This window comes from Caretta caretta, chromosome 28, assembly GCF_965140235.1.
Source record: "Caretta caretta isolate rCarCar2 chromosome 28, rCarCar1.hap1, whole genome shotgun sequence".
NCBI classification, from domain to species: Eukaryota; Metazoa; Chordata; order Testudines; family Cheloniidae; genus Caretta; species Caretta caretta.
In genome coordinates this window covers 9,974,229-10,045,659 of record NC_134233.1, presented here as the reverse complement: position 1 = coordinate 10,045,659, position 71,431 = coordinate 9,974,229, and the positions used below count along the sequence as shown (strand labels likewise).

The window sequence follows — 71,431 nt, the reverse complement described above, 5'->3', positions numbered from 1 at the left end:
AGCTTTCTTGGTTTGGAGCTTTCCTGTTGTCATAAATATAAAGGGAAGGGTAAACCCCTTTAAAATCCCTCCTGGCCAGAGGAAAAATCCTCTCACCTGGAAAGGGGTAAGAAGCTAAAGGTAACCTCGCTGCCACCTGACCAAAATGACCAATGAGGAGACAAGATACTTTCAAAAGCTGAGAGGAGGGAGAAAAACAAAGTGTCTGTGTCTCTCTGTGTGATGCTTTTGCCTGGGACAGGACAGGAATGGAGTCTTAGAACTTAGTAAGTAATCTAGCTAGGTAGGTGTTAGATTATGATTCCTCTAAATGGCTGACAAAATAGCTGTGCTGAATAGAATGAATATTCCTGTCTGTGTGTCTTTTTTGTAACTTAAGGTTTTGCTTAGAGGGATTCTCTATGTTTTGAATCTAATTACCCTGTAAGGTATCTACCATCCTGATTTTACAGAGGTGATTCCTTTACTTCTATTAAAAGTCTTCTTGTAAGAAAACTGAATGCTTTTTCATTGTTCTAAGATCCAAGGGTTTGGGTCTGTGGCCAGGAAGTGGGGTGCAAGGGTTGGGAGGATTTGTGGGGGAAGGACATGTCCAAACTACATTTCCCAGTAAACCCAGATAAAGTTTGGTGGTGGTAGTGGAAAATCAAGGGTAAAATAATTTTGTACCTTGGGGAAGTTTTAACCTAAGTTGGTAAAAGTAAGCTTAGGAGGTTTTCATGCAGGTCCCCACATCTGTACCCTAGAGCTCAGAGTGGGGAAGGAACTTGACATGGTGGCAGAGTGGTGGGATTATCCTGAAATCCTTTTGAGATCAATTTGAGATTTTTTGAACCAGAAAAACAGATTTTAAAATGGAAATATTTTTTTTTCCTTTGGGGCTGCTGGAAAGGAAGTCCAACTGAAAGCAGCTAATTTTTTCTCTGTTTTGGGGCCAGAGCAGAGACAAAAGGGAATAACCTTTGTGAATTGCAGGTTTTCTTTGCCTGGAGAAAGTAAACATGTGTCAAGCAAACATGATAACCACTACACTACAATCTACGACAGAAACCAATTGTGCCCAGATTTGGATTTCCCCCTCTAAGGCTTTCTCAGCTGCCAGTGTATATCCACTCCCTCAGTTTCCTTTGAAGAACAGGACAACAAAGAACTTACTTTCCAAACTCAGACAGGCATCAGAAAAGCTGCAATGTCTCATCCAATTTGCCCTTCTCACAATGAGGCCAAAACGCAGGTAAATCTCATAAGCAAGAAACCTCACATCCACTCCACTTCTCCATGGACATTTCCCTGCCAGCTCCTCGGGAGCAACCAACAAGACAAGCAACCAAAATGCAGTAAAATCAAGGGCACGTTTCCCACCACGGGTTTCACTGACTGCGAAGGGTCATATAGAAATGTTTTGCCTTTTCATACCTGAAGACTTGGTTATTCTCTCCTTCCCTGAACTGGAATGGAAAGCAAGGAGATAGGTGTGAGAACAAGCACTCCTAAGCAAAGGAAACAAGGCACCCAGCATATAACCCATCAGCAGGAGATTAAAACCTGGGCTACACTACACAGTTAGGCCCGCCGACAGCATTTTAGGTTGTCCTAATTACCTCACGGTGCACACTACAGCCTTGTCCCATCCATGTAAGTGCCCTGCTACACCCACATAGTAACTCCAGCTCCTCAAGATTGCGTTGGGGTCGTTAGGACAACACAGTGTCTGTGTAGACACTGCCTTACTCACAGGGGCTGCTGGCTGTCTTGCCAATGTCATGGCTTCCGGCTGGCTCCCTTCATGGCTGCCCTCTGCTTCCTGATCCCAGCGGGGCTGCACCTGCCTGGCTCCTCGCGGGGCTGCTGCACAAAAGCTCCTGGCTCCCAGCGCAGGGAGCCGAGAAGCCTGGGCCCTTGGCCCCCGCCCCCACTCCTGGCTGGGAGCAGGCAGGCAAGAAGTCCAGGTGGCCGGCTCCCACTGCAGGGAGGAGGTGGGGAGTCAAGAGCCCAGGGGGCAGCTGGGCTCCCAGTGGGCAGCTGCGCAGAGTGAAGAGCCCCGTTTCTCAGCCCCCCCAACACTGCCCCTCTTCATTTGGTCGAAGCACTCCTGGTGAAGACACACACTGCCGAAAGAAGGAGGGGAGTGGGGAGAAACTCAAATTAAGCTTCCGCTTCCTCCATCAGGATCACGAGAGCAACGGAAAGAAAACTCAAGAGGAACAAGCCTCCTCTCCTTTCATGCGCCCCCATCACAACCCTCCCTGCTTCGTTTTCTGCCTGCATTTCCTTTTGAAACTGCAACGGCTGCTACAGAAAACAATCATGTCTCTGAATTCACAGCAACATCCTGAGGATGATAAAAGTATGAAGGAATTCATGGTCCTTTATGACATAATAATAATAATTAATAATAATAATTAATACATTATTATTTGTATTGCAAGATTAATCTTTCCCTTTTGCAGATTCAGCTCCACATTGATTCTTGTTCCTCTTTGCAATGTATCTATCTATCTAGGCAACAGTATTTGCTGTTGTTTCAGGTGGAGCACTCAGCGTGTTAACGTTTTTCTGACAATCTGTGTCTCGAAAATTCTAGCCAATATGCCTGGAACTTCCAAGAACCGTCAAATTATGAAGGAATTCCAGGTCCTTTTTTATATTACCATTTATCAGTAGTTATTATTTGTAGAGCAAAGATTAATCTTTCGTTTTTTTTGATCCAGCTCTATGCTGATTCTTGTTGCTATTTGCCATGTATCTATAGCTATCTAGCTATAAAGGCAACCGGTTTTTGCTCTTGTTTCTTTGTATTTGTACACTGCAACTTTTCAGCCCAAGCCCCATGACCCTGATTAATGTGACACCAGCCAGCCATGGGTGATTCATTGCACTGTAGACATATCCCAACGTTATGTCTCCACAGCGATTAAAACACCCAGGGCACCTGTCTCAGATCCCGGGGCAGCTGACTCAGGCTTCTGGGGCTGCAGCTGCAGGGCTATAAAATGACAGTGGAGACAGATGGGCTTGAGCTCAATCTCTGAGGTCCCATGAGGGGTGAGGGTTTCCAAACCCAGGCTTCAGCAGGAACACCAGTATCTGCACCCCACTTTTCAGCCCCACAGCTTGAGCTCCAGAAGCCCACATCAGGTGACCCAGGCCAGCCCTGCTGCCATCTTTATCCCGGGACAGAGGGACTCTACGGGGACCTCTCCATTGCAGTGTCAGCCCAGGGGTGGCAGGCTGTGCTCAAAGCAGCACCCTGGAAGCCCCATAGTCACCACTCTCATAGAATTAAGGTACGATTTGTACAGAGTCGGCCTGGTGAGCTATCATTGTAAAAGTCGTGATCTGTTGAAGGCTAATACCTGGGTAGATGGTGTGTGCTAGCCTTGTCTGGGAAGTGGTGGAGTTTTGCTCTGGGTGCGTCACTGAAATATGTGATGAGGCTGGGAAATGGCCACCGCCAGCCTTTCCGGTGTGACGCTGGAGGAGCCAGACTCGCTGCTGGCCCAGTGAAGGTATCCACGCTCCCAAGGACTCTCCCAGGAACCGTGTACAATGCGGACTCCTCCGAGACAGCCCGGAGACAATGGACGCTGCTTGACTCACATCATAGCAGAGGAACTTCCTAACAAGTTGGAAGAAACTATGAAAGAGGGGAAGAGACGTCATGACTTGGCCTCTCTCCCCCGCAATTCAACACCTTGCAACACATCTGGAGGACAAAGACTGAACTGAAATAATTCAGAGATCAGAAGAGAATAATAATAATCCATTCAAATCAAAGTCCCCAAACAGACTAGTATTGGTTTCTCAGCAGAAAACTTTCCATGTGGGGGATTTTGTTTTCCCACTCAGACCTTGCCAAAGGAAGCAAAGAGAAAATCTTTGACTTGCCTCCTTCAGAACGCTTGGCCTAGACACTCTAGCTGTGGGTCACTGTCGTGGCCTTGCTGAGAACAGGGGCATTTTAATAATTTGCAGAGGTCCCAGGGTGTTTGGGGGAGATTATGAGGCTATTACCTTTTGAGATAAAAGCTAAGAAATACAGAACGAGACAATTCTTTCATACATCTGGCCTTTAGACATATTTCATTTAAAGCAGGGGGTCTAACATGCTGTGAGAAAGTAGAAATGTTGGAAGCTCAAATAATTCAGTTTTTTCTAGGTCTTGTCCGTGTGTAAATGGCACAACATGTTAATTTATAAGCACATCGTTCTTAACTTCATTAAATATTATGTGGTGTATTAACTATATCAAGTGCGTTGTACAATACAATGAATTTTCCATGCGTTGCCCAAAACATATTTTTAATATTATTTAAATGCACCGAACTCCTTGAACATAAAGTTGTTTATTTCATTCCTGTGCAGTGTGTTGGTAGCTCAGTTAATTGAGTTTATTGTCACTCTGTGTGTGTGTGAGGTACAACACAATAATTTAGTGATGCTGAAAACGTTCCCTTCTCCCTCCGCAACTGCCTTGGAATCACCTTCCCTTTGTAGATTAATCTACTCCTGTGTCTGTATGAGGAAAATATGGTTTCTATGAAAAAAACTCATTGTTTATTTAAAAGGACTGACACCAAACGGCCACACTATGGGGATACAACACCATGAGTAAGAACAGGAGGACTTGTGGCACCTTAGAGACGAACAAATTTATTGGAGCATAAGCTTTCGTGAGCTACAGTTCACTTCATCAGATGCATGCAGTGGAAAATACAGTGGGGAGACTCCTATACACAGAGAACATGAAACAATGGGGGTTACCCTACACACTGTAAGGAGAGTGATCAGGTAAGGTGAGCTATTACCAGGAGGAGAGCTGGGTGGGGTGGGGGAAACCTTTTGTAGTGATCATTGGTATTAATTTGCAAACTGGATACAAACTTAGGCTTGAATAAAGACTGGGAGAGGATGGGTCATTACACAAAGTAAAACTATTTCCCCATGTTTATTTCCCGCCCCCACTGTTCTCACATGTTCTTGTCAACTGCTGGCAATGGCTGACCTTGATTACCACTGGAAATCCGAGAAAAAAGACTAGAAACCACTCTGCTCTCGACACCCTCCCATCCATCTAACACAGACACACACACTTTTCTAAGGCATTAACTTTTCCTTCTCCTTTATGATTCTTTAATGCCTCTGGAAATACCAATTCCTAGAGGCCCCTTTCACAGAGCAAACAACCACAGAGCAATGAGAAAGCTGGGGGCTGCCAGGTTGTTGAGGGCAAGTCTTGAAAGGGATGCACAAACAATCCAGCTGGATCCCCGGCAACCAGATGTGGGGATTAGCTGCACAGCTGTGGCTGCTGCTCTGAGGGGAGCTGCATAAACTATCTGCCTGTGGATGCAGCCCACCAGCTGGTTCTCCTGGGGCAGATGGTGAGTGGTATGGCAGGGAGCAAGAAGAGTTGCCTTCTCTGAGGCTTGAACTCAGGACCTTCAGATTATGAGACTGATGCGCTGCCCGTTGCGCTAAGAAGGTTTGGAAGAGCTTTAGGCTCGGTACTTATAGAACCAGCTGAGCAGCGGGGAACAGCAGAGCAGCAAACAGCAGGAGTTTGCCTGGGAGTTCACCTGGAGTGAGCCCACTGAGGCTTACACCCTAACGACTTCTCTGAGGAATTACTGCATCTCCGGAGGAAGCTCATAGTAGGAAGGTAATATGGATGGGGAGTGTTCAACTGTTGTGACCTGCACTGGATGTGCCATGTTTGTCTTTCTTCCAGAGGACAGAAGCGACTTTGTCTGTACAAAGTGCAAGCTGGTCTCCATATTGGAAGAGAAGGTTCAAGGTCTGGAGCAACAGGTATCGACCCTGCGTTGCATAAGAGAAACTGAAGATTTCCTGGACAGACGTCAGGATATGCTTCTATGGGCACAAGGTTCTGAAGATTCAGAGCAGGCTGCGCAGCAGGGACAGGAGGACTGTGAAGAAATCTGGCAACATGTGACCTCCAGAAGAAGAAGGGGGAAAGTCCATGTACCAGCAAAGCGGACACAGGTAAGTAACCATTTTCATGTTCTCTCCACAGGTACCATTGCGGGGAGTGGCCCAGATGTTACGTCTGGGGAAAGGGAGCAGAAGGAGACTCCGCCAGTTGAAAGGCATGAGATGCACTGTCCTAAGGTTGGGGGTTCCACGACCATCACTCCCAAGAGAAGGAGGTGGGTGGTGGTGGTCGGGGACTCTCTCCTCAGGAGGACTGAGTCATCTATCTGCCGCCCTGACCGGGAAAACAGAGAAGTCTGCTGCTTGCCGGGGGCTAAGATTCGCGATGTGACGGAGAGACTGCCGAGACTCATCAAGCCCTCAGACCGCTACCCCTTCCTGCTTTTCCACGTGGGCACCAATGATACTGCCAAGAATTACCTTGAGCGGATCACTGCAGACTACGTGGCTCTGGGAAGAAGGATAAAGGAGTTTGAGGTGCAAGTGGTGTTCTCGTCCATCCTCCCAGTGGAAGGAAAAGGCCTGGGTAGAGACCGTCAAATCGTGGAAGTCAAGGAATGGCTACACAGGTGGTGTCGGAGAGAAGGCTTTGGATTCTTCAATCATGGGATGGTGTTCCAAGAAGGAGGAATGCTAGGCAGAGACGGGCTCCACTTAACGAAGAGAGGGAAGAGCATCTTCGTGAGCAGGCTGGCTAACCTAGTGAGGAGGGCTTTAAACTAGGTTCACCAGGGAAAGGAGACCAAAGCCCTGAGGTAAGTGGGGAAGCGGGATACCGGGAGGAAGCACGAGCTGGAGCGTGTGAGAGGGGAGGGCTCCTGCCTCATACTGAGAACAAGGAGCGATCAGCGGGTTATCTCAAGTGCCTATATACAAATGCACAAAGCCTGGGACACAAGCAGGGAGAACTGGAGATCCTGGCAAAGTCAGGGAATTATGATGTGATTGAAATAACGGAGACTTGGTGGGATAACTCGCATGACTGGAGTGCTGTCATGGATGGATATAAACTGTTCAGGAAGGACAGGGAGGCCAGAAAAGGTGGGGGAGTTGCACTGTATGTAAGGGAGCAGTATGACTGCTCAGAGCTCAAGTATGAAACTGTAGAAAAACCTGAGAGTCTCTGGATTAAGTTTAGAAGCCTGAGCAACAAGAGTGATGTCGTGGTGGGAGTCTCCTGTAGACCACCAGACCAGGGGGATGAGGTGGATGAGGCTTTCTTCCGGCAACTCGCAGAAGCTACAAGATGGCACGCCCTGGTTCTCATGGGCGACTTCAATCATCCTGATATCAGCTGGGAGAGCAATACAGCGGTGCACAGACAATCCAGGAAGTTTTTGGAAACTGTAGGGGACAATTTCCTGGTGTAAGTGCTGGAGGAACCGACTAGGGGCAGAGCTCTTCTTGACCTGCTGCTCACAAACCGGGAAGAATTAGTAGGGGAAGCAAAAGTGGATGGGAACCTGGGAGGCAGTGACCATGAGATGGTCGAGTTCAGGATCCTGACACAAGGAGGAAAGGAAAGCAGCAAAATACGGACTCTGAACTTCAGAAAAGCAGACTTTGACTCCCTCAGGGAACTGATGGGAAAGATCCCCTGGGAGAATAACATGAGGGGGAAAGGAGTCCAGGAGAGCTGGCTGTATTTTAAAGAATCCTTATTGAGGTTACAGAGACAAACCATCCCGATGTGTAGAAAGAATAATAAATATGGTAGGCGACCAGCTTGGCTTAACAGAGAAATCCTTGCTGATTTTAAACACAAAAAAGAGGCTTACAAGAAGTGGAAGATTGGACAAATGACCACGGATGAGTATATAAATATTGCTCAGGCATGCAGAAGTGAAATCAGGAAGGCCAAATCACACCTGGAGTTGCAGCTAGCGAGCGAAGTTAAGAGTAACAAGAAGGGTTTCTTCAGGTATTTTGGCAATAAGAAGAAAGCCAAGGAAACTGTGGGCCCATTACTAAATGAGAGAGGCAACCTAGTGACAGAGGATGTGGAAAAAGCTAACATACTCAATGCTTTTTTTGCCTCTGTCTTCACAAACAAGGTCATAGAATCATAGAATCATAGAATATAAGGGTTGGAAGGGACCCCAGAAGGTCATCTAGTCCAACCCCCTGCACGAAGCAGGACCAATTCCCAGTTAAATCATCCCAGCCAGGGCTTTGTCAAGCCTGACCTTAAAAACCTCTAAGGAAGGAGATTCTGTCAGCTCCCAGATGGAGGTCAGCTCCCAGATGACTGCATTGGGCAGCACAGCATTCGGAGGAGTTGGCAAGCCCTCTGTGAAGAAAGAAGTGGTTCGGGACTATTTAGAAAAAGTGGACATGCACAAGTCCATGGGGCCAGATGAGCTGCATCCGAGAGTGCTAAAGGAATTGACGGATGTGATTGCACAGCCATTGGCTATTATCTTTGAAAACTCATGGCGATCGGGGGAAGTCCCGGAAGATTGGAAAAAGGCTAATGTAGTGCCCATCTTTAAAAAAAGGGAAGAAGGAGGATCCTGGGAACTACAGGCCAGTCAGCCTCACCTCAGTCCCTGGAAAAATCATGGAGCATGTCCTCAAGGAATCAATTCTGAAGCACTTAGAGGAGAGGAAAGTGATCAGGAACAGTCAGCATGGATTCACCAAGGGCAAGTCATGCCTGACTAATCTAATTGCCTTCTATGACGAGATTACTGGCTCTGTGGATGAGGGGAAAGCAGTGGACATGTTGTTCCTTGACTTTAGCAAAGCTTTTGACACGGTCTCCCACAGTATTCTTGCCAGCAAGTTAAAGAAGTATGGTCTGGATGAATGCACTATAAGGTGGATAGAAAGCTGGCTAGATTGTCGGGCTCAACGGGTAGTGATCAATGGCTCCATGTCTAGTTGGCAGCCGGTATCTAGCGGAGTGCCCCAAGGGTCGGTCCTGGGGCTGGTTTTGTTCAATATCTTCATTAATGATCTGGAGGATGGTGTGGATTGCACTCTCAGCAAATTTGTGGATGACACTAAATTGGGAGGAGTGGTAGATACGCTGGAGGGTAGGGATAGAATACAGAGGGCCCTAGACAAATTGGAGGATTGGGCCAAAAGAAATCTGAGGAGGTTCAACAAGGACAAGTGCAGAGTCCTGCACGTAGGACGGAAGAATCCAATGCACCGCTACAGGCTGGGGACCGAATGGCTCGGCAGCAGTTCTGCAGAGAAGGACCTAGGGTGACAGTGGACGAGAAGCTGGAAATGAGTCAACAGTGTGCCCTTGTTGCCAAGAAGGCCAATGGCATTTTGGGGTGTTTAAGTAGGGGCATTGCAAGCAGATCGAGGGACGTGATCGTTCCCCTCTATTCGACATTGGTGAGGCCTCATCTGGAGTACTGTGTCCAGCTTTGGGCCCCACACTTCAAGAAGGATGTGGAGAAATTGGAGAGAGTCCAGCGAAGGGCAACAAAAATGATTAGGGGACTCAGAGTAACAGCCGTGTTAGTCTGTATTCGCAAAAAGAATTGTTAGTCTCTAAGGTGCCACAAGTACTCCTTTTCTTTTTGCGATTAGGGGACTGGAACACATGAGTTATGAGGAGAGGCTGAGGGAATTGGGATTGTTTAGTCTACGGAAGAGAAGAATGAAGGGGGATTTGATAGCTGCCGTTAACTACCTGAAAGGTGGATCCAAAGAGGATGGATCTAGACTATTCTCAGTGATAGCAGATGACAGGACAAGGAGTAATGGTCAAGTTGCAGTGGGGGAGATTTATGTTGGATATTAGGAAAAACTTTTTCACTAGGAGGGTGGTGAAACACTGGAATGCATTACCTAGGGAAGTGGTGGAATCCCCTTTCTTAGAAGTTTCTAAGGTCAGGCTTGACAAAGCCCTGGCTGGGATGATTTAGTTGGGGTTGGTCCAGCTCTGGGCAGGGGGTTGGTCTAGATACCTCCTGAGGTCCCTTCCAACCCTGATCTTCTATGATTCTATGACCCTCCTCCAGGAGTGACAGAGCCTGGCATGTGCTAGAAGAAGCGGGGAGCTCTGGTGCCCACAGACCTGTCCTGGCAGCTTTCTCAGCAGCAAAGAAATCAATTCTCCCTGCCCCTGAGCAACCCACCCGGAGCTAGGGCCAGCATTGGTGGGGGGTCCCAAGCTTTGCACCAACGTCCACATTTCAGACCTTCCTCTCATGGCACTTTCCATGTGAATTAGGACAAGCAAGCTGGGGAAGCTCCATGGGGTAATAGAAACCAGGCCTGCAGGGAAGGCTTGAATTCACAACCCCAGCAACATTGCCCTTTGCGCTAACCACTTGCACCCCTGCAGGGGCTCCTTGGACAGCGTTGGGAAGTCGGCCGTGATCCGTCTCTGTGGTTCGCACCTTTGCCTGGCAATTGAAAGGCTGCCGGTTCAAACCTCACTCAAGGTGTGGCTTTCCAGCAATGAGACTCCAGTCCATTTTAATAGGAAGAAAATCTCCTCTATTCTCTATTCTCGTCTAGCCCCGTTTGACTCCTTCGGCCTGTCTCCCTCCTCTCCCCCGTCAGACTCTTTCCTTCCCCATTGGAGCCATGCAGAGGGGAGCCCCAGTCAGTCTCTGTCACCGAGAGGCTGTATCCCATAAGGGGAGGGAGGGGTTGCTGTAAAGCATTGATAATGGGTGGGGAGAGGTGTGCGTGGTTAGGGGGAGAAAGGCTGGAGAACTAACAGTGGGGCCCAGAGAGATTTCCCCGCAGACTGGGGAGATCCTCTGCTGCCCACCATCACTCAGCTCTGGGAAGAACAACTTGGGATTGCTTGGGGAAGCCACCTTTAAAAACACAAGTGTTCCATGCTAGTTACATTGTAATAAGACCAAAGCCGCCTCAAACCCAGTGTCACAATCACTGGGACGACTTTGTCCTGACATTTTTCTGTCCGCAGCCACAAAGCGAGTCAAATTACGGCTCCCGTTCGGCGTCAAGGCCCACAGACGAACCCGGAGGCTTTTCGTTCCTCAGGTTCTGCCGTCATTTCAGTGCTGGCCTGTTCCGAGATTCATCGTTGTGCAAAGCAGCGTCAGGCCCTGAAACTGGGCGAGCCCAGAGCAGAGGCTGCCTTCATTTAACCTTCCAAAAACCAACCCACCGAAAGGTGGATTAGCACCCATGCTCCTCCAGCCGCAGGGGAGGCGCCTCATCTGGGCCCCTGGTGCCCATGCTCCAGCAACATAAGTGTGGCGAGCAAACACGCAGGTGGGTGAGACAATATCTTTCACTGGGCCAGCTTCTGTTGGGGACAAAGACAAGCTTTTCTGGGACCTGCATGGCTACAACTACGTAGCAAATGCTCATAAGCCATGAATTAGTTCTTCTTTCACACTGGAATGCATCACTTTTGGTGTGACACCAAGAAATTATTTATTAGCCCGTATAACCATTTCTTCTCCACATGTTGAGATTATCTTTCGGCTGTAATGCCATCCTGTATTAAAATTCCAAATGGCCAATTAGCAAGCACCAAAATAAAGAACAGCCAATTATTAATCTGCCTCACCCCTAGCCCTGCCCAGGATCTCTGCATTGGTTTAGGAAATATTTTCACATAGATATTTGCAAATTGGGAAGTTTTAAATTGTGTCAGCTTCTGTCTAGAAAGAGAGAGTGGTAAGCTAAATTGCTCCAACACAGATTTCCTCATCTATGTGAGAGAAAGAATTAGAAAGAAGTAAGGAAAGTGAATCCAAGATAAATGATTCTGACCTTTCCTTTGAAATGCTCGGTGCAATAAATCAGTGACTATTCCCATAAGTAAACTCCTGTAAGTGACAGAAAAGAGGGCATGGGAAAAGGCTGTCAAATGTTGTGTTAAACTTTAATTCATGAGCAAAATTGTTTGGCCATTAAATTACAACTCTAAAATATTGTAAAAGGAAAGATAAATGAACAAAAAGTGTGGGAAATATGGGTGTATTTCAGCAAAGGGCTTGGAATGGAGGAAGACCAAAAGTGATCAGTCGGGGGAAAAGGCACTGTTTCTGCCTAGTTTTAAACCAGGGATATTTTGTGTGTCAAGCAAACATGATAACCACCACACTACACTACAATCTACGACAGAAACCAAATGTGCCCAGATTTGGATTTCCCCTTCTAAGGCTTTCTCAGCTGCCAGTGTATATCCGCTCCCTCAGTTTCCTTTGAAGAACAGGACAACAAAGAACTTACTTTCCAAACTCAGACAGGCATCAGAAAAGCTGCAATGTCTCATCCAATTTGCCCTTCTCCCAATGAGGCCAAAACGCAGGCAAATCTCATAAGCAAGAAACCTCACATCCACTCCGCTTCTCCATGGACATTTCCCTGCCAGCTCCTCGGGAGCAACCAACAAGACAAGAAACCAAAATGCAGTAAAATCAAGGGCACGTTTCCCACCAAAGGTTTCACTGACTGCGAAGGGTCATGTAGAAATGTTTTGCCTTTTCATACCTGAAGACTTGGTTATTCTCTCCTTCCCTGAACTGGAATGGAAAGCAAGGAGATAGGTGTGAGAACAAGCACTCCTAAGCAAAGGAAACAAGGCACCCAGCATATATCCCATCAGCAGGAGATTAAAACCTGGGCTACACTACACAGTTAGGCCCGCCGACAGCATTTTACGTTGTCCTAATTACCTCACGGTGCACACTACAGCCTTGTCCCATCTATGTAAGTGCCCTGCTACACCCACATAGTAACTCCAGCTCCTCAAGAGGCACGGGGATTACGTTGGGGTCGTTAGGACAACACAGTGTCTGTGTAGACACTGCCTTACTCACAGGGGCTGCTGGCTGTCTTGCCAATGTCATGGCTTCCGGCTGGCTCCCTTCATGGCTGCCCTCCGCTCCCTGATCCCAGCGGGGCTGCACCTGCCTGGCTCCTCGCGGGGCTGCTGCACGAAAGCTCCTGGCTCCCAGCGCAGGGAGCCGAGAAGCCTGAGCACTTGGCCCCCGCCCCCACTCCTGGCTGGGAGCAGGCAGGCAAGAAGCCCAGGTGGCCGGCTCCCACTGCAGGGAGGAGGTGGGGAGTCAAGAGCCCAGGGGGCAGCTGGGCTCCCAGTGGGCAGCTGCGCGGAGTGAAGAACCCCGTTTCTCAGCCCCCCCACACTGCCCCTCTTCATTCGGTGGAAGCACTCCTGGTGAAGACACACTCCGCCGACAGAAGGAGACGAGTGGGGACAAACTCAAATTAAGCTTCCGCTTCCTCCATCAGGATCATGAGAGCAATGGAAAGAAAACTCAAGAGGAACAAGCCTCTTCTCCTTTCATGCGCCCCATCACAACCCTCTCTGCTTCGTTTTCTGCCTGCATTTCCTTTTGAAACTGCAACGGCTGCTACAGAAAACAATCATGTCTCTGAATTCACAGCAACATCCTGAGGATGATAAAGGTATGAAGGAATTCATGGTCCTTTATGACATAATAATAAATAAATAATAATACTAATTAATACATTATTATTTGTATTGCAAGATTAATCTTTCCCTTTTGCAGATTCAGCTCCACATTGATTCTTGTTGCTCTTTGCAATGTATCTATCTATCTAGGCAACAGTATTTGCTGCTGTTTCAGGGGGAGCACTCAGCGTGTTAACGTTTTTCTGGCAATCTGTGTCTCGAAAATTCTAGCCAATATGCCTGGAACTTCCAAGAACCGTCAAATTATGAAGGAATTCCAGGTCCTTTTTTATATTACCATTTATCAGTAGTTATTATTTGTAGAGCAAAGATTAATCTTTCATTTTTTTTTGATCCAGCTCTATGCTGATTCTTGTTGCTATTTGCCATGTATCTATAGCTATCTAGCTATAAAGGCAACCGGTTTTTGCTCTTGTTTCTTTGTATTTGTACACTGCAACTTTTCAGCCCAAGCCCCATGACCCTGATTAATGTGACACCAGCCAGCCATGGGTGATTCATTGCACTGTAGACATATCCCAACGTTATGTCTCCACAGCGATTAAAACACCCAGGGCACCTGTCTCAGAGCCCGGGGCAGCTGACTCAGGCTTCTGGGGCTCGGGCTGCAGGGCTATAAAATGACAGTGGAGACAGATGGGCTTGAGCTCAATCTCTGAGGTCCCATGAGGGGTGAGGGTTTCCAAACCCAGGCTTCAGCAGGAACACCAGTATCTGCACCCCACTTTTCAGCCCCACAGCTTGAGCTCCAGAAGCCCACATCAGGTGACCCAGGCCAGCCCTGCTGCCATCTTTATCCCGGGAGAGAGGGACTCTACGGGGACGTCTCCATTGCAGTGTCAGCCCAGGGGTGGCAGGCTGTGCTCAAAGCAGCACCCTGGAAGCCCCATAGTCACCACTCTCATAGAATTAAGGTACGATTTGTACAGAGTCGGCCTGGTGAGCTATCATTGTAAAAGTCGTGATCTGTTGAAGGCTAATACCTGGGTGGATGGTGTGTGCTAGCCTTGTCTGGGAAGTGGTGGAGTTTTGCTCTGGGTGCGTCACTGAAATATGTGATGAGGCTGGGAAATGGCCACGGCCAGCCTTTCCGGTGTGACGCTGGAGGAGCCAGACTCGCTGCGGCCCAGTGAAGGTATCCACGCTCCCAAGGACTCTCCCAGGAACCGTGTACAATGCGGACTCCTCCGAGACAGCCCGGAGACAATGGACACTGCTTGACTCACATCATAGCAGAGGAACTTCCTAACAAGTTGGAAGAAACTATGAAAGAGGGGAAGAGACGTCATGACTTGGCCTCTCTCTCCCGCAATTCAACACCTTGCAACACATCTGGAGGACAAAGACTGAACTGAAATAATTCAGAGATCAGAAGAGAATAATAATAATCCATTCAAATCAAAGTCCCCAAACAGACTAGTATTGGTTTCTCAGCAGAAAACTTTCCATGTGGGGGATTTTGTTTTCCCACTCAGACCTTGCCAAGGGAAGCAGAGAGAAAATCTTTGACTTGCCTCCTTCAGAACGCTTGGCCTAGACACTCTAGCTGTGGGTCACTGTCGTGGCCTTGCTGAGAACAGGGGCATTTTAATAATTTGCAGAGGTCCCAGGGTGTTTGGGGGAGATTATGAGGCTATTATCTTTTGAGATAAAAGCTAAGAAATACAGAACGAGACAATTCTTTCATACATCTGGCCTTTAGACATATTTCATTTAAAGCAGGGGGTCTAACATGCTGTGAGAAAGTGGAAATGTTGGAAGCTCAAATAATTCAGTTTTTTCTAGGTCTTGTGCGTGTGTAAATGGCACAACATGTTAATTTATAAGCACATGGTTCTTAACTTCATTAAATATTATGTGGTGTATTCACTATATCAAGTGGGTCGTACAATACAATGAATTTTCCATGCGTTGCCCAAAACATATTTTTAATATTATTTAAATGCACCGAACTCCTTGAACATAAAGTTGTTTATTTCTTTCCTGTACAGTGTGTTGGTAGCTCAGTTAATTGAGTTTATTGTCACTCTGTGTGTGTGTGAGGTACAACACAATAATTTAGTGATGCTGAAAACGTTCCCTTCTCCCTCCGCAACTGCCTTGGAATCACCTTCCCTTTGTAGATTAATCTACTCCTGTGTCTGTATGAGGAAAATATGGTTTCTATGAAAAAAACTCATTGTTTATTTAAAAGGACTGACACCAAACGGCCACACTATGGGGATACAACACCATGAGTAAGAACAGGAGGACTTGTGGCACCTTAGAGACGAACAAATTTATTGGAGCATAAGCTTTCGTGAGCTACAGTTCACTTCATCAGATGCATGCAGTGGAAAATACAGTGGGGAGACTCCTATACACAGAGAACATGAAACAATGGGGGTTACCCTACACACTGTAAGGAGAGTGATCAGGTAAGGTGAGCTATTACCAGGAGGAGAGCCGGGTGGGGTGGGGGGAACCTTTTGTAGTGATCATTGGTATTAATTTGCAAACTGGATACAGTTAACTTGGGCTTGAATAAAGACTGGGAGTGGATGGGTCATTACACAAAGTAAAACTATTTCCCCATGTTTATTTCCCGGCCCCACTGTTCTCACATGTTCTTGTCAACTGCTGGCAATGGCCGACCTTGATTACCACTGGAAATCAGAGAAAAAAGACTAGAAACCACTCTGCTCTCGACACCCTCCCATCCATCTAACACAGACACACAGACTTTTCTAAGGCATTAACTTTTCCTTCTCCTTTATGATTCTTTAATGCCTCTGGAAATACCAATTCCTAGAGGCCCCTTTCACAGAGCAAACAACCACAGAGCAATGAGAAAGCTGGGGGCTGCCAGGTTGTTGAGGGCAAGTCTTGAAAGGGATGCACAAATAATCCAGCTGGATCCCCGGCAACCAGATGTGGGGATTAGCTGCACAGCTGTGGCTGCTGCTCTGAGGGGAGCTGCATAAACTATCTGCCTGTGGATGCAGCCCACCAGCTGGTTCTCCTGGGGCAGATGGTGAGTGGTATGGCAGGGATGCTGCACCGGCTGGGGTCTGAAATATGAACAGGGGTCTAAGGAACCTCAGCATCACAGTCATCAGGAGTCCAAGCTGCTTGGGGTGAGCTTGTGGGCAATGGCCCAACTGGATTGTTTATGCATCCCTTTCGCCACATCCCTTGTGATCCACCAGGGCTTGCAGCACCATGGAAGAGTACCCCTTGCGGTTTATGTAGTGGCCGCCCCGCTGTTCCGGGGCCAAGAGAGGGATATGCGTTATGTCTATCGCCCCGCCGCAGTCAGGGAACCCCAGCGCATTAAAGCCATCCACAATGGTCTGCACATTTCCCAAAGTCACGACCCTTGATAGCAGCTGGTCAATGATTGTGTTGGCTACTTAGATCACAGCAGCCCCCACAGTAGATTTCCCCACTCCAAACTGATTCCCAACTGACTGGTAGCTGTCGGGCGTTGCAAGCTTCCGCAGGGCTATGGCCACTCCCTTCCCAACTGTGAGGGTGGCTCTCATTTTGGTGTCTTTGCGCTTCAGGGCAGGGGACAGCAAGTCGCAAAGCTCCATGAAAGTGGCCCTTACGCATACAAAAGTTTCTCAGCCACTGGGAATCATCCCACACCTGCAACGCAATGAGGCCCCAGCAGTCTCTGCTTGTTTTCTGGGCCCAGAATTGGCCTGCCACGGCATGAACCTGGCCCAGCACCACCATGATCTCCCAATTGCCACACGCCGTGCCATCTTTGTCCATGTCCTCATCAGTATAGTAATCGCACCGTCGTCGTTTCCTCGCCCCGTTTTGCAGGGACTGCACATACTGCTGGATAATGTGCGAGGTATTTACAATGGTCAAAACTGTGGCAGGGGAAGAGGTGCTGTTTGGTTCGTGGTAGCCGAAGAAAGGCGGGAAATGGTGGTCTTCTGTGGCTTTCACGGAGGCGGGAGCCCAGGACAGACAACCCGGAGAAGCTCGGAAGGCGTGAAACGATTGTCTGCCAGAGCTTCCTGATGACACGCACCAGAAACACCCGCAAGAATGTTTTTGCCCCATCGTGCACTGGGAGCGTAACCCAGAATTCCAGTGGGCGGCGGGAACTGCGGGAACTGTGGGATAGCGACCCACGGTGCACCCGCTCCGACGTTCGATGCTAGCCTCGGGACTGTGGACGCACTCTGCCGAATTCACGTGCTTTAGTGGGGACACCGAAGACTGAATGTCTAAAATAGCTCCCGAAATTTCGAATCGAATAATTTTGAACTAATTTCGTACTGTACACGTACCGTTAGAAAAGTCTTTGTGTGTGTGTTAGATGGATGGGAGGGTGTCTAGAAACCACTCAGCTCTAGTCTTTTTTTCTCTGATTTCCGTTAGAAAATCTAAAGCAGGGAGCAAGAAGAGTTGCCTTCTCTGAGGCTTGAACTCAGGACCTTCAGATTTTGAGACTGATGCGCTGCCCGCTGCGCTAAGAAGGCTTGGAAGAGCTTTAGGCTCGGTGCTTATAGAACCAGCTGAGCAGCGGGGAACAGCAGAGCAGCAAACAGCAGGAGTTTGCCTGGGAGTTCACCTAGAGTGAGCCCACTGAGGCTTACACCCTAACGACTTCTCTGAGGAATTACTCGGAGGAAGCTCATAGTAGGAAGGTAATATGGATGGGGAGTGTTCAACTGTTGTGACCTGCACTGGATGTGCCATGTTTGTCTTTCTTCCAGAGGACAGAAGCGACTTTGTCTGTACAAAGTGCAAGCTGGTCTCCATATTGGAAGAGAAGGTTCAAGGTCTGGAGCAACAGGTATCGACCCTGCGTTGCATAAGAGACACTGAAGATTTCCTGGACAGACGTCAGGATATGCTTCTATGGGCACAAGGTTCTGAAGATTCAGAGCAGGCTGCGCAGCAGGGAGAGGAGGACTGTGAAGAAATCTGGCAACATGTGACCTCCAGAAGAAGAAGGGGGAAAGTCCATGTACCAGCAAAGCGGACACAGGTAAGTAACCATTTTCATGTTCTCTCCACAGGTACCATTGCGGGGAGTGACCCAGATGATACGTCTGGGGGAAGGGAGCAGAAGGAGACTCCACCAGTTGAAAGGCATGAGATGCACTGTCCTAGGGTTGGGGGTTCCACGACCATCACTCCCAAGAGAAGGAGGTGGGTGGTGGTGGTCGGGGACTCTCTCCTCAGGAAGACTGAGTCATCTATCTGCCGCCCTGACCGGGAAAACAGAGAAGTCTGCTGCTTGCCAGGAGCTAAGATTCGTGATGTGACGGAGAGACTGCCGAGACTCATCAAGCCCTCGGACCGCTACCCCTTCCTGCTTTTCCATGTGGGCACCAATGATACTGCCAAGAATTACCTTGAGCGGATCACTGCAGACTACGTGGCTCTGGGAAGAAGGATAAAGGAGTTTGAGGTGCAAGTGGTGTTCTCGTCCATCCTCCCCGTGGAAGGAAAAGGCCTGGGTAGAGACCGTCAAATCGTGGAAGTCAAGGAATGGCTACACAGGTGGTGTCGGAGAGAAGGCTTTGGATTCTTCAACCATGGGATGGTGTTCCAAGTAGGAGGAGTGCTAGGCAGAGACAGGCTCCACTTAACGAAGAGAGGGAAGAGCATCTTCATGAGCAGGCTGGCTAACCTAGTGAGGAGGGCTTTAAACTAGGTTCACCAGGGAAAGGAGACCAAAGCCCTGAGGTAAGTGGGGAAGTGGGATACCGGGAGGAAGCACGAGCTGGAGCGTGTGAGAGGGGAGGGCTCCTGCCTCATACTGAGAACAAGGGGCGATCAGCGGGTTATCTCAAGTGCCTATATACAAATGCACAAAGCCTGGGACACAAGCAGGGAGAACTGGAGATCCTGGCAAAGTCAGGGAATTATGATGTGATTGGAATAACGGAGACTTGGTGGGATAACTCGCATGACTGGAGTGCTGTCATGGATGGATATAAACTGTTCAGGAAGGACAGGGAGGCCAGAAAAGGTGGGGGAGTTGCACTGTATGTAAGGGAGCAGTATGACTGCTCAGAGCTCAAGTATGAAACTGTAGAAAAACCTGAGAGTCTCTGGATTAAGTTTAGAAGCTTGAGCAACAAGAGTGATGTCGTGGTGGGAGTCTCCTGTAGACCACCAGACCAGGGGGATGAGGTGGATGAGGCTTTCTTCCGGCAACTCGCAGAAGCTACAAGATGGCACGTCCTGGTTCTCATGGGCGACTTCAATCATCCTGATATCAGCTGGGAGAGCAATACAGCGGTGCACAGACAATCCAGGAAGTTTTTGGAAACTGTAGGGGACAATTTCCTGGTGCAAGTGCTGGAGGAACCGACGAGGGGCAGAGCTCTTCTTGACCTGCTGCTCACAAACCGGGAAGAATTAGTAGGGGAAGCAAAAGTGGATGGGAACCTGGGAGGCAGTGACCATGAGATGGTCGAGTTCAGGATCCTGACACAAGGAGGAAAGGAAAGCAGCAAAATACGGACTCTGAACTTCAGAAAAGCAGACTTTGACTCCCTCAGGGAACTGATGGGAAAGATCCCCTGGGAGAATAATATGAGGGGGAAAGGAGTCCAGGAGAGCTGGCTGTATTTTAAAGAATCCTTATTGCGGTTACAGAGACAAACCATCCCGATGTGTAGAAAGAATAGTAAATATGGTAGGCGACCAGCTTGGCTTAACAGAGAAATCCTTGCTGACTTTAAACACAAAAAAGAGGCTTACAAGAAGTGGAAGATTGGACAAATGACCACGGATGAGTATATAAATATTGCTCAGGCATGCAGAAGTGAAATCAGGAAGGCCAAATCACACCTGGAGTTGCAGCTAGCGAGCGAAGTTAAGAGTAACAAGAAGGGTTTCTTCAGGTATTTTGGCAATAAGAAGAAAGCCAAGGAAACTGTGGGCCCATTACTAAATGAGAGAGGCAACCTAGTGACAGAGGATGTGGAAAAAGCTAACATACTCAATGCTTTTTTTGCCTCTGTCTTCACAAACAAGGTCAGCTCCCAGATGACTGCACTGGGCAGCACAGCATTCGGAGGAGTTGGCAAGCCCTCTGTGAAGAAAGAAGTGGTTCAGGACTATTTAGAAAAAGTGGACATGCACAAGTCCATGGGGCCAGATGAGCTGCATCCGAGAGTGCTAAAGGAATTGACGGATGTGATTGCACAGCCATTGGCTATTATCTTTGAAAACTCATGGCGATCGGGGGAAGTCCCGGAAGATTGGAAAAAGGCTAATGTAGTGCCCATCTTTAAAAAAGGGAAGAAGGAGGATCCTGGGAACTACAGGCCAGTCAGCCTCATCTCAGTCCCTGGAAAAATCATGGAGCATGTCCTCAAGGAATCAATTCTGAAGTACTTAGAGGAGAGGAAAGTGATCAGGAACAGTCAGCATGGATTCACCAAGGGCAAGTCATGCCTGACTAATCTAATTGCCTTCTATGACGAGATAACTGGCTCTGTGGATGAGGGGAAAGCAGTGGACGTGTTGTTCCTTGACTTTAGCAAAGCTTTTGACACGGTCTCCCACAGTATTCTTGCCAGCAAGTTAAAGAAGTATGGTCTGGATGAATGCACTATAAGGTGGATAGAAAGCTGGCTAGATTGTCGGGCTCAACGGGTAGTGATCAATGGCTCCATGTCTAGTTGGCAGCCGGTATCTAGCGGAGTGCCCCAAGGGTCGGTCCTGGGGCTGGTTTTGTTCAATATCTTCATTAATGATCTGGAGGATGGTGTGGATTGCACTCTCAGCAAATTTGTGGATGACACTAAATTGGGAGGAGTGGTAGATACGCTGGAGGGTAGGGATAGGATACAGAGGGCCCTAGACAAATTGGAGGATTGGGCCAAAAGAAATCTGAGGAGGTTCACAAGGACAAGTGCAGAGTCCTGCACGTAGGACGGAAGAATCCCATGCACCGCTACAGACTAGGGACCGAATGGCTCGGCAGCAGTTCTGCAGAGAAGGACCTAGGGTGACAGTGGACGAGAGGCTGGAGATGAGTCAACAGTGTGCCCTTGTTGCCAAGAAGGCCAATGGCATTTTGGGCTGTATAAGTAGGGGCATTGCAAGCAGATCGAGGGACGTGATCGTTCCCCTCTATTCGACATTGGTGAGGCCTCATCTGGAGTACTGTGTCCAGTTTTGGGCCCCACACTTCAAGAAGGATGTGGAGAAATTGGAGAGAGTCCAGTGAAGGGCAACAAAAATGATTAGGGGGCTGGAACACATGAGTTATGAGGAGATGCTGAGGGAACTGGGATTGTTTAGTCTACGGAAGAGAAGAATGAGGGGGGATTTGATAGCTGCTTTTAACTACCTGAAAGGTGGATCCAAAGAGGATGGATCTAGACTATTCTCAGTGATAGCAGATGACAGGACAAGGAGGAATGGTCTCAAGTTGCAGTGGGGGAGATTTAGGTTGGATATTTGGAAAAACTTTTTCACAAGGAGGGTGGTGAAACACTGGAATGCATTACCTAGGGAAGTGGTGGAATCCCCTTTCTTAGAAGTTTCTAAGGTCAGGCTTGACAAAGCCCTGGCTGGAATGATTTAGTTGGGGTTGGTCCTGCTCTGGGCAGGGGGTGGGCTAGATACCTCCTGAGGGCCCTTCCAACCCTGATCTTCTATGATTCTATGACCCTCCTCCAGGAGTGACAGAGCCTGGCGTGTGCTGGAAGAAGCGGGGAGCTCTGGTGCCCACAGACCTGTCCTGGCAGCTTTCTCAGCAGCAAAGAAATCAATTCTCCCTGCCCCTGAGCAACCCACCCACAGCTAATGGCAGCATTGGTGGGGGGTCCCAAGCTTTGCACCAACGTCCACATTTCAGACCTTCCTCTCATGGCACTTTCCATGTGAATTAGGACAAGCAAGCTGGGGAAGCTCCATGGGGTAATAGAAACCAGGGCTGCAGGGAAGGCTTGAATTCACAACCCCAGCAACATTGCCCTTTGCACTAACCACTTGCACCCCTGCAGGGGCTCCTTGGACAGCGTTGGGAAGTCGGCCGTGATCGGTCTCTGTGGTTCGCACCTTTGCCTGGCAATTGAAAGGCTGCCGGTTCAAACGTCACTCAAGATGTGGCTTTCCAGCAATGAGACTCCAGTCCATTTTAAAAGGAAGAAAATCTCCTCTATTCTCTATTCTCGTCTAGCCCCATTTGACTCCTTCAGCCTGTCTCCCTCCTCTCCCCCGTCAGACTCTTTCCTTCCCCATTGGAGCCATGCAGAGGGGAGCCCCAGTCAGTCTCTGTCACCGAGAGTCTGTATCCCATAAGGGGAGGGAGGGGTTGCTGTAAAGCATTGATAATGGGTGGGGGAGAGGTGTGCGTGTTTAGGGGGAGAAAGGCTGGAGAACTAACAGTGGGGCCCAGAGAGATTCCCCCACAGACTGGGGAGATCCCCTGCTGCCCACCATCACTCAGCTCTGGGAAGAACAACTTGGGATTGCTTGGGGAAGCCACCTTTAAAAACACAAGTGTTCCATGCTAGTTACATTGTAATAAGACCAAAGCCGCCTCAAACCCAGTGTCACAATCACTGGGACGACTTTGTCCTGACATTTTACCGGCCGCAGCCACAAAGCGAGTCAAATTACGGCTCCCGTTCGGCGTCAAGGCCCACAGACGAACCCGGAGGCTTTTCGTTCCTCAGGTTCTGCCGTCATTTCAGTGCTGGCCTGTTCCGAGATTCATCGTTGTGCAAAGCAGCGTCAGGCCCTGAAACTGGGCGAGCCCAGAGCAGAGGCTGCCTTCATTTAACCTTCCAAAAACCAACCCGCCGAAAGGTGGATTAGCACCCATGCTCCTCCAGCCGCAGGGGAGGCGCCTCATCTGGGCCCCTGGTGCCCATGCTCCAGCAACATAAGACCACGGGGGCTTGGCTCCACCAAAGTCCGGGGCCCGGTGTCTCCCCCAGCCCCGCCTGCTGCCCCCGGGCAATTTAAAAGGGCCCGGGAACCCCCACCGCCATCACCGGCAGCACAAGGGGGCTAAGGCGGCTTCCTGCCCACCCTCGCTCCGTGTAACCCTTCTGCCCATCAGAGTTGGCAGCAACAAGGGCCGGGTTCAATATCTAGGGGATCCATTCCAATAACACAATGCAAACCGGCTCGAGCCCCCACCCAGTGACCTGGGACAAATATGTACCACCCCCGCTGGGCGCCTCCCAGAGGCAATACTTCCCCTCTTGCAAGCACCTAGTCTGAGTGTAGCAAAAAGCCTTTTAATAACAGAGAGAAACAATGTGGCATTATGTTGGGGAAACAGCACCAACAGGATTCATAACACAACCCACGAGCAAAAAAAACAAACCCACCCCAAGCAAATTGGGGCGTGCCCTTTCCCTTTGGTTCTTGAGTCCAGCAACCCCAAATCACCCAAAGTCCCAAAAGTCCAATGACCCAAAAGTCTCTGTCCCTGGTCAGGGCAGCCCCAAAGTTCAAAAGTTTATCTGCAGAGCTTTACCTCCCAACCTGGGTGGAGATGGGGGTGGGGGTAAAAGGCACCTTACATGATCTGAAGCTGACCGCCCCACAGCTCCATAGGCCTCCACTCCACCAGCCGCCCCACAAACTGCTTCGCTCAGCTCCGCTCTGCAGCCCAGCAGCAGCTCCCGCCGTCCCACGAACTGCTCCACCAGCCGGTCCACGAACTGCTCCACGTCCCACCAGCAGCTCCCACCGTCCCACGAATGCTCCACATCCCACCAGCAGCTCCCGCCGTCCCATGAACTGCTCCACCAGCCTGTCCACGAGGCACTCCAGCCGCCCCGCAAACTTCTCCACAATATATTTTCAGGCTCCCCCACTACTTAACACAACACTCAGTGATTTCAGCTTTTAGTCAGTTCAGCTTTTTAGTGAAGTCAGCTTGTAGTAGGGGAGCCTCAGTGCTGGTCCACCATTAGCCCAAAGTGAGCTCAGCAGCCTCTAACGAGACTCCTAATGGAACCCAGATTAGCTCTGAGATTCCACAGTGGAGAGACAAAAGGAAGGACAATTAGCATGCAAGGCCCTCATCAAGGAACCCATACCACAAAGTATTAATACTTGTCCCCACCCTCTCTCAATTCACAGAGTTTTGGAACCCATGACCCTTGCCTAGCGAGTGCTACTTGGTTGATGGTGAGTCCCTCCATCATAACAAAAGGCCAAGTACAGTTCCCAGCACAGTTCCCATAATCAGGGTAATAACAATTTATTCTTCCTGCCCCAATAACAGAGACACTGGGGATCCCACAGCAGCCAAAGTGACCATTTGGGCAGCTATGGCCGCGTCTAGGCGGGGTGGGTGTGCCTATGCAGATGAGATCGGCCCCTGAAGTTCTTTTCCACAACTTGCCAGACCTCACCACCAGATACACTGCTTACACTTCGTGTGGCCTGCCAGTCTCGAAAGCGGCTGGCGCGTCCCTGCAGCCCCGGGGGTGGGGGGATCTCCACACGCTACCCCGGCCCCGAGGGCCGACTCTGCCATCTGTGGCAATGGGAGCTGCTGGGGTGGTGTCCGTGGGCAGCGATGGGCAGAGACCCCCCACCTAGGAGCTGCTGCCAGAGGGGGGTGTGGGTCGCTTTTGGGAGATGCCTGAAGTAAGAGCTGCACCCTCAATCTCTCCCGCACCCCAAGCCCCAGCCCAGACCCCAACCCCCTGCACCCAAACTCCCTCCCAGAGTCCGCCCCCTGCACTCCCTCCTGCACCCTACCCCCATGCCCCAGCCCAGAGCCCACACCCCACACCCAAACTTCCTCCCAGAGCCTGCGCCCGCACCCCCTCCTGCACCCCAACCCCCAACCCCAACCCAGATCCCGCACCCAAACTTCCTCCCACAGGCCTCCCCCCACACCTGCTCTCGCACCCCAACCCTCTTCCCCAGCCCAGAGCCCACCCCCTGCACCCAACTCCCTCCCAGAGCCCGACCTGCACCCTCTCCTGAACCCCAACCCCCTCCCCCAGCCCAGAGTCCACACCCCACACCCAGACTCCCTGCCAGAGCCCGACCTGCACCCTCTCCTGCACCCCAACCCCCTCCCCCAGCCCAGAGCCCACACCTGAACTCCCTCCCAGAACCTGGCCACCCCACCCGTTTCTGCACCCAACGCCCTCCCCCAGCCCAGAGCCCACACCACACACCCAATTCCCTCCCAGAGCCTGCCCCCACACCTGCTCCTGCACCCCAACCCCCTGCCCCAGCACAGACCCCGCACCCTGCATTCCCTCCTGCACCCCAACCCCCTGCCGCAACCCACAGACCAAACTCCCTCCCAGAGCCCAACCCCTTTCCCTCTCCCTCCCATACCCAAACTCCCTCCCAGAGCCTTAGGCAGATGTGGGGGGAGGTGGATGGGGAGGCAGGACTTGGTCCCATTCTGGAAACCACCAAAAATTGTAGAAACCTGCTGCCCCTGTCCAGCCCAACCTTCTGCGGGTGCCCCTCAGGCCCCACCCGTGCAGGGTTTGAAGCTTGCATTGCTTAAATTCCAGGACACTGGGGGACTTCAGCTCCCCTTTGTCCAGCGGGAACCTTCACCCCACTCCCAACCAGATTCTTGTCCATGGGATGACTGTCGGGGGGCTGGGCCCCTCTTTGTCTTTTCTCTCTCTAGGACAGGCCAGGGTACCTAGAACTGGGGTATCTGAGCACCCAGGACCTTCTATGGAGATGCCCTTCTCCTTCCCCTTCTGTGGTCCCATCTGTCATTGACTCCAGCCTGTTTTCTATCCATCGTCAGCACCATCCCAAGCCAGCTGCACCCGCCTCAAAAAGACAGTGTCCCCTGATGGGTGTAAATCACTGAGCTCTCTCCTCTCTGAGCACTGACTGCCCCTCCGTCTCCTTGCCCCTCAGTCTGGGCAGACGGGACCTATCCCTCCTGGGCTGGAGGATTCCCCCTTCTCATCCGCTACTGTCCCAAGCCACCCCTTAAATCTTAATCTTAAATGTACCAAGGTGACTTAGGAGCAGAAACCCGCACAGACCTTCCGTGCAATGGGCACCTGCCACGCACTGAGCAGGACTGAAACTCCTGCAGGGAGACTGCTGGGCCACATCCCCTCTGGGCCTGAGCAAAGCAGCAGGGTGAAAAGAGAACTTGGAGATGCTGGGGATCGAACCCAGGGCCTCATACATGCAAAGCATGCGCTTTACCACTGAGCTACATCCCCAGATGGGGGCTGTTTGGCATGGGTTACGCTCAGAGCCCTCCTGTTTCCAGAGCCTCCAGGGGCCTAACGGCAGCATGGGGGACACATTCCCTGCTCTGAGGGCCAAACCCTCTGTCCTGGGTTTGCTGGTTCTCAGGGGTCACTTTGCAGCAGGGCCAGTTTCTCTATGTGGGGGAGAGAGAGGGCCTGCCCTGGACTCAGGGTGCAGAGATACACTCGGCCCTCTCCCCTGCATTGACTGGCTGGAGCTGCCAGCCCCTGCTGAAAGGTAACGGCGCTGGGGGGCGCTGTGAGTCGCTCAACACCTCACCCCGGTGGAAGAAGTTGGGGGGGGGGCTTTTCTCGGATCTGCTATTTCCACCTGCCTGTAAAGTCCAGCTTTCCCCAGCACATTCACTGCAGTGCACTCGGGTCACTGTTTCCATGGCTGACAGCAAAGAATTGCTCCCAGTTTCCCTTCTATCTGCAGCACGATTAGCCTGTGTCCGTGGTTAATGAGGTGGAACTAGTTGTCGGTGGTTATTCATTCCCCACCTGGACAATTCACACAGTCCCTTTCCTGCTCAAATCCCCAGCACCTCAGTGATCCTGGTAGCAGGGATTAGGTTTTCCCTGAGGCCCTGAGATTCTCAGGGTCCTTTTTTCCCTCCACCTGGAGTGAACTCAGCTTTTTACCCATCCCAGACACTCCATGAAATAACAACAGCAGCATAAAGAAAGCGGGGAGGGAACATCTCCCGGCCAGGGCTGGAGGTGCCCAGGGCCCCCTGCTTCTCCATTGTTTCCATCGCAGAAGAGGAAGGTTCCTTGGAATTTGACACCCTACTTTGCACAAGGGACAGAGAAAGATCTTGATGTTCCTGCGTCTGCACATAGAAAATTGTCCTTCTGTGTGAAAGAGAGGCAGGAAATGGCTGTTTCTACCCAAATGATCAACGAGACCGAAAGTGACGCTGTGCAATTCACGATCTGGTACTACACTAACTCTGCGGTTACTTAGATGCAGCCACAACCGGCTCTGTGGTTGGCAACCTTACAGAGACACTGCGGGTGATCATGAACTCGAAGCATGTTCCCTTTAAACAGCTGCCATTGGAATGTAACACAGACTAGTCCATTCCTCCCAAGGGGATGGGGTTCTTGTTCTTCTACACATTGTAGCCCATGGAGACCAAGGATCTGCAAATGTGCCTTCATGTGTCTTTGTTTCATTGATGAAAACATAAACTAGACATAAACTAGACACTCAGAGGATTGGAACTGATTTCAGATGAGGGACCTGTTTGCTAGTTTTCTATGGATTTGCACAGGAAAACACTGAATGTTTCCATTCATCCCTATTCAGTGGAGCTCCCGAACATAATGGAAATGGAAATGTGCTTATTTTTGTTAAGGGAACAGGCTTGTAAGGGGGCACTTGGATTTGAACCAAGGACTACTTAAGCTGCAGTCAAACACTCAACCACTGAGCTACACCCCCCATGGCATTGGCATAGGCAAGTCAGTGATCTTAAGGATTTTGAAGGACAGGCCCTGCTCAGAGAGCTCCTTTTCCATTCCCAGACCACGGGTGGTTTTAAAAATGGGGTTTGATTAAACTTTATCTATACATGTAGACCCCACAGCTTGCCCACCCACCAACACAGCTTCTCCCACTGACACAGCTCCCATCTCTCGGGGAGGTGGATTAACTACACGGACGGGACAGCTCTCTCCCATCCCCTTAGAGCATCTTCATTAGTTATGAATAAGTAGGAAATAACCGACTGAATGGACAGCAACCAATTCATCAAATATTGCTGAGCCTGCATTCAATATGGGTAACTGGTCATATTGGGCTGCATTAGGAGGAGCATTGCCAGCAGATTGAGGGAAGTGATTATTCCCCTCTATTCGGCACTGATGAGGCCACATCTGGAGCATTGCGCCCAGTTTTCAGAGCCCCCTCCCACTACAGAAACAAATTGGAGAGAGTCCAGGGAAGGGCAACAAAAATGATTAGGGGACTGGAACACATGACTTACGAGGAGAGGCCGAGGGAACTGGGATTATTTTGTCTGCAGAAGAGAAGAGTGAGAAGGATTTGATAGCTGCTTTCAACTACCTGAAAGGGGGTTCCAAAGAGGATGGATCTCGACTGTTCTCAGGGGTACCAGATGACAGAATAAGGAGTAATGGTCTCAAGTTGCAGTGGGAGAGGTCTAGGTTGGATATTAGGAAACACTATTTCCCTAGGAGGGTGGTGAAGACTGGAATGGGTTACCTAGGGAGGTGAGGAATCTCCATCCTTAGAGGTTTATATGGCCTGGCTTGACAAAGCCCTGGCTGGGATGATTTAGTTGGGGTTGGTCCTGCTTTGAGAAGGAGGTTGGACTAGATACCTCCTGAGGTCCCTTCCAACCCTGATCGCGGGTTAGAATAACATTTCCCAACCAACCATCAGTTGAGCTAAGCGCAAATCAAGAAGGGTTTCTTCAGGTATGCTGGCAATAAGAAGAAAGCCATGGAAAGTGTGGGCCCCTTACTAATGAGGGAGGCAACCTGGTGACAGAGGATGTGGAAAAAGCTAATGTACTCAATGCTTTTTTTGCCTCTGTCTTCACAAACAAGGTCAGCTCCCAGACTGCTGCACTGGGCAGCACAGCATGGGGAGGAGGTGACCAGCCCTCTGTGGAGAAAGAAGTGGTTCGGGACTATTTAGAAAAGCTGGACGTGCACAAGTCCATGAGGCCGGATGCGTTGCATCCGAGAGGGCTAAAGGAGTTGGCGGATGTGATTGCGGAGCCATTGGCCATTATCTTTGAAAACTCATGGCGATCGGGGGAAGTCCCGGAAGACTGGAAAAAGGCTAATGTAGTACCCATCTTTAAAAAAGGGAAGAAGGAGGATCCTGGGAACTACAGGCCAGTCAGCCTCACCTCAGTCCCCGGAAAAATCATGGAGCATGTCCTCAAGGAATCAGTCTGAAGCACTTAGAGGAGAGGAAAGTGATCAGAAACAGTCAGCATGGATTCACCAAGGGCAAGTCATGCCTGACTTATCTAATTGCCTTCTATGATGAGATAACTGGTTCTGTGGATGAAGGGAAAGCAGTGGACGTGTTGTTCCTTGACTTTAGTAAAGCTTTTGACACGGTCTCCCACACTATTCTTGTCAGCAAGTTAAAGAAGTATGGGCTGGATGGATGCACTACAAGGTGGGTAGAAAGTTGGCTAGATTGTCGGGCTCAACAGGTAGTGATCAATGGCTCCATGTCTAGTTGGCAGCAGGTATCTAGCAGAGTGCCCCAAGGGTCGGTCCTGGGGCCGGTTTTGTTCAATATCTTCATTAATGATCTGGAGGATGGTGTGGATTGCACCCTCAGCAAGTTTGCGGATGACACTAAACTGGGAGGAGTGATAGATACGCTGGAGGGTAGGGATCGGAAAGAGAGGGACCTAGACAAATGAGAGGATTGGGCCAAAAGAAATCTGATGAGGTTCAACAAGGACAAGTGCAGAGTCCTGCACTTAGGACAGAAAAATCCAATGCACCGCTACAGACTACGGACTGAATGGCTTGGCAGCAGTTCTGCAGAAAAGGACCTAGGGGTGACAGTGGATGAGAAGCTGGATATGAGTCAACAGTGTGCCCTTGTTGCCAAGAAGGCCAATGGCATTTTGGGCTGTATAAGTAGGGGCATTGCCAGCAGATCAAGGGACGTGATCGTTCCCCTCTATTCGACATTGGTGAGGCCTCTTCTGGAGTACTGTGTCCAGTTTTGGGCCCCACACTACAAGAAAGATGTGGAAAATTGGAGAGAGTCCAGCGAAGGGCAACAAAAATGATTAGGGGACTGGAACACATGAGTTATGAGGAGAGGCTGCGGGAACTGGGATTGTTTAGTCTACGGAAGAGAAGAATGAGGAGGGATTTGATAGCTGCTTTTAACTACCTGAAAGGTGGACCCAAAGAGGATGGATCTAGACTATTCTCAGTGATAGCAGATGACAGGACAAGGAGGAATGGTCTCAAGTTGCAGTGGGGGAGGTTTAGGTTGGATATTAGGAAAAACTTTTTCACTAAGAGGGTGGTGAAACACTGGAATGCGTTACCTAGGGAGGTGGTAGAATCTCCTTCCTTGGAGGTTTTTAAGGTCAGGCTTGACAAAGCCCTGGCTGGGATGATTTAGTGGGGATTGGTCCTGCTCTGGGCAGGGGGTTGGACTAGATGGCCTCCAGAGGTCCCTTCCAACTCTGTTATTCTATGATTCTTTGAGTCTATGATTCAAATCCCTGACGTAATCCCACTCCGTCCAGTAGCCCCAGGCACATTCCAAGCGTTGGATTTGAGACACTGAGTCAGCTTCCTGCAGTGAGTTTCAGCCTTCCCAGAGGTAATTTGTGGGGGCTCGCCATTTTCGGATGTTCTTGTTTATTTCCCCTCCATCCAATTCAAATGAGTTTGAAATTAGTTATGGCAACATTCTTTCACCTACTTTGGTAAACAGAACAGTTATCAAATGTTGTCCTGAGAGACCAGTCAGTGGGGAACAGAGCGATAGTCATTTGTAAACCAGTTGCATTAAGAACCACAGGTCTCTGGATGGGGGTAGGCCACCGTGGGGATGGGGGTGTCACAGAGAATTTGGAGGGAGGTGGCGGAGTAGAGGGTGGAAGAGGTTGAATTAGGGTACATTTTCCCTTGGCCCCGAAAGGGGCAGCACGACATGCCCAATTAAAAGGGGGTGTCACGCCTGAAGAATTTACAATATCCACCAAAATAACAGGAACAACAAGACAAACACAGAACACAATGTTTTGTTGCAACAGGGGACCCACGGCGTTCTGGGTTTTCTTCCACTGGCACCAGCTTGCCCAGAAAGTGTCTGAAAAAGAAAATAAGCATTCCCCAGCCCCTGGGTGGGGACAGATGATTGCTTAAAAATGCCCCTTTCTTTTCACATTTTTTTTGGCTGAGTGCAGGAAAACCAAAAAATTACCTTTATATTTGTTTGTTTGTTTTTTTATTCAAAGGATACTTGCTGCATACCTAGGCAGAGGAGGCCTGTCTATGTAAACACGGTCTGTTCCTGAAGTCTTTCCCCCAGCTCATCACTAGATGTGAGGGGGGAGGTCATTCAGGCCTTCCTTACACTTCGTATTTAAAAACTCCTTATTGTTCCTACCTCTGCTGGCCTTAGATTTCTCCTCCTGTCCCTTCTTTGGCAGCTCATATGAGGTGGCCAAGTGGTTAAAGTGGTGGGCTGCTAATCATTGTGCTTTGCATGCATGGGTTTGAATCCCATCCTCATTGTGTGCATTTTGTCTTCTCCCCTCCTTCACAAACAACCATCTCCCCTTTGGTACAAGCCACATTGCTTCCTGTAAACAAAAACCTTCTCAGGAACTCAGACCTCCCTTGCTGTCAATAAAACATGTCTAAATCCCAGATTTCTCAAAGAGTTCTTTGTTTCTTAGTATTTATCTCAAAAGGTAACAGCCTCATAATGTCCCCCAAACACCCTGGGACCTGCCCAAATAATTAAAATGCCCCCACCTCAGCCACGACAGTGACCCACAGCTAGCGTGTCTAGGTCAAGGTGCTCTGGAGGAAGCAACTCAAACATTTTCTCTCTGCTTCCCTTGGCGAGGTCTGACTGGGAAAACAAAATTGAAAATTTTCTGCTGGGAAACCTATTCCAGTCTGTTTGGGGACTTTCATTTGAATGGATTATTATTATTCTCTTCTGATCTCTGAATTATTTCATTTCAGTCTTTGTCCTCCAGATGTGTTGCCAGGTGTTGAGCAGAGTGGGAGTGAGGCCAAGTCATGACGTCTCTTCCCCTCTTCCAACTTGCTAGGAAGTTCCGCTGCCTTGATGTGAGTCAAGCAGTGTCCATTGTCTCCGGGCTTTCTCGGAGAAGTCCGCATTGTACACGGTTCCTGGGAGAGTCCATGGGAGCGTGGATACCTTTACTGGGCCATCTGTCTCCACTGTCATTTTATAGCCCTGCAGCCCCAGCCCCATAAGCCTGAGTCAGCTGCCCCGGGCTCTGAGACAGGTGCCCTGGGTGTATTAATGGCAGTATAGACATAACATTAGGATACGTCTACAGTGCAATGAATCACCCACGGCTGGCCCGTGTCACATTAATCCAGGACAGCAGCTTGGGCTGTAAAGTAGCAGGGTACGTGTCTTGGCTCAGGCTCAGGACCCTCCTCTAGGAGCCCAGAAGGCTGGGCGGGAGTTTGGCAAGTGAAAAAGGTAAAACCGCAGTGAAGTATTCCCCTGGACTCAATGGCATTTCTCCATTTCTCTGTCTGCTTCGGGGCAGTGACAAAACAGGTCCTGTTGCATTCGTTATTTCAAAGGGAGGTTTAGGATTTTCATTCTCAGACACGGTGCACAAAGCAGGACTCAACCCTCAGCATAAACTGAATGAGCCGCCCACAGATTCTGGCAGCCCCAATGAGCCACTTGGTGTGAGAGCTCGGACCTGCCCCTGTCCCAGAGGGAGGGGGTCATCTGCGAGGGGACTGCACCACTGACCTATCAGCCCTTCACACCCAAACTTTCAGTCACTCTATTATCAGTGCCTATGAGTGTAATTTAAACAACAAGAACAGCTACACTGGGCTAGACCAAAGGTCCATCTAACTCTGTTATTTGTCTTCTGATAGGAGCCAGTATCAGGTGCCTTAAAAGCCACTACTGGGAGTTGAACCCAGGATCTCCTGTTTAGAAGACAGGTGCCTTAAACCAGCTAATCCATGGTGCCTTCCTCTGGCTAACGTATGGTGTCTGCCCACACCTGACTCCCTGCCAACCCGCACTGGGCCCTGACAAGAGTTTCTTGTGTTTCGATTCTGTAAAGCAGAGAAGCGGGTGAAGTTTTACTCCCAAGGTGTGTGTGTGATTCTTTGGACAGGTCTATCCTACAAAATTAAGTCAGTAACAACATTACCTTGGGGTGTTAAAAATTTTACCTTCCCTGAGCAATGCAGTTATATCAGCCTAATCCCGGTGTAGATAGCACTGGGTTAAGAGGAGGACTTCTTCCCACCCCACTCTGCCTCTTCGGCTGAGGCCTGCTGGTCCACCTTTCACTCGCTCCTCTCTCCCCGAGGCCTCCTTGCCGGCTGCTCATTCCTCTCCGCCCCCTACCCCAAGGTCTGCCCGCCACCCACACCTCTCTGACCCCTCCCCTGAGACCCACCATGGCCGCCGCTCCCACCTCTCAGCCCCACCCATGAGACCCACCCAGCCTGCCACCCGTGCCTCTCCGTCCTGCCCTGCCCACCACTTGCACCTCTGTGCCCCTCCCCTGAGGCCCACCCTGCCCACCTCTTTCTTCATGCTGCTGTTGTTATTCCATGACACATTAAAGATGGAATGAAAAGCTGAGTTTCCTCCAGGGTGAGGAAAGGAAGGAGACACCAACCCCCTGGCAAAGCTCTGTGCCCCACAGAAAACCTGCCCCCTGCTATTACAGTCACTGATGTACTGGGGATATGACGGGAAAGGGACTGTCTGAATTATCGAGGCAGGAATTTTACAACAATCTACAGCAACATCACTGGCCACAAACACACTCTCCTCATGCTCCAGCCAGAAGGGAAACGAGCAGGAATTCTTGTTCAGCCCTGGGCACACTTACACAACAGCACAGCAGTGAGTGTGTTGTGGACGCTGGTCTGAGGAAACAATTGGAAACGATCACTCAGTGAGAAAAGAACTAGAGTGTCATGAGAGCGCTCTATAAAGCAAGTAGTTGTGGCTGAGTGGTTAAGGTGGTGGACTCGAAATCCCTTGGGGGGGGGGGTCTCCCTGTGCAGGTTTGAACCCTGCCAACTACGGAGGAAGTTGTGGCTCTTTAGTTTCAGTGCCTGAGCATCCTTGGCCCCAGTGGGAGCCAGGCTACGTCTACACGACAGAGTTATGCTGCTTTAGTTAAAGCGTTTTAATTAAGCCGCTGTTGCATGTCCACACTAGGCTGCTTGTGTCACCGGAGCGCATCCAGGCTAGCAGCTCTTAGATCGCCACAGAGAGCAGTACATTGTGGGACGCTATCCCACTGTGCAACTGGCCGCAGGGTGCTTTGGGAAGGGTTTGCAATGCTTCGTGGGCAGCCACACGAGGCAGGTTTCTCTATCCCATTGTTCCATGGGCATCCGACTCGATTGCCAGCTGCTTTTCAGCTGCCGTGGGCGTGGTGGGCAGAGAGTGTGTGTGTGTTGGGGACAGACAGTGTGTGTGTTCGGGGAGCGTGTGTGTTGTGGAAGAGTGAGTGTGTTGGCACGCTGTCCCTAAGTTCAGACAGCTGCTGGAAGCAACCAGTCCTGTGTCAGGGGGAGCGGGACACCCCAGTCCAGAGTCAGGGGGAGCGGGACAGCCCAGTCCTGAGTCAGGGGGAGGGGGACACCCCAGTCCTGAGTCAGGGGGAGGGGGACAGCCCCGACATCAGCCCCCACTTCCCGCACTGGCTCAGCACAGCCCAGCAGTCTCTGTCACATACACACACTCACACACACTGCTGCCTGCCTGGCTGTGTGTCAGGGTGCAGGACGAGGGGGGTTTAGAGGGCCATGGGCCCAGCACTTTTTAGCAGCTCTAAGAACGGACGACGGAGGGGGGAACAAGGTGGAGCCTTGGGGGAAGAGGCGTTCTGTGGGTGTGGCCTCCGAGGGAGGGGTGGCATCAGGGAGAAGGGGCGGTGTGAGATTGGGGCCTCAGGGAGAAGGGGCGGAGTGAGTGAGGGCTGGGGGGAAAGGGGTGTCATGGGGGCGTCACAGTTCGGACGCCGGTGGCCCCCCCACTGTAAGGAAGATTCCACCACCCCTGCTCTGGGTCCTAGGTGTGGTGAATTTGTCAGGTCTGAGACAGGAGTTGCTTGTGAATGACAGTGACCCCTTTGCCAATTGGCACCAATAAGCTTTTGTCACACATTGCGACGGGGCAAGGCAAGACGGCTATAGTAAAGTAGTGAGGAACAGGTATGTTAGCCCCAGGCTAAACAAATCCTTGGTACTATGGTAACCAAATGGCAGTTGTTTCAGGTTAATCAAGACACCTTGGGCCAATTAAGATCCTTCTAGAAAGCAGTGGAGATAGCTAGGTTGATTGGAATACCTGAAGCCCATCAAGGCCTCGCTGGAACTCGTGAAAAGCCTCCCAGTTCGTCAGTGAGGCGCATGTGTCAGGATCTGTAGGAGGAAGCCGTGCTGTTGGAGGAACCAAGCAGTGCAAATCCACATCAGGTGCAAGAAAGGAGGCCCTGAGGTAACAGCGAAGGAGATACTGAGTGAGGGCTGCTGTGGGGAAGCGGCCCAGGGAATTGTACACGTCCTATTTCCCAAAAGTCAGCTACCATAGCTGCTACTATTAGGGTCCCTGGGCTGGAGCCCAGAGTAGAGGGCGGGCCCGGGCTCCCCCCTCCCCTCCCCTCCCCTCCCTGATTAATCATGGATACTGAGAAACAGAGATTGTGCGAGGGAGGGTTGCTTCTCCTCACCTCCCTTGCTGGCTTATGATGGCTCAGTAAGCTGTGGCCCTTGCCTCTAGAGAGAGAGAAGGGCTATGTGGAGGGTCACAGTGAGCCTCTGAGGCTAGCAAAATCCACCAGGAAACGTGGGACCCATAGAGACAAGGACAGAGCTTTGTCACAACATGAACTGAGCTATACCCTCACACCCTGATATAATAGAAAGGCCAGCACAAAAAACAGAGAAAGGAACAATAAGATACTAAAATAACAACAGTTGGAACTCTCCGTTTCTCTCAGTCTTTGGGTGGATGGGTTCGAAGAGCTGTAGCTACAGTTGAGGAACCAGGCGATCGGACAGCTGGCCCAGCCCTCCATACTAGTACCTCTCTCATATATAGGGAAATGGGTCAAAATTGGAATTCATGTCATGACTCACTTCCCATAGGGGATCAGTCTGTCTCAGGCTCTGTCTATACTTCAAACACTGGAAGTATTCTTCTGACAACCTAACACTATCTACGCTGGGGCTGAGGTCACATTAACTACTTCTCTCAGTGGAGTGGACTTTTCACACCCCTGAGAGAGGTGGCTACGTCAACATCGCTTTTCAGCATAGACCAGACTTTAGATGGCTTATTGACCTAAAAGGTAATGGACTTCAGCCTTTTCCTTGGTGGTTGAGGACTGCAACTTTCCTACCTGCTGAACACATCCTGTGACAGATGACTTTCCTTTGCAAATTAGAGAAGTGGGGAAGTCAGTGACCCTTACAGTCTAAGTGTAAGAACTTGTAAAAACTTCTACAAATTGTCTCTTCGAATAGCTTTGCTTTCATTAGAAATAGACTTTGAAACTAAGCAAAATAAGTTCTATTTGAAACACAAAAATTTAAAATCTATACTGGGCCAATATTCACTTATACACTCTCACACACATTCTTCCACCCCAACCATTGGAGTGAGGTTTTCTACCAGAACTCCTTACACTACAGGGGGTAAATTAAAGCAAATTAACTTTTCAAGATCAGCTGTCACTTCCTCTATGACTAACAAAACAAAAAAATGAGACACTTTGTTTTACAAAGTGATTCAGATTATCACACAATTAGTCTCCTACTCTTTAACCAATCAATTCATTTTCATTGGAAACAGTAACATATTCAAAGAGCTCAAATTCTTGTCATATGAGTTCATTTTCTTTTAATCCCCATTGCCAACAACTGAACCTTGGCTCTAGTTCTGGTTTGTCCCAACGTAGGTCCCAACCAATTCTCTGAGTTCATATATCGCTGGTTCTTCTGCCATGTGTGTTGGTGGAAGGGGTCTCCTATGTGGGAATGTTTGCATCACGAGGAAAAAAAAATCTCTCTTTTCACACTTTTTAATCTTTCAAAGTAGAAGGAGGTAGAGGAGAAGGGATGTAAATGCATAAAACACAAGAGAAAACTGTCCTACACTAAAGGCATTTATCGGTATAACTATATTGCTCAGGGGTGTGAAAAATCCAGAGTTGAGCAATGTAGTTACACAGCCCTAACGCCCTGTGTAGATAGCGCTACGTCAGCAGGACATATAGCTTGAGGGGGCTGGACTAATGAAGTCCGACGGGAGAGATCTCTCCCATTGGCTTAGAGCATCTGTAATAGCATGCTACACCAGTGCAGCTACATTGGGGCAGCTGTGCCAACATCAGCTTTATTGTGAAGCCGGAGCATCAGACACAAAACCAGAGAATCAGGACTCAACATGCGAGTATCTGGAAGTCTGAAATTGGAACCGGACACGTTCCTTGCCTCATTGGTTATCATCATTTCCACAGCCTGAAAGTCCTGGTTTCTGTGAAAATAGAATGAATTATATTGAAATTAGAATTCATTAAAGAAATGCTACTTGAAGGGTTTGTTGAAATATAGTTGTCAAGAAGAGAAACATTAAGGAGTGTGAGACAATGGGTCCTCAAACTAATTAACTTAGAGCTCCTACTGAGCTGGGAGATTGGTAAACATTAGTATGCAAGTAAGATATGTATGTATATTTGTCAGTTTCTGCTTCCTTTTGTCTCTTATGTTAAATTGGCTTATCTGTATAAATAAGTTAGCTTGAGCCTTTGCAGGGGGCTCACATATCTGGGTGCATTGGCAAAGTGCTTTGCTAATAAACAGAATGGTCTGACAAATTATGTGAGTCCTGAATCTGACTTTGACATTACCCAATCAGGCACCCAGTTTGGAATCCACGAGGAGGGAATGTCCTATGAAGCACTCTCTCTCTTTGGATCCAAATGGTGAAGGATGATTGTTCTCAATCTAACCCTGGCATGCTTTGGATCTGTAATCAGTGAGTTGTACAAACAATTTTCCTTGGGTCTTTGGTCACCATAGCTTCTTTTACTGGGATGGAAACCAAGAACGGAGTGTGTACTCATTCAACCCCAGTTCTTTCCAAATCCTTGGCCTTGGTTAGGGTAAATGTACACTTCTCTGAAGTAGAATGCTTTACAAAAGCACTCAAAATCTCAGCAGTGTTAGTGAGGAATGGCTTCCTGAAACATGCCCGGCTTTTCTTTAATTTGGTGGCACAATTCCAGGCAAGGGACTGGATACAGCCCTGTTAGTTATCAGAGCTGGAGTTTCTATTCAAAACTAGTTATTTTTCTGCAGCTATTAGATTTCCAACACTGATTTCATTTCATACACTTTTTTTTAGCACCTACAAAAAATAAATTCAATAAAAAACCCACTTCTATTTCCTCAACATCTGCATCATGAAGGGGACCATTCCCCATGCCATAGAATTAGTTAGGTTATTTAAAATTTTTTAGTAACCTAGCATCCCCCATAATGGGGGACAAAACAGCCCCCTTGCCAGAAGTGGCTTTACCAATTGATGGAACCTGGGATTTAAACTCCAAATGATCACACGGTGCTTGGGATCCATTTGAATTCCCCTTCCACGTTTTTGACACTTTCATCTCCAGTCATAGCAACTCTGATATAGGATTAAAGAAGTCAAAGCATCGTCTCCAAGCACGGACAGCTGAGAACGCTTCATCACGTGACACTTTGAGAAGTGGAGGGATAGAATGTGATGAAGATCCCTCCTGTCTGAGCCATGCAGAGTTAACAGGTCTGGAGCGATGGGGAAGGAGGGAATCTCTGAGTCACCCCATCTCCTTCCAGTGTCACAGAGGCTGAAATGACACTTCTTTTCCTGCCCCTGCTCCTCTTCCTTTAAATATAATTGGGAAAGTTCTCAATATAACTGCTCTTCAGCACAACCCAGAGCAACGTGAGAACAACTGGCAATGATATAATCTGAATCATTGGTGATTCCGAACAATAATTTTGCAATAGGAGGAATGGTATAGATGTGATGCTCCCTGGTTCCTGATAGGAAGGGCACACTCAAATTATTCATGAGACAATGGAGTAGATAGGAAGGACAAATGGGTCCACCTCAAAACAGGGTGAACTGCAAAAGGCAAAAATGGGCCACTCATTTGGACACGCTGAGGGATAACGGTGCTGCAAACAGTTCAAACAACTTTAAAAGTTACTATGTGGGAATCAGGAAAAGTATAAAAGAAAAAAAAGTACAGATAGCCCTAGAGGTTTTTATGGTGTTGATCTCCTGTGCAGATTCTTGGATGGCTAACATGGGCTGAGTGACAAGAGAAGGTTTTCCCACACTCACAGCATTCATAGGGCCTCTCCCCTGTGTGGTTCTCTGATGAGTAACAAGGTTTGAGCTGCGATTGAAGGTTCTCACACTCACGGCATTCATAGGGCCTCTCTCCTGCGCGGATTCTCTGATGCTTTATAAGGGCTGACTGGTCATATACGTTTTTCCCACACTCAGTGCATGCATTTTTTGTCTTTCCCCTGAGGATTTCCTGCTGTGTTGTGCTTTCCTTGAGGTCCTTCTGAGTTCCCCGACAGGAAATTAATTTACCCACTTTATCCCTTGGCCGATTTCCCTGCTCTCTCTCTGGTCTGTGCTGCATCTCACAGGATTTTGCCTGCTCATGACTCCTGGACACGTACCTTTCCGATCTTTGTGATAATGCTCTGTGTTTATCCACTTGCCCAGCATCTTCCTGCTGAGAATTCTGCTCCTCTTTCTCACATGCCATCGCATCACCTGCTGCGGTAGAGACAGAAACCTCAAACAGGGATGGAAAGGGGAAGGCCAATGAAAAAAAGTGCTGGAGAGAGGTCAAATAAAAACAGGAACTGAACTCCTCCAAACACTTCCCCTAAATGGGAGAGAGGAGGGGATCAATTCAGCCTTCACATCCCATCCAAATTCATGGGGGGAAGGGAGGAAGCTACTGCCTGATGTCTGCTAGGATCTACAGGAAGCCATGAGCTATAGTCACCCTGAGGTTATGACCCCTGCTAGAGACAATAATGAACTGAGTGACCTCCCAAGGGCTTTGTAGGGCATCCCATATGTTTCCTTCAGGCACTTACAGATTCTGAGTTGGTTTCATGTTTCCTCACCTTTGCAGGGAGCTCTCAGGGTCTGTCTTTCCTCTGAACCCTGGAGCTCTGAGACCCATGGCTCTTCCCCTTGTTCCAGCTGGGAAAACACATCAGGTTTGGAAATGGGAAACCCTGCTCAGATGAAAGAAAACAAAGGAGTTCAGGTGATTGCATAAGACTCTGTCATAAACAAAACAAAACATTCAGTGCTTAGTGTGACCTGGTGTGCCTTGGGGAGTCCTGACTGAAAACGCTAAGGTCAGGGCAGGCTAAAAAAGGGAGAGAAGATGCTCCCAGAACTGATGGCTAACACTGAAGTTAAAATCACCGACCACTCACAGACTATGCTTCTGATCCCCCACACTGGTTATTGAGAAGCTGAAAAAGATCACACAGCCCCCTTTATTGCATTCCAGTTCTCTGACTCCCAATCAGCACCTATGTTCGGTACAGTGAGAGCTTATTTAAAAATTCTGGTCACAGAAACACAATGTTCTGACCCCAAAGGGTCAGCCATATTACCAGGTCAGCACAGGTTTGAATCATAGAATCTCAGGGTTGGAAGGGACCTCAGGAGGTCATCTAGTCCAACCCCTTGCTCAAAGCAGGACCAATCCCCAATTAAATCATCCCAGCCAGGGCTTTGTCAAGCCTGACCTTAAAAAAAAGGTTTGGATCTTACCCAAAATACCAGGCTGCCAGCCAATCCTTTAGCCTCTAAACTAAAGGAAAGAAGGAAAGGTCAGATACATTCAGAAATCTATAGATCGGGTTCTTCACAGTATTGGTGAGTTCCTGGCTTGAAAGTCCGTCTGGAACACATCCACAGCTTGGATGGGTCATTCAGTCCTTTGTTCAAGGCTTCAGTTTGCAGAGAAGTTGCTCCAGAGGTAGGAAGAGGGATTGAAGAGAAAATGAAGATGATGCAGCTGCCCTTTCTATTCCCTTTGCATTGTGGCTTGTACTTCCTGTGTCCCAAACACAAGCTTCACAGCACATGGCATGGAAAAGCCCTGGAGGTCTCAGTACACAGGCATACCCCTGCATGTCTTGCTGACTCAATAGGTGTATCCCCTTGGTTCTTTTCATGGGCTCATTGTACAGCTGATGACCCTTGACAGGCCAGTGAAGAGGCTCAGCAGTGCTGATGCCAGTCTGTCCGGGGGTGTCACCCAGAAACACTGCACAAGTCTGGAAATACAGATACACCCTACAGGTCTATAACTCAAAATACAAAGGTGGTACAAAACATAGAAACAAAATGATCATACTTGGAAAATCATAGCATTTTCACTGACACCTTACATGGCATATCTAGCATGATTCATTGCAATTTCATCATATTGGTATTTTATTATTATTATGATTAAAGTGTCTCACAATTCCCTACAGTGTCACACCTAGTAAACCAGTGAATTCCCAGGACCAGCTCCCTGGGTCCCTGAAGATGCTGAGCACTCTGCTTATGAGGGATTGAAATACCCACATATCCGCTGGGAACACACACAGACAGGCACAGTCTGTACCCTGTGACAAAGTTCCTGCCCTACCTTGGTGGGTCTTGCGCTTATGGGCGGATTTGCTCACCTTGGAGCTTCACGGCAGCCCTCAGCTTGGCCGTTTTTCTGAACCCACAGTCCAGGTTGACGACTCCTGTGTCTGACCAGGAGTTGGGAGGATTTGGGGGGAACCCGGGCCCGCCCTCTACTCCGGGCTCCAGCCCAGGGCCCTGTGGAATGCACCTGTCTAGAGTGCCTCCTGGAACAGCTGTGCGACAGCGACAACTCCCTGGGCTACTTCCCCATGGCCTCCTCCCAACCCCTTCTTTATCCTCACCATAGGACCTTCCTCCCGGTGTCTGACAATGCTTGTACTCCTCAGTCCTCCAACAGTCCATGGTCTCACTCTCAGCTCCTCGCGCCCCTTGCTCCCAGCTCCTCACACGCACCTCACTAACTGAGGTGAGCTCCTTTTTGAAACCCAGGTGCCCTGATTAGCCTGCCTCAATTGATTCAAGTAGCTTCTTGATTGGTTGCAGGTGTTCTAATCAGCCTGTCTTACTGGTCTCCAGAAGGTTCCTGATTGTTCTGTTACTTTACCCAAGGAAAAGGGACCTACTTAGCCATCTGGCCTGACCCTGTCACAACCCCTACGTTCACTCTTCTAGAAAACTATGATCAATTATTTACATAGTATGGCTTGTTTGAGGTATCATTTGAAAATGCATAATCTATAGAATATTATCCCCCTGTTAAAATATGTGTAGCAACACTATGTAAAATGATGAGATTTTACTGTATCATATTGGTGAAAAAGTTACAATTCTGGGCAACACCCTCAGACCAGTTCCTCAGAGACAGCAAGGCAAGCAGCTGGTCAAATTGCCATTCTCCAGGAGGGGGAAGGTGTGAAGAAGACATTTACATTCCTTCACAGGCACCACTTGAAGCTCATATCTACAACAGACAGCCGGTCACCATGACTCAGCTGAGAACTGAAGTTGTTTGTCCTACAAAGGACTGAATTATAAAAAGAGGGGAGGAAAATGCTTGAGACTCTCTCTCTCCCCCTTTTCCTCTGCTCATGACAGCTCCTGAAGAAACTGAACTTGGCAGCAGGGGCGAATTAGGGGGACTTCTGGCTGAAAGGACAGCCAGCCTGCCTCAGGATATGGTGAGAGAAACATTTGCTTTGTATCCGTTTTAGCTTGTTAACTTAGATGTTAGTTTGGGTTTTATCTTGCATTTCTTTTGTAAACAATTCTGGCTTTTATACCTCATTACCTGTAGTCAATGAATATGGTTTTTTTGCCGGTAGTTAGCCATCTCATTTTATTGTTTCATCTAACCAGTGTGTTGGGATTAAAGTGTGTTGGAAAATCCATTTGGGATAACAAGGCTGGCACGTGTCATTTTCCACTGATGAAATGACAGACTTCATATGACCTTGCGTCGTTCAGTAGTGTGCTGGACAGTGAAAGATGCACAAAAGTCCGGGACCAGAGAATTTTCTGGGGTTCTCCTGTGGTGCACTGTAATTCGTGAGTCGCTGACTAACAGCGCTCAATACTGTGTAGCTGGCAGCGAGTTACATGCTGGAGACTGGGTGTTAACTGCCCAGGAGTGGCTGTTCTCACAGTAAAGCAGTGTAAAACCACCCCAGCTTGGGCAACTGAGGGGAAACAGCTGTTCAAGCAGTCAAGATTGCACTGTGGTTAATGTCACAGACACTCAATTTCAAAGCATCTCCTAAAACACAGAGAAAGTAAATCCATGTCCCAGAAGTTGAAGACTCCAGACAGAGGACAAGTCTCCCTGGAACTGCTTCTTGCAGAGAGAGAGAGAGGTCCAGACACAATGAGAGAGTCCTGGGGAAGCTGGGAACACTAAGAATGGGCTGGTGGGGTTCAGTGGAGAAAGGGAACAGGAAGGGCAGGGATATCACTGAATGCAGGATCTCAGCAGTCCTAGATGTCAGGATAGCACCTAGTGCAGCCCATTGGAAAGCATAATCCCAACTATACATATAAAATGATGGGGTCTACATTAGCTGTTTCCACTCAAGAGAGGGATCTTGCAGTCATTGTCGATAGTTCTCTGAAAACATCCACTCAGGGTGCAGAGGCAGTCAAAAAGCGAACAGGGTGTTGGGAATCATTAAGAAAGGGATAGATAATAAGACAGTACATAACTTGCCTCTATATAAGTCCATGGTACGCCCACATCTTGAATATTGTGTGCAGATGTGGTCGACCCATCTCAAGAAAGATACATTGCAATTGGAAAAGGTTCAGAAAAGGGCAAAAAAACCCGGACTAGGAGTATGAAACAGCTTCTGTATGAGGAGAGATATGTAAGACTGGGACTTTTCAGCTTAGAAAAGAGACAAGAGGGCATATGAGAGAGGTCTATAAAAGCATGTCTGCTGTGGAGAAAGTAAAGAAGGAAGTGTTATTTACTCCTTCTCAGAACACAAGGACTAGGAATCACCTAATCAAATTAATAGGCAGCAGGTTTATAAGAAACAAAAGGAAGTATTTCTTCACACAACGCACAGTCAACCTGGGGAACTCCTTGCCAGAGGACGTTGTGAAGGCCAAGATTATAATAGGGTTACAAAAAAAAAAAAAACACAAACCATGAGAAATCTATTGAGGACAGGTCCATGACTGGTTATGAGCCAGGATGGGCAGGGATGGTGTCCCTAACTTCTGTTTGTCATAAGCTGTGAATGGGTGACAGGAGATGAATCACTTCATGATTCCCTGTTCTGTTCATTCCCTCTGGGACACCTGGCGCTGGCCAATGTCGGAAGACAGGACACTGGGCTAGATGGACCTTTGGTCTGTCCCAGTGTGGCCGTTCTTAAATACCAGGGAACCTAGTGAGTCCAGTGCAATGGGAGCGAGTAGGAAAATCCCTGGCTGTGGAGAACACTGGGAAATTAGAAACTATCATTCAGAAGCAACAGACTCTAAATAGTCTAGAAAAGCAGAATGTGAAAAATAAGAATCGGGGTCATGTGACTTCAGGAATGAGGGACTCAAAAAACCAAGTCTGCAGAGAAGAGAGATTGTGGCTAGTGCACATGGGGATGGGGGGAGCAACTCTCCAGGTCTCAAGGATTTTCACCAGCAACCGAGGCCATTGTCCCATGCACGGGGCAATCCGGAGCAGTGAGGAGTTGTGTCATCTGTAATCCTAGCTGAGTTTCAATGTTCTGCTGCTGGAGCTCCCTTGTCTGGATTCCCCCAGCCACCATTCAAGGTCTGTGTGATCAGTAACCCTGGACCAGCCGCTCTGACCCCAGCAGCCTGCTTCTTACACCCCAAGCACATTCTGGTCTGGGTGGAGAAGGCTCAGGGTTTGAGAGAAGGCCAGGGGTAGGAAGCTTCTGTTCATTATGCTGGACCTAACCCCCCGTTTTACTTTTGCAAACAGGAGATATTTGACACTGTGCGATTCTGCTCCTGTGCTCTCTTCCCACAGCGTTCAGCAGCAGGGGAGGGTCTCTGGTCGTGTGTGTGTCACGGGCATGCTGGGGTGATGCTGGAACAGGACAGAGCAGAGGTGGCATTGTGGGGGTGGCGTGAACCTCATCTCTTCCGTTCCCCTTTCAAGAACCGAGAGGAAAGGAACCCTTACCCAGCGAGGTCACATTCTCATAGGTCTCCTGCATGACGTCTCTGGAGAGGGCTCTCTGAGCGGGGTCCAGCAGAGCCCCCTCTTCCCTGGTGAAATACACAGCCACCTCCTCGAAGGTCACTGGCCCCTGAAAGAGCAAGAGCCCCACACTCAGGACCTGCTGCCCCACTCACAGCCCCACTATTCGTGGGGGAGAGGAGCCAATCAAACGGAAACTCTGGGTGGACCGCAGTCAACAGAGTCCCACCCCCACCCCGCTCAGAGCACCCAGGAAACACCAGGGTGAGGGGGCGAAGAGACACCCCTCCTCTCTCCCAGCAGATCCATCACACACCTACTAGCCACAGACTGATACAGGAGATGCTGCCCCGAGCAGGGTCTAGGGAGAGATCTCTTGTAGGAAGCCCAACACCCTCCCCCTATTGAGGAGCTGGATATGAGGCAGGAGAATCTCCCCTAAGCCTGACTGGTGGCTTCCCCCTTCATATTTCAAGGCACCCACTGGTTATTTGGGTCAGGCTCCAGCACTAGGAGTCTGGTCCTTTTTCCCAGCCCCATCTACGTAGGTTATTTTCTGTTCACCAGATTGGAGCATTTCCACCTCCGAACCTCATGGGTCTGTTCCAAGAATCTAGGCCACTTATTAAACAACTCCCAGCAGGTCTGCCACCCCCTGGCCTCCTCCCTTTCTCCACCCTGTGCATTTCCTGCCCCGCTCCAACCTCCAAACCAGACGGTGCAAACCTTCCCCTCTCCCGTGTATTTGCTGTCCCTCTCCCTCCTGCAGGAACAGATCAGAACCCCCCCAATAATCTCTACCTGAGCTGGCTCCTCTGCAGCCATGTCGCTCCCCTGTCCCATGGGAGGACGGGATGAACCGGAACGAAACGTGAGCGTCGTTCTGCAGCCTGGCCGGGCGAGAAGGGCCATTGTGGAGGTTTGGGAATGGGCATTAGTTCATTTCACATCACGCTTCCCCCAGGCTCTTTCCCTGCAGAGCGAGATCTGAGATTCTGCCGTGCTGAGAAAATGCTCAATCTCTGGATTACAGCAGAGACCTGGCCCCTCCTGCCAGGCTAACCCCACAGACACACTTTTAACCTCCTTTCTCCCTCCCGCATCCCAAAACAAAGTCTCTGAATGCAATCCTAGAAAAAAGCAGAACCAAAGGAGTCCCTTTCGAGGATTCCCTCTGACACTGACCCCACGGCAGCCACACCCCAGCAGGAGGGACATGGAGTCAGGAACTGGGTTTTCCTCTCTCTCATCCTCGTCTTGTCCACAGGAAAGTGATTCTCCCCACAGTGCAGTAAGACATCTGTCTGGGCAGATGAGAGAGCTGGAAATCTCTTTCAAAACTCTTTTATCCCACGGACCCTGTCAGTCTCTCTATCTCCTTTTCCCTGTGCCCTCTCCATGCCTGTCTGCTAGGAAACTCTCATTCCTGGGTTGTTTGCTCCCCCATGGCTGGATTTGCTCCTGCAAATGGCAGGAGAAATGGGGTGGGGGGCTGTTTGTGTAGAGTCATTTTATAGTCCCTCACTGCCTGCCTGGGATTTCCCCATTGCCTGCCTAGGACCCCCACCTGCCCTCCACCAGGATCTGCCAGCCCATTTGCCTGGGACCCCCTCCTCCTCCCAGCACGACCCCCTGACGCTTTACAGGAGGACCCCTCACTCTGCGCCAGGGACCGCCCCACCACAGCTCTGTGCACTGGGCATGGCAATGGTCCCAGGAGCCAGCTGGGCAATCCCAGACAGAGCCCCTGGCACAGCACCAGGCAGCGTCTAATCCCCTGCCCCACCTGCCCAAGAGACCCCCACCCCCACTGGTCTGCAGCCAACAGGCCCCCAGCGATACCCACCTCCAGGACCCATAGCCTTAGGGCTGGGCACATCAGAACTACCCCCCGAAACCCCAAACCCTCCAGAACCCACCAACCTGACTAGGGTCCCCCCTGCCCAGCCACCCAGAGGCCTCCCCCTACCATAGTGCCCCTTCAGCTCCCGCTGCAATCTCCCCACACAGACATGCACCCCCCCAGCAACAGTGTTCCCTCACAGTGTCTGACAAGTGGACAGAAAGTTATCACCACCCCCTGCTGGCCAGTCACACAGGCAGAGGGAGCCCGGGGGGACGCCTCTTTAACAGGAGAAAGGAAGCCATGGAGGGCCAAAATAACTAAGAAATTTCCATACTCTGTCACTAGCAAATAATGGCCACCGTGGATCCACCCCAGAGTTGGCTACATCTTTGCACTGCGGGAAGCCCCCCCTCACGGAGACCCTTTGTCATGGGATTTGGGATACTTCTGGACCACGCTGCACTCACAGGGACCTCCTCATCCCGTGCCAGCTGGAGAAAAGAAAAGGGTCCAGCCAACGATCCTGTTACCAACTGGGAACCACCCATCCCCCAAACAGGGGGAGGCCCCTGGCTTTGATGGGTATTGAATATATGGCTAGTCTCTTTTATCAGCAAACATTTTTAACAGAGAGAAAGGAGGGAACAAATGATTCTCAAAGGAGAGGGAAAGATGATCATTGTTGCAGGGGGTTAATTTCCCAACCAGGATGGAGAAGGACTCAGGGCGACGTTCTGGTTAAACTTGGATTTATGCTGGAAATGGCCCACCTTGATTATCATGCACATTGTAAGGAGAGTGGTCGCTTTGGATGAGCTATTGCCAGCAGGAGAGTGAGTTTGTGTGGGGGGGGGCGGGGGGGCGGAGGGTGAGAAAACCTGGATTTGTGCTGGAAGTGGCCCAACTTGATGATCACTTTGGATAAGCTATTACCAGCAGGACAGTGGGGTGGGAGGGGGTATTGTTTCATGGTCTCTGTGTATATAATGTCTGCTGCAGTTTCCACAGTTTGCATCCGATGAAGTGGGCTGTAGCTCACGAAAGCTCATGCTCAAATAAATTGGTTCGTCTCTAAGGTGCCACAAGTCCCCCGAAACTTTTTTATCAATCTTTGAGACGTACAGAGAAAACGTGTCACAAACTAGGCAACTGAGAACATGGGATAAACGCCAAGACCGGGGGGGATTTTATGAGGCTATTAAAGAACTAGCTGGAAAAGGGGGACCCTTTGTGATATAAAATCCAGCCTGTCCAATACATAAACAGAAAGTGATGGTCCCCCCCGGCCCCGTTCCCCTGGGCAGCAGGGAGCCCTCTGAGGGGCTGACTGGAGGGGGGGGGGGGAGCTGGAGGGCTCCCTGGGGGAGGGGAGAGGGCGGTAGTGGGGGATGGGCAGGTGGGGGGCAGGTGGGGGCTGGGGGCAACGGTGCTGCAGTTGGGGGGCAGCAAGTGGGACTGGGAAGCCGGGATCAGGGGCAGCCCCATGGGGGACACGGCCCCTCCCTTCCCCGCCCCTGCAGAGACCCGGCGTCTCCTCCCACCCCCACGCCGGGGCAGCCAGGTTGGGGGATGGCTCCGGGCTCCAACTTCCCACCGACACCGGGACAAATCGCTGCGGATAAAACGGGGGGGGGGGAGGAAATCCCGCCCCCCCCCACGGGAGGGGAGTTTCAATGGACATGTGAGGAGGAGGGAGAGACGGGGGGGGGATCAGGGGAGACGAGAGAGCGGATCAATGGCGGGGTGGGGGGGAGTTTACAACCACGTGGGAGCTACCGAGAGGGAAAAGGGGAAAACTGGGGGGCATTTGTGCCCGTGGGGGGGAAGGGGATCCAATTAAGTCCCCCGCCGACCCCCACTTCCCCCCCGGGAATTTCCTGGCTGCACAGAGACAGTTCAACCCCCCCCCAGCAACTCCGGCTTCTCCCCCCAACACCCTCCAAGGGACCCCGCCCGCCGGGCCCCAGTCTCTGCCCCCCCCAATCCCAGCCGTGCCGGGGGCAGAGAGTCACTTTCCTGCCCCCCCCCCAGCGCTCCCCCCCCCCGCGGGGTCTCCCACTCACCGGGTCGGGGGCGGGCAGAGCCAGGGGCTGGTCCCAGCTGGAGAAAGCCCCCCCCGGCCGGGCACGGGGGGGTTAATGACGGGCCCCCCCAGCACAGACCCCGGAGCGGAGCCGCAGCTGCTCCTCCGAGAGACCCGAGACGAGGCAGCGCCTGGGGGCGGGGCCTGGAGCAGACCGGGGGCGGGGCAGCGTCTGGGGGCGGAGCCTGGAGCAGACCGGGGGCGGGGCAGCGTCTGGGGGCGGGGCCTGGAGCAGACCGGGGGCGGGGCAGCGTCTGGGGGCGGAGCCCGGAGCAGACCAGGCGCTGCCTCGTGTCGCATCTGTACGAGGAGCAGCTGCGGCTCCCCTCCGGGGTCTGTGCGGGGTGGGGCCCGTGATTAACCCCCCCGTGCCCGGCCGGGGCTTTGTCCAGCTGGGACCCGCCCCGGTGAGTGGGAGACCCCGGGGGGGGAGCGCTGGCGGGGGGGGCAGGAAAGTGACTCTCTGCCCCCCACCTGCCCATCCCCCACTGCCGCCCCCTCCCCGCCCCCAGGGAGCCCTCCAGCTCCCCCCGCCACCCCCTTCAGTCAGCCCCTCAGAGGGCTCCCTGCTGCCCAGGTGAACGGGGGCCGTGGGGGGGGGGGGGACCATCACTCTCTGTTTATGTATTGGACAGGCTGGATTTTATATGACAAACGGTCCCCCTTTTCCAGCTAGTTCTTTAATAGCCACATAAAATCCCCCCCGGTCTTGGCGTTTATCCCATGTTCTCAGTTGCGTAGTTTGTGACACGTTTTCTCTGTACGTCTCAAAGATTCCTAAAAAATACCCTCAACGTTTGCCCCACTTTTACTCGAGTTGTCTACTTCTAATTGAATATGCCCCTGAGAGCTTTCCCTGTCTCTGTGATTATAAATTACGACGAAAAACTCAGATTTACACCTTTTCTCAGATTCCTGAATATGGATCTAAAACGTTTGCCAATGTTGCCCATTTCCGCTCTATTCATTGACCAAATAGTGGTGGGAAATACACTCAGCTTTTGCCTCCTATCAACAACTGCTATAAAATCCCTCTCATTTTCCACTTTCCTCTCTATAATTTGCATAAATGGATCCAAAATCCCTCAGATTTCCACCCTTTCTCTTTCATTTCTGAACACTGATCTCAAATCTCAGGTTTCCCTCTTACGATGTCATCATCAAATGTCAATTAAAAATCCTCTTGGGTTTGGGGCTGTTCCCCATGTCTGTAAATCCTAGCAACTTGTCCTTCCTTGGGGGGAACCTATCGCCCTCCATGGGTCTCCATGAGGGGGGGGGGCTTCCCGCAGTGCAAAGATGTAGCCAACTCTGGGGTGGATCCACGGTGGCCATTATTTGCTAGTGACAGAGTATGGAAATTTCATACTTATTTTGGCCCTCCATGGCTTCCCTTCTCCTGTTAAAGAGGCGTCCCCTCGGGCTCCCTCTGCCTGTGTGACTGGCCAGCAGGGGGTGGTGATAACTTTCTATCCACTTACCAGACACTGTGAGGGAACATTGTTGCTGGGGGGGCAGGTGTCTGTGTGGGGAGATTGCAGCGGGAGCTGAAGGGACATTGTGGTAGGGGGAGGCCTCTGGGTGGCTGGGCAGGGGGGACCCTAGTCAGGTTGGTGGGTTCTGGAGGGTTTGGGGTTTCGGGGGGTAGTTCTGAAGTGCCCAGCCCTAAGGCTATGGGTCCTGGAGGTGGGTATCGCTGGGGGCCTGTTGGCTGCAGACCAGTGGGGGTGGGTGTCTCTTGGGCAGGTGGGGCAGGGGATTAGACGCTGCCTGGTGCTGTGCCAGGGGCTCTGTCTGGGATTGCCCAGCTGGCTCCTGGGACCATTGCCATGCCCAGTGCACAGAGCTGTGGTGGGGCGGTCCCTGGCGCAGAGTGAGGGGTCCTCCTGTAAAGCGTCAGGGGGTCGTGCTGGGAGGAGGAGGGGGTCCCAGGCAAATGGGCTGGCAGATCCTGGTGGAGGGCAGGTGGGGGTCCTAGGCAGGCAATGGGGAAATCCCAGGCAGGCAGTGAGGGACTATAAAATGACTCTACACAAACAGCCCCCCACCCCATTTCTCCTGCCATTTGCAGGAGCAAATCCAGCCATGGGGGAGCAAACAACCCAGGAATGAGAGTTTCCTAGCAGACAGGCATGGAGAGGGCACAGGGAAAAGGAGATAGAGAGACTGACAGGGTCCGTGGGATAAAAGAGTTTTGAAAGAGATTTCCAGCTCTCTCATCTGCCCAGACAGATGTCTTACTGCACTGTGGGGAGAATCACTTTCCTGTGGACAAGACGAGGATGAGAGAGAGGAAAACCCAGTTCCTGACTCCATGTCCCTCCTGCTGGGGTGTGGCTGCCGTGGGGTCAGTGTCCGAGGGAATCCTCGAAAGGGACTCCTTTGGTTCTGCTTTTTTCTAGGATTGCATTCAGAGACTTTGTTTTGGGATGCGGGAGGGAGAAAGGAGGTTAAAAGTGTGTCTGTGGGGTTAGCCTGGCAGGAGGGGCCAGGTCTCTGCTGTAATCCAGAGATTGAGCATTTTCTCAGCACGGCAGAATCTCAGATCTCGCTCTGCAGGGAAAGAGCCTGGGGGAAGCGTGATATGAAATGAACTAATGCCCGTTCCTAAACTTCCACAACAGCCCTTCTTGCCCAGCCAGGTTGCAGAACGACGCTCATGTTTCTTTCCGGTTCATCCAGTCCTCCCATGGGACAAGGGAGCGACATGGCTGCAGAGGAGCCAGCTCAGGTGGGGATTATTGTGGGGGAGTTCTGATCTGTTCCTGCAGGAGGGAGAGGGACAGCAAATACACGGGAGAGGGGAAGGTTTGCACCGTCTGGTTTGGAGGTTGGAGCGGGGCAGGAAATGCACAGGGTGGAGAAAGGGAGGAGGCCAGGGGGTGGCAGACCTGCTGGGAGTTGTTTAATAAGTGGCCTAGATTCTAGGAAGAGACCCATGAGGTTCGGAGGTGGAAATGCTCCAATCTGGTGAACAGAAAATAACCTACGTAGATGGGGCTGGGAAAAAGGACCAGACTCGTAGTACTGGAGCCTGACCCAACTAACCAGCGGGTGCCTTGAAATATGAAGGGGGAAGCCACCAGTCAGGCTTAGGGGAGATTCCCCTGCTTCATATCCAGCTCTAGGAGTGGTTAATCATTTTGCAAGGTAACCTATTTCCCCTTTTTTTTTCCTGCCCCCCCACCCTCCCGACGTTCTTGTTAAACCCTGGATTTGTGCTGGAAATGGGCCACCTTCATTGTCATACACATTGTAAGGAGAGTGATCACTTTAGATAAGCTATTACCAGCAGGAGAGTGGGGTGGGAGGAGGTATTTTTTTCATGATTTGTGTGTATATAAAAAGCTCTTCGACACTTTCCACAGTTTGCATCCGATGAAGTGAGCTGTAGCTCACGAAAGCTTATGCTCAAATAAATTGGATAGTCTCTAAGGTGCCACAAGTCCTCCTTTTCTTTTCACAAGGAGGAGGGTGTTGGGCTTCCTACAAGAGATCTCTCCCTAGACCCTGCTTGGGGCAGCATCTCTAGTATCAGTCTGTGGCTAGTAGGTGTGTGATGGATCTGCTGGGAGAGAGGAGGGGGTCTCTCTTCGCCCCCTCACCCTGGTGTTTCCTGGGTGCTCTGAGCGGGGTGGGGGTGGGACTCTGTTGACTGCGGTCCACCCAGAGTTTCCGTTTGATTGGCTCCTCTCCCCCACGAATAGTGGGGCTGTGAGTGGGGCAGCAGGTCCTGAGTGTGGGGCTCTTGCTCTTTCAGGGGCCGGTGACCTTCGAGGAGGTGGCTGTGTATTTCACCAGGGAAGAGTGGGCTCTGCTGGACCCCGCTCAGAGAACCCTCTACAGAGACGTCATGCAGGAGACCTATGAGACTGTGACCTCGCTGGGTAAGGATTCCTGTCCCCTCGGTTCTTGGAAGGGGAACGGAAGAGATGGGGTTCACGCCACCCCCACAATGCCACCTCTGCTCTCTCCTGTTCCAGCATCACCCCAGCATGCCAGTGACACACACACGACCAGAGACCCCCTGCTGCTGAACGCTGTGGGAAGAGAGCACAGGAGCAGAATTGCACAGTGTCAAATATCTCCTGTTTGCACAAGTAAAACGGGGGGTTAGGTCCAGCATAACGAACAGAAGCTTCCTACCCGTGGCCTTCTCTCAAACCCTGAGCCTTCTCCACCCAGACCAGAATGTGCTTGGGGTGTAAGAAGCAGGCTGCTGGGGTCAGAGCGGCTGGTCCAGGGTTACTGATCACACGGACCTTGAATGCTGGCTGGGGGAATCCAGACAAGGGAGCTCCAGCAGCAGAGCATTGAAACTCAGCCAGGATTACAGATGACACAACTCCTCACTGCTCCGGATTGCCCCGTGCATGGGACAATGGCCTCGGTTGCTGGTGAAAATCCTTGAGACTTGGAGAGTTGCTCCCCCCATCCCCATGTGCACTAGCCACAATCTCTCTTCTCTGCAGACTTGGTTTTTTGAGTCCCTCATTCCTGAAGTCACATGACCCCGATTCTTATTTTTCACATTCTGCTTTTCTAGACTATTTAGAGTCTGTTGCTTCTGAATGATAGTTTCTAATTTCCCAGTGTTCTCCACAGCCAGGGATTTTCCTACTCGCTCCCATTGCACTGGACTCACTAGGTTCCCTGGTATTTAAGAACGGCCACACTGGGACAGACCAAAGGTCCATCTAGCCCAGTGTCCTGTCTTCCGACAGTGACCAGCGCCGGGTGTCCCAGAGGGCATGAACAGAACAGGGAATCATGAAGTGATTCATCTCCTGTCACCCATTCACAGCTTATGACAAACAGAAGTTAGGGACACCATCCCTCCCCATCCTGGCTAATTACCATTCACGGACCTGTCCTCAATAGATTTCTCATGGTGTTTTTTGTTTTTTTTTTGTAACCCTATTATAATCTTGGCCTTCACAATGTCCTCTGGCAAGGAGTTCCCCAGGTTGACTGTGCATTGTGTGAAAAAATACTTCCTTTTGTTTCTTATAAACCTGCTGCCTATTAATTTGATTGGGTGATTCCTAGTCCTTGTGTTATGAGAAGGAGTAAATGACACGTCCTTATTTACTTTCTCCACGGCAGTTTTGATTTTATAGACCTCTCTCATATCCCCCCTTTGTCTCTTTTCCAAGCTGAATAGTCCCGGTCTTTTTAATCTTTCCCCGTACAGAAGAGTTTCATACCTGTAATCATTTGGGTTGCCCTTTTCTGAACCTTTTCCATTTCCAATATATCTTTTTTTGAGATGGGGCAACCACATCTGCAGGCAGTATTCGAAATGTGGGTGTACCATGGGTTTATATAGAGGCGATAGGATATTTTCTGTCTTCTTATCTATCCATTTCAGAATGATTTCCAACATTCTCTTTCTTTTTGACTGCCGTGGCACACTGAGTTGATGATTTCAGAGAACTGTGCCCAGTGACTCCAAGATCCCTCTGTTGAGTGGAAACAGCTCATTTAGAGCCCATCATTTTATATGTGTAGTTGGGATTATGTTTTCCAATGGGCTGCAATATGGTGCTATCCTGACACCTAGTCCTGCTGAGATCCTGTATTCAGTGAGATCCCTGCCCTTCCTGTTCCCGTTCTCATAAAACAAGAAGAGCATCCAAATGCGTGTTTACCTTCATTCCCTCAGCAGTCCTCATGGGAATCCCTGATCGGTTCCAAAGTGTATTAAAACCTTTCTTAAAGGGTTACCTCTTGGTGGTTATCAGGTCCTGTGAGTTTGTAGCCCAGAAAGACCCCCCTCAGTCAGCTCAAACTCAGCTGTTTATCCCCCAAAAGTCTGTCGTCTTCAGTCTCCTGAATGAGGGGAAATCCGTCCCTACCCCTTTCTGCGTTGAGTAAAGCTTCAAAAGGTGGAGCTCTGCATAACCAGCCTTGAGATCTGGCATTCATCACCCTGTAGTGATACCAGCTTGCACAGGAAACCCATCCCGCAGCCCTTCCTGGTATCATGTGGTGCATCTCGGCATCATAGTCTGTGAAGAATTCATGCTTTCAAGGGCTGGCTTAGATATACAGATAACAGTCATAATTAGGGCAAGAGTTTGCAGGCAATGAAAAGAGAGTAATTGACAAACGTGAGCAATATCTAATCCTTTAAAGCCTGAAAGTGCCTTGGGGGGAGGGGACAGGAGCCGGCTGTGTGGGGGCGGTGGGGCTCAGATACTGGGCATTGAGAGCCTAGAGCTAGCTGTGCGCTGGAGAGACGGGGCATGAACCAGCTGTGTACAGGGGAGATGAGCAGGGGAGAGGTGCTGTGGACACGGCCGCGAGCAGCTGTGAGTGCCGTCCTCTCTGCAGCATGATGAGAGAGCCTGGCGTCCCACTGCCGATCCCAGACTTGTATGAGGAGGGAAGAAATTGGCATCAAGTCTCAACCGCAGCCAGCCTGTGCCCTGGGGAGGAGACGGGTGTCTCCAGGGAGAAATCTGGGGGATTGTGACCCTGCATGCCCCACCCACCCTCTGATCAGCAATTCCGGATATTAACGGTGATTCCAGAAACAAAGAGTAATTTTGGGAAAAAAAGCAGTCCTAGCGACAATTTCCGGAAAACACTGGCCCTGGTTGTAACATTAAATCCGATAGTCTCAAGATCTAGGCCTGTGTTGATCAGATCTGTCACTCTGCCTTCACGGAGTTCACTCTGCTGGTGGGTTGTACCCCTTCCCCCATTCTGTGTCTGCCTTGTCTATTTAGATTGTAACTTCTTCAGGGCACGGGCCATCAACGCTTCTCGGTTTGTACTGTGCCTAGCAAAATGAGGACCCACTGTTAGTTGGCCCTTAGGCACTCAGGTAATGAATATGATTTATAATAATCATCTCCTGGCACTTTGAGCCAAGGAAGCCGGCCTTCGGATGTTACTACTTAAAAGTGAGCTGGGCTTAAAAGCATGGAATATTCTTTGTGACAAATATCCCACAAATTCCACTGACCTCCCTTGTTTTCTTTGCCTTGAGCAGGGTTTCCAGTTTCCAGAACTGATGTGATCTCGCAGCTGGAACGAGGGGAGGAGCCGTGGGTCCCAGACCTTCATAAGAAAAAAGTGCTCCCGAGAGCTGCCTGCATAGGTGAGGCATTGGTTAAACCAACCCCAAAACTGTCGGTGAATACAGGAAACATTTGGGATGCCCTACAAAGACCTTGTGAGCTCTCGAAGTTCAGGATTGTTCCCTGCAGATGTAGAATCGTTAGGCAGAGGTCACTCATGGCTTCCCACCTATCCTGACTGACAACTGGCAGCAGGTCCCTCCCCAATCTCGCTGTCCCCTGAGATTTCTTCTGAGATACGGACCCAGAACTGATCCCTTCCTTTCTCTCCTCTGGGGAAGGTTGAAGGGAAAATCAGCTCCTGATAGGTTTGATCTGTCCTGTACACGTTTTCGTTCCTTCATCCCTTTTTCCATTCTTCTCTCTGAGATTTCCTTTCTCTCTGGCGCAGGCAGAGACTTACGTCTGGATTCTCTCGGTCTCCCGTCAGGTGTTGGGATGGTGAGTGAAAACGAGGAGGAACCCCAGCAGGAAGATGCTGAGCGAGTAGAAGCCCATGGGATGTTGTCAGGAAGGTCCAAAGGGAATGATTCTGGGAGCTGTGCACGCCCAGAAAAAACAAAAGCCTGTGAGAGTCAGCAGAGGCCAGAGGAAAACTTCGGTAGCCAGTCAGACCTTATTACACGTGAGAGAATGACTTGGAAGGAACACGCTACACATGCCTCGAGTGTGGGAAAAGCTTCAAAGGGAGCTCGGACCTTCTCAGACATCAGAGAATCCACACGGGTGAGAAACCTTACGCATGCTGTGTGTGTGGGAAATGCTTCAAGCAGAGCTCGCATCTCATTGCACATAAGAGAATCCACATAGATGAGAAACCTTATGGCTGCCCTGAGTGTGGGAAACACTTCAAGCAGAGCTCACACCTTATTAGACATCGGAAAATCCACACGGGTGAGAAACCTTATGGATGCCCTGAGTGTGGGAAACACTTCAAGCAGAGCTCAGACCTTATTAGACATCGGCGAATCCATACGGGTGAGAAACCTTATGGATGCCGTGAGTGTGGCAAACACTTCAATCAAAGCTCAGCCCTTATCACACATCAGCGAATCCACACAGGAGAGAGGCCCTACACGTGCTCTGAGTGTGGGAGAAGCTTCAATCAGCGCTCAACCCTTATTAGACATCAGAAAATCCACATGGGAGTGATCTGTAACAAATGCCTTGACTAGGGCTGGCCAAAGGTATTTTTTTCTTTTAAATCACATTTGCTAATTCCCACTTCGTGATCTGTGCCCCATCTTCACCGTGGTTACTCAGCTCCCCCAGATGAGTTGCCTGCTCCTGCCTTTTGCAGCTCACCCTTCTTTGGGGTCAGTCCTGTGATGTTTTCTATCAACTCCTTTCCTTTTGGGTCAAAGGAGCGTGTGTCCCTCCAGCCAGGAATGTTCATCAGCTCCAGGTGGGGGAGAGAGGTTTGTTCCCAACAAGCTACACTGAGGCAAAAACTACCCGTGCCTTACATCCAGTAGGACTGTACATGGCGTTGGCTGCTTAAGTTAGTGATCTTGGTGTTAAAAGACAATTACAGTTGTCGTTCAGATGCAGCCGAGGTGCAGTGGTTGGCATTAGCTTTCCCCTTGACCTGACCTAAACTCCATCACATGTCCTAGTCTAAACAAAGCCTGAGCATCACAGTTATACTGTTCCCCCATTTAAAAACCATTGTTAGTCATCAAGTTCCCCCACCAGGATCATATTGTTTCATTCCCAGTTGTCACAGTTCATCAGAGCGCTGTTGCTTCAGGTTTTCCTGAAGGCAGATATTTTTACTCCCGTTTTCCTCCCTTAAAATATATTGAAGTATAACAAAGAGCAGGAATAGGGAAGGGATAGGGAAAAATGTCTTTTCCCCTCTGTAACAACAGAAGAACATAGGGTAAATCAGAGGGATTCTCCATCACCATCTCTATCCCCCTGTTCTTCAATTGGTAAGGTCAATATTTCCCGAAGGGGCTGGGAAGAGGATTCTCTAGTAAAGGATTTGGAACTAAGCAAAAGACCCATTCATTTGCCTCCCAAAGCAGTTGTGGCCCATGCCCTGCAGGAGGTTGCTCCTGAAGATCTTCCCTTCCTAATCAGGTGCATGTTGCCTCTTATTTGGGAAATGCAATCCCTTCCTAGGTAGAGATGGGAAAAATGGAAGTGACATTTCTGTTCAGCTCACTCCTGGGAGATGCTGTAAATGTGTAGGAAATGACATCCATGAGGAATGTGATAGAGCTGCAGAAAGACACCCATTTTGAGTAGATACCTGACATTTGGTGTCTTAGAGGGATTCTAAGCCGCACCTGAATTTAGTCCCTTATTTAAATCTGTACCACCAGATTAAAGAAACAAAAGGGCATATTTGGGGGAGTTCTACCTCAGTATCGCTACTGGTATGTTGTGTGGTTGGTGAAGAATTCTACGCCAGAGCCGTGTAAAATTGCTACAACTAAGGTCAAAGATTTGACAAGAACTCAGGTAGAAATGAGAGGTACGAGTGGTTGATTTTCACCCCAGAGATGGACGCTATGGTGACCTGTGGCCAAGGTAAACTGTTTTTAGAATTGCTCACACTTCTAAAGGATGCCATGATGAAACTGGGAACAACTGTCTTTTACCATTTGGATCCCAAGTTTCCTGAAGCACAGAGAGAAACAGCTGATTCCTTCAGAGCCATGCCATGCCTATGGGTCCCAAACTGGCTGCCTTGCTGGACAAGAAGCACTTCCGTGTTGGTTAAATGATGGTAGCCAATGAGGGAATGTAACAGATTCCAAGTTCAGACTGCAGGATACATGAATGCTGAGTCCAGAGTCTGTGGTTTGGTCTCTTAGTTTTGCTCTTGAGTCTAATGCATGTGTCTCACTTTTCCGCCTCCTGCTACTCTGAAAGATTAGAAAGTGTGAAAGTAGAGCACAGGTGGTTTTTCTCATGATGCAGCCTTCCCACGTAGTGTGAGACCCCTTCCACCCACACAGGTGAGCCAGAGAGTTCCCCAGGGCTCTTGTTCACAAAGCAAAGATGTCACATTAGGCAGGAGATGTCAAGATCTACAATGGTGATGGGCGAGTGATAGGAGCTTTTCTGGGTGGTTGTTGTTTGGTTGTTTTTTTTCCATGTAATTTTTGTTTTGTTTTTGCAACTAGTTCTTTTTATAGCTGCTGAGACCCTTGTCCTTTTGAGCACAGCTCTTTAACCCTCAGGCCTGGCTCTGGAAACCTCAGAACCGGCTTTGCGTTTTTTTTTTCATGTTTGCTATCTTTGGAGTTCGCACATCCAGACGACATGCGGTTCACAGCAGCGGATACTTTGAGAAACCGGCTGGGTGAAGCAGGCCTTTTCCAAACTGACATTGGCCCAAATTCTGCCTCAGTTCAGCTGGATTGGGACACGTCTGTGTCAAAGGAGTGGTTCACACCTGATTTGCCCAGAGACCTCAGAGGAGGGGTAGTTAGATATAGGATAAGTAGGAATTGACAACAATGAAGTTAAATATAAAGGTGAAAGACCCTCACCTTGCAGGTCAACAAGCCTGTTCTGTTCTTTCCCTCCAATGCATCCGGCACTGGTCGCTCTCAGGTAGCACACTGGGCTTGACGGACCATTGGTCTGACCCAGTCTATGACCTGTCGTGCGTTCTTATGGAAGCCCTCTGCGGCCTTGTCTACACGGGCAAGTTTCTGCACAGGAAAGCAGCTTTCTGCGGTGTAACTCCCGAGGTGCGCACGCAGATTTCGTGATGCATGATAGAAAGGGGCCATGACAGGGACACACTGCCGTGCGGGGTGAAAGTGAAGGAGCTGTGACATGCCTACCACAAGGTGCAGGAGGCAAACTGCTGCTCCATATTGGGGGCTAACTAACCCCAGCATCACGGCAAGAATCTACCTAGCAGCTGGAGAAAAAATATGTATGAGAGTCAAAGACACCCCCACGTGGCCTGTCTCTTCCCCAATCTCAACACCTGGAAGATTGTCTGGAAGACTCAGAATTTGAACTGCGGAGATTTGTCCCAGGCTGAGAGGGAATTCAGTCTGTGTATTAAGATCTCAACATTGCCTGGAGCAACCAGTGAGTGAGAAAAGCTGTTTGATCCAATTCTTGCTTAGTATATTCAAATTAGAGTTTAGACTGGGAGTCTGTTTTCATTTGTTATGTAAACACTTTTGACCTCTGTGACCAATACTTATACTAAGTTAAAATCTAACTTTCTGTAGTTAATAAAGTTATTTTACTATTTTATACTTACTCCTGAGTTTGTCCAAAGTGCTTGGGAAAGTTGCTCACATGACAAAGGCTGGTGCATGTCCCCTTTATTTTTGATGAAGTGGCGAACTAATTAATGAGCTTACACTTTTCAAGAGAAGGCCGTGAGCCGTGTAAGATGGTACATTTCTGAGGTGCAAGGCTGAGAGCTGGGGAGATATGCTGGTGTCTCTGTATAATTGAGGAGTGGTTTATAGAGCATTCATGCAACTGAGTTGGGTGCTTTGCTGCATGTTGTTGGCCAAATGATCATAGAATCCTAGGATATCGGGGTTGGAAGGGACCTCAGGAGGTATCTAGTCCAACCCCCTGCCCAGAGGAGGACCAATCCCCAACTAAATCATCCCAGCCAGGGCTTTGTCAAGCCTGATCTTAAAAACTTCTAAGGAAGCAGATTCCACCACCTCCCAAGGTAACCCATTCCAGTATTTCACCACCCTCCTAGTGAAAAAGTTTTTCCTAATATCCAACCTAAATCTCCCCCACTGCAACTTGACCATTACTCCTTGTCCTGTCATCTGCTGTCACTGAGAATAGTCTAGATCCGTCCTCTTTGGATCCACCTTCATTTAGTTCAAAGCAGCTATGACATCCCCCCTCATTCTTCTCTTCTGTAGAGTAAACAATCCCAGTTCCTCTGGCCAGGAGGGATTTAAAGGTGGTTAGCCTTCCCTTTCTATTTATGACTCTATCCTACCGCAGGAAGTCATCCTAAGTTAGGCTGCTCCCGCTGCGTGAATAACAGAGCTGGATTTGACGTCGCTTCGGTCGACTTACTGCTCTGTCTACACTGGGCTGGGTCGATGGGAGACGCTCTTCGGTCAATTTACCTTTTTCCTGCCGTTCCTGGCGCAGTCCCAATGGCGACTGGAGAGCGCTCTTCTGTCAATTTAGTGGGTTTTCACTCAACCCCCATGACATCAACCCCCAGTGGATCCACCGCAGCAAACAGAGCCTCCCAACCATGGATGTGTGTTTTAGTAGAGATCAAAGCGACTGTTAAATGTTCAAATGTATTGGGTGTTTAAACCTCCTGAAAACTCGTGGAATGTTGTTTGCACTGTTTTCACGTCTCTGTGTCCTGTTACGCTGTGATAGCAAAGAATTGCCTTGTGTAGACCCCTGTCACTAAATAACCCCTCAAAGGAGAATGAAGGTGTGTGGGATGCAAGTGAAGAAAAGGTTCATTTCCAAAGAAGGGGTGGTAAGAAGCAGGATTCCTGGGCGGGGGGCAGGAGGGTGTGGTTTGCACTGTTGTTGCCCAGGGTGGGAATGGGGAAGTGGGCTCTGGCTTAAAGCGGTGTCAGGCTTCGGGGGGCTAGGTTCAGAGCTGGAGGTTCGGGTTGGGGTGAGGGTTGGGCTACAGTTTTGGTTCAGGGGTTTCGAGTTGGGGGGCAGGTTATGGGGTCAGGGTTCCAGTTGGGTTCCGGGTAGGGGGTGGGGTTTAGATTTTGGGGGGAGGGTTTGGCCAGCAGCAGCATAGAAGTGCGGGTGGCAATGGGGTGCAGCCAATAGTGATCAGTCGGGGGTCTTTTAGGTCGTTTCAGTGTCAGTAGCACCCTGGGGTGGGGGTAGGGTCATGTTTACGACAGGGGGCTAAAGTGTTGGGGAAGGGGGTGGCAAGTTGACCCATCCCACTTCGCACTTCCCACACGGACATGCACAATACGTCGAAGGCGTGGACGCACACACGTCACACACACACGATGACACAAAACGGCACACAACAAGACAAACAAAAATACACACGATGCAAACACACACACAACACGACACAGAAAGCATCACACACAAAACATCACACACACGACCCACAACATGTCACACACACACACTCAACACAACACGACCCACAACATGTCACACTCAACACAACACGACCCACAACATGTCACAAAAACACACTCAACACAACACAACCCACAACACGTCACACTCACACACTCAACACGACCCATAACACGTCTCACACTCAACATGACCCACAACACATCTCACAACACGTCTCACACACACTCAAAGACACACAGCATGTTGCACATACGTCGCATACACACAACTTCGCACACACAGTTTGTCGCATGTCGCACATATCACGTCACGCACTTGTCTGACTATGCACATGCACATGCACAACACGTCGCACGCACACACACGACATGTCACAGACACGATGCACACAACATGACACGTGACACAAAATGGCACACGACACAAAATGGCACACGACATTGAGACACACATATGACACTGACACGTTGCACGTGGAACACACAGCATGTTGCACGTCACACTTTACATGTCACATGCACAACACATCACACACAGCCTGTTGCATGTTGTAGACAGCACGTCACATGTTGCACACACAACACAGTGCGCATCGCAGGCACGTTGCGCGTTGCACGTATACAGCATGTCACGGCTACACTGCACGTCGCACGCGCACATGCACAACATGACACACAACCTGTCACACACACAAAAATCACAGCAACACGGACACACAACACATCACACACTCAACAAAACACGCAAGAAAACACACAACCACGTCTCACACACACACGACACCACATGACAAAGAACGTCTCACACACACAATCACATCTCTCACACACGCCGACACACACTTACGCACACACGCACAGCACACGGCGGCTCTCACACACGGCACTGACACACACGACGTCTCACACACCCACGACACGACATACGACACGTCACACGACACACAAGACGGCAGAGGACACGACACCGAAATCCCACCCCGGAGACGACCCCCCGCGGGGCGAGAGCGGAGCGGGGACGGTCGGGGGAACTCGGTCTCTGGGTGGCGCGTGGGGCCGGTGTGGGCGGGAGGGAAGAGGGCGGCAGGGCCGAGGGCGAGATTCCCAGCCCCCGTCGAGCGCTGGGGAGCGAGGGCTCCGGCTCGGCTCTCGCAGCGGCTCTGGCGAGGAATGGTGCCGGAGCTCTCGCCGGAGGGGAACGTGGCAGGAGGGGCCTGAGCCGCTTGGGCCTCTTTCCACGGAGGCGGAACCAGGCCTCCGCTCTCTGCCCGCTGCAGACCCAGCTGCCAGGTCGGCGCTTCCAGTTCCTCGTCCGCACTCTCCGTCTTCTCGTGTGTTCGCCAACTCGCTCTCTCTCCTCTGCTCTCCTGGTGCCGTCTCCCTTTGTAGGACCCGGGTAGGTGTGCATTCCCACAGGTGAGGTCTCGGGAGCCATGGAGAAGTCGGAGCGGAGGAAAATCATGCAGGGCAGTAGAAAGGCTGCTGAAAGTACCTGAAGAGACAAAGGGAATGAGAAGGGGGAAGTCCAGACTAAGACAGGAGTCTAGTCTGTAAAGAGAAACAACGGGAAGTCTAAGGTACAGAAACTCTTCAAGTTGCCAAAAGACATTTAGGATGGGAAATGACTTCTTGAATCCAGTCTCTTTAAGATCTTAGGCTTAGTATGTGTGTGTATTTGTATTTGCTTAGTAATCTGCCTTCTTCTGTTTGCTATCCCTTATAATCACTGAAAATCTACCTTTTCTAGTGAAACTATTTTTTCTTTATTATTATTATTATTATTATTATTAAACTCAGTTTGTGCAACGGGTGCTCCGTGAGGAAATGATTTGTGTGTTACTCCAAGGGGCCACCCGGTGTCACTCTTGCTCCATGAGGGAAATGAGCATGACCTGAATTGGCCACCCGGTCTCACTGTTGGGCCAGGAGGGAAACGATTTGAGCACTACCTGAATTGGCCATGCAGTGTCACCATTGCTCCGTGAGGAAATGCTTTCTGCATGACTCCAAGTGGCCACCCGGTCTCACTGTTGGTCCAGGAGGGAAATGATTTGTGCATTACACTGACTGGCCACCCGGTGTCACTGTTGCTCCGTTAAGGAAATTATTTGTGCACTACCGTGAGTGGCCACCGAGTGTCACTGTTGCTCCATGAGGGAAATGCTTTGTGCAATACCTGGATTAGCCACCTGGTGTCACTGTTGCTCTGTGAGGGGAAATGGTTTGTGCATTATCTGGATTGGCCACCTGGTGTCACTCTTTCTCCATGATGGAAATGGTTTGGGCATGACCTGAATTGGCCACACACATCACTGTTGCTCCGGGGAGGGAGGGATTGTTTGTGTGTTACTCCTGAGTGGCCACGTTGTGTCACTCTTCCTCCATGAGGGGAATGCTTTGTGCATTACCCTGTGTGGACACCCAAGACAACATACACATCACACACAAAACATCACACACACAAAACACGACACCGACACACACAGAGAGAACACGTCACACATACAGAAACACGTCTCTCACACACACACAACACAGGACACCGACACACAAACAACATGACACACAAATAAAATGACACACAAAACAGCACACAACACGACACACAAAAATCACACACAATACACGACACCGACACATACACACACACACACACGAGACGCACAAAACGGCAGACAACGTGACACAGAAATCACACACGACACCGACACCCACACACAATACGACACACAACCCCTCACATGACACACAAAACGGCACACGTGACACACACACACAACACGATGCACAAAACATCGCACACAAAATATCACTCACACACACAACACGACACACACACAGACAACACGACACACGACACACAACACGAGACACAAATATCTCACACAACACATGACCGACACACACAACATGCACACAAAACAGCACACAACACAGCACACACCGTCACATGCACACAACATGGCACATACCGTCACATGCACACAACACGGCATACAACATGGCACACACACCCTCAACATGGACCACAACACGCACACATAAACACATCACACACACACAACACGTCACACGACACATGCAACACGACACGCACAACACGTCTTCAGCCTTCAGCCTCCTCTGCCCCTCCCTGCGCTTCCCACAGCCAGTCCGCCCAGGCGGGGTCCTGGGGAAGCCAGAGGGTCCTGCCCCCCAACTCCGCAGTCAGACGGGACTCTCAGCCAGCCAGGAAAACAGAGGTTTATTAGACGACAGGGACATGGTCTAACACAGAGCCTGTAGGTGCAGAGAACCGGACCCCTCAGCCGGGTCCATTTTGGGGGGCAGTGAGCCAGACAACCCCGTCTGCCCTTCACTCCATGTCTCCAGCCAGCCCCCAACTGAAACTCCCCCCAGCCCCTCCTCCTCTGGGCTTTGTCCCTGTCCCCGGCCAGGAGGGCACCCGATTCCTTTGTTCTCCAACCCTTTAGCTCTCACCTTGCAGGGGGGAAGGGCCCAGGGCATCAGGTGCCAGGAAAGAGGGTGTCGGCCATTCTCTGTGTCCAGACCCCTGCACACACCTGCCCTCCAGAGCTCTGCAACGATCATACACCCTTACCCCACCCCCTAGATCCTTAAGAACTGCATAGGGGAAACTGAGGCACCCCCACACAATTCAGAGGAAACATGAAGTCCCGCTTCATGACAGATGACTCCAGGAGGTGAGTTGCTTGCTATCCTACCATGTTTTTCTCTGTCTCTCCTCTAGTATGTTGGCCATCACACACACTCTGTCTCTGTCTCTGTCTCTGTGTCCTCTCCTCTCCTGGTGCCAACGATGACCAGGCCCCGGGTGCCTGGGCCCCATTTCCCCCCTGTGCTCCATCTCTTCCTGTAACTGCCTCGCCCCTTCTCCCAGCCCACACTGCCCACCGCTGCCTGGATGATTTCCCCCTCTCCTCCACTGCACCCCCCTCTGTGGGGTCCCTGCCACTCACCGTCTGCCTCCTCTCCTCCACCCCCTCCCCCGCTTCCCCACGGGTCACTCTGGGGGCCGGTTTTCTTCACCATCTTTGTGCGTGATCTGGAGGATGGGATGGATTGCACCCTCAGCAAGTTCGCAGATGACACTAAGCTGGGCGGAGAGGGAGATACGCTGGAGGGTCGGGATAGGGTTCAGAGTGACCCAGACCAATTAGAGGATTGGGCCAAAAGAAATCTGATGAGGTTCAGCAAGGACAAGTGCTGAGCCCTGCACTTAGGAGAGAAGAATCCCATGCACTGCCCCAAGTATGCCATGTCCCCGCCCCGAACCGACCCTCCCGGAGCATCCTCAATTCCACGAAACAGCTGTTCTGCGGTGGGCAGGAAGTGCTGGGAAGGAGGGTGGGGAGTTGCTCAGTGGGGGTGTGTCTCTCTGGGTGGGGTCTGTGTGTGTTTATGCACAAGCTGATTGTGATGTCACGGATGCCAACAGCAAAGAGTGTTCGGCGTCAGCATTCTTGCCCTGCCGTCAGTCTGCCAACTGGCTTGGTTGACAACGGTTGGTGACCCAAGGAGCTGCTGAGAGACGTGGACCATCCCTCTGTCAACAACTTCTTGAATCAGCTATTTCCACAGGTGTTTGAGGAACAAAAGGATGAGTTTTTACAGAAGGTAATTCCCAGATTCTTTCCCTGCTCATTAGATCGCACACGACAGGTCGGCGCCTCCTTCTCCTCGGGACGGGTGGGGGCGGGTGTGGCAACAGGCAGGTCTCAGCGTTCCCTTTTGATTTGAAAGTGGCCATCTCTCAGGTCTCCTCCTGCTTCAGCCTGTCAGGTTCTTTGGAGGCAGATTTAGATGATTTTATCTTTCAGCAGACTAGTCGGGGGCAATTTCCAGGGATAGAACCAAAAGGGAAGATAACAAAACCAAAAAAGATAATAAAAACCAACAACCTTCAGTCTGACCCTGGGCAATTCGCTTCAGGGCTCTGGGCCCAACTTCCATCCTCTGTAAACAAAATGTTAAGAATGTTTCTTTCTGCTGCAGGGACGAAGAAGGAGCCGTCTGACACGAAGGGGAAGTGGGAAAAAGGAAGCCCAGAAGAGCAGGAAGAAGAGCGCACTCCCAGCCCCTCATTAACAAGCAGCTCCCATATGACGATGGTAATGATGCTGGTTGGCCATGCTCATGGAAAGCATCCCTTGCTGTGTGTAGGAATATCTCCCAGGGGCTGAAAAGAAACACTCGTCAAGGGTGATCAACTCCAGCCAGCCTTTATCTGGGTCACTTGAACGAGGCCCGCTTTGACAAAGGGGTTTAGGCACCTAAAGAAGTCCAGAGGTGCTTTGTGGGACTGGCAGAAGTGCCTGACTCAGGTGCCCGATTCTGATGCACTTTCCATGGCACACAGGCACGGCTGAAAACCAGACCAGGCCCATCCCTGCCCTGGTCGGGGGAACCCACATATCTCCTGGCTGTGGGGTATTGGCCCATCTCGTGGCACCAGGACCACTTGGAGACACAGAGAAAAGGAGTCTGCTCGAGAGCCTTAGCTAACAGCCTCTTGGCTTTTCGCTCCTGTGGTCGAGGCTCCTGCACTAAGCTCCAGAGGTCCCAGGTTCCCTCTCGCCTGCCAACATCTGGGCTCTGTCCGAGTTACAAAAGCCTCTAGACACCTTTGTAACTCTTCCTCTTCGGGACAGAGCACCCTGCAGCGCATACAAAAGGCTGCAATTCTGGGAGCTTCTGACCCGCCGGGGGTCTGGAGTATGGAGGCGAGTGTGCCACTCCGCCGTGCTCTACTGCATCCTAGGATATCAGGGTTGGAAGGGACCTCAAGAGGTCATCCAGTCCACCCCCTTGCTCAAAGCAGGACCAAACCCCAATTTTTACCCGAGATCTCGAAATGGTCCCCTCAAGGATTGAACTCACAACCCTGGGTTTAGCGAATGCTCAAACCACTGAGCTACCCCTCAGCTGTTGGCAACCAGGACAGACGGTGCTAATCCAGCGCCATGCAGGCCAGCTGCAATAATCCCCAGGGGTTGCCCTGAGACACCAGGGCAAAGGCCTCCAGCACCCCAAGCCCTGGGTTTAGGTGATCCTGGAACCAGGCCCCCTGGAGTAACATTGTGCCCAGTGAGTTCTCACCCCCAGGGCTCTGGACCCAGAGGCCCACGCTTTGGGCTTCTCCTCAGCCAGGCAAACTTGCTTCTTAAGTCTCAGTTACTTTCTGTCCTGACGGCGATTCCTGCCTGTTTTCTGGCAGCCCCACAAGCTGTGAGGTGGGGAAGGAAGAGGGCGTTTCCGTTTGAGCCCTATTCTCAGTCCCTTCCTCACAGACACTGTGGGCTGCCAGAGTTGCTGAGCCAATCTCCTCAGGCGCTCGGGGTGGGATGGGACATGGGGCAGGTTCTCCAGTGACCCCTCGGCGACACTCAAGGAGCAACTCGAATGGGCTTTGCAGGACATTGAGGCTTTCTCAGCAAAAGCGGGGTTTCCTGCGAGGAGGGGCTAGCGAGGGAGGAAACGGGGTGGCCCTTGGGGCCCCAGCACTGCCCGAGAGGCTCCCGTCTCTTCTCAGGAGAGGGGGCCAGAGAGGGGACAAAGGCTGAGGAAACCTTAGCTCCTGGGGAGGCTTTTGAAGAAAAGGGCTCAGCCGGAGTCTCCACGCTCCCTCGGCACTGCCAGCCTCCCCCGGGGACAGACTGTTCCAGGGCAGCTGCCCGAGGGAAATACTCAATCCCAACAGGCTTTGTCCCTGTTCTTTGCAGACCCCCAGGGAGCACCCTTCCTCAGCCCCGCTCCATGCCCTGCTGATGGCAGCCGTGAAGGGTCTGACAACACCCACCCTGCAGAGATTTAGAGCCGCAGAGGAAGAGCTGAGGGCCATCGTAGCTCTCCATGGAGACAAGATAGAGAGAGTAAGAGACGCCCGCAATGGGGCAGGGGGATGCTGCGCAGAGAGGGGGATGGGAGAAGTTCCTCTCCTCGGAAACCATTCCTGGGACACTGGCATGGGATTGGAAGATTGGCTCAGCCTGTTGCCATTCATCACTTGGCCACGGGGATAGGTGACATTCAAGCCCTTCTCCAAAGACCGCCTGCACGTGGCGCGGAAGTGCAGACTTATTCCCTTCCTGGGCTTTGGCTTTCCTGAAACTCTGAGACTAATCAATGAACAGAATCCTCAGCCTGAACTTCCTCCCCAACCTGCCTGTTCCTAGGGTTTCCTGCAGGTCATCCCTGTCTCTGCCCGAGTTCCTTCTTTCCAACAGCTCCCAGCGGGAAGTTAACAAATGGCCCCTCAATCAGCAGATTGATTTGTGCAGGGCTCTAACTCCTGCTAGCAGAACAGGTCAACAGAATCCAGCCCCCCGCCTTGGAGCTCCTGCTCCTTGTTCGAGAGGGGAAAGAGCAATGAGCAATTCCTCACGGAAGAGTCCTAGGAGGTGGCTTGTCCCTTTAGGGTCTGTCTCCCTGTGTTGCAAACTCTGCAGCAGGAGCCTGAAAGCCTGGCTCTATGGACTTGGGCTCCCAGGGCTGGCACTGAGGGGCCACAACAGCAATGCAGACTCTTCTGGGCTGGGGCTGGAACTTGATCTCTGAAGCCTGGGGAGGAGGGTGGCTTCAGAGCCTGGGCTCCAGCCCAAGTCACCTTGTCTGCACTGCTCTTCTAAGTGCCATAGCATGAACCCGAGGTTAGAGACTGGGGACTTAGGAGACTGGGGCCGGGAGCTGGCTAGCCCCACCCAACTAGCCCTGCCTCCTGTCTCTGCCATGGGCTCTGGGATACATCGGTAGAACCAGCTGGGTCTGGAGCAGTGCTTCTCAACCTGTGGCCCGGTCAGCACAGAGCTGCGCCCCTTTGGGACATCCTCAGGGACAAACAGGTCGGATTGGATGTGCCCCACAATGGAACCTAGGTTGAGAACCACTGGTCTGGAGGAACGGATTGTGCAAGAAAGAGCTAAAAGGAAGTTGCAGAGATGGAGGAAAGGCTCCTGGAGGGAAGCCCTTGAGAGCGGGACTGAGAGCCGTTTGCTACAGCAGGGAAGGCCCTGGGACATCAGGGGAGTTAGGACTGTGCCCACTCTAAGGTTTTGTGCGTGTTTTTGAGCTTGAAGGTGCTAACCCAGACCTCAGGAAGACTGGGGTTCCTGGACTTGTCAAAGCCTCTTAGGGAGCAGCCAAGATGGGCAACCGAGGTCAGAGGAGGCTTTCAGGGCTGCCAGGAGGGCTTCCCTGGGAGGAGGCCACTCATTGATAAATCCATCCCTCAACTTTCTGGCATTCTTCCAGGTTGGAGACATCGTGGGAGGGATCTTAATCTGGCTCGACAACAGCTGTGATCCCAGAGCCAGAAGAGCAGTGCTCAGGGCCATGGCCTTGCTGGCTCGCTCCCACCCCCAGGACGTGGTTCTAACCTGTGTGGCTCACACGCTCTCATCGCACAGGTAGGGAGCTGCTTTGTTATCACCTCAGTCCAGTAGTTCTCCTCCTGCTCCTACTGACAGGCCACAGGCCGGGAGGGGTCCGTGGGGCTCACACAGTTGGAGGGAGTTTCCTGCTGTGCAGAGAGCTGTCCACGCTTCCTAAGAGCAGATGGCCAGGCCCAGCCACTAAGGAGCCAACCCCTCCTCCTACACTCCCCGGGATGGAGACATGCCACTTTTCTGGAGAATTCCAGCATTCTCCTGATTTCTATGGGTCACCCCACTTCCTCTCAGATCCAGTACCGGGCCAATCAATGA

The 71,431-nt window shown here is 50.6% G+C and overlaps 1 long non-coding RNA gene and 4 other non-coding genes across 5 annotated transcripts; all 5 read right to left on the bottom strand.

Moving 5' to 3' along the window:
* Nucleotides 1-5,414: 5,414 nt before the first annotated feature.
* TRNAM-CAU (transfer RNA methionine (anticodon CAU)) lies at nt 5,415-5,487 on the bottom strand. Its single transcript has one exon. It is a non-coding gene; the product is annotated as a tRNA-Met (tRNA).
* Nucleotides 5,488-17,777: 12,290 nt separating this feature from the next.
* TRNAL-CAA (transfer RNA leucine (anticodon CAA)) lies at nt 17,778-17,850 on the bottom strand. The gene has a single exon. It is a non-coding gene; the product is annotated as a tRNA-Leu (tRNA).
* Nucleotides 17,851-26,460: 8,610 nt separating this feature from the next.
* Nucleotides 26,461-26,532, bottom strand: TRNAA-UGC (transfer RNA alanine (anticodon UGC)). Its single transcript has one exon. It is a non-coding gene; the product is annotated as a tRNA-Ala (tRNA).
* A 1,408-nt stretch (nt 26,533-27,940) lies between these two features.
* On the bottom strand, nt 27,941-28,012 carry TRNAC-GCA (transfer RNA cysteine (anticodon GCA)). The gene has a single exon. It is a non-coding gene; the product is annotated as a tRNA-Cys (tRNA).
* A 13,097-nt stretch (nt 28,013-41,109) lies between these two features.
* LOC125629528 (uncharacterized) lies at nt 41,110-47,227 on the bottom strand. The gene is made up of 3 exons (XR_012666250.1): nt 46,446-47,227; nt 45,627-45,753; nt 41,110-41,673 (listed from the first exon to the last, which is right to left on the bottom strand). It is a non-coding gene; the product is annotated as an uncharacterized LOC125629528 (long non-coding RNA).
* Between the last annotated feature and the right edge of the window lie 24,204 nt (nt 47,228-71,431).